Source organism: Cupressus sempervirens, chromosome 7 (genome assembly GCF_028749045.1).
Source record: "Cupressus sempervirens isolate cs-2001-9-10 chromosome 7, ASM2874904v1, whole genome shotgun sequence".
NCBI lineage: Eukaryota > Viridiplantae > Streptophyta > Pinopsida > Cupressales > Cupressaceae > Cupressus > Cupressus sempervirens.
The window spans coordinates 920,927,160-920,999,248 of NC_143124.1; the positions used below are offsets into that span (position 1 = coordinate 920,927,160).

General features: G+C 37.1%; 1 protein-coding gene across 2 annotated transcripts; it reads right to left on the minus strand.

Moving 5' to 3' along the window:
- Positions 1-1,863: 1,863 nt before the first annotated feature.
- Positions 1,864-52,705, minus strand: APTX (APRATAXIN-like protein). 2 transcript variants are annotated; one of them, XM_089793546.1, is made up of 6 exons: positions 52,348-52,705; positions 51,587-51,750; positions 4,000-4,973; positions 3,023-3,848; positions 2,751-2,921; positions 1,864-2,646 (listed from the first exon to the last, which is right to left on the minus strand). In XM_089793546.1, the coding sequence occupies exons 2-6, from the start codon at positions 51,731-51,733 to the stop codon at positions 2,281-2,283; spliced, it is 2,484 nt and encodes an 827-aa protein (XP_089649672.1). In that variant the 5' UTR covers positions 51,734-51,750; positions 52,348-52,705; the 3' UTR covers positions 1,864-2,280. The 2 variants fall into 2 exon arrangements, with proteins under 2 accessions (XP_089649672.1, XP_089649673.1); XM_089793547.1 differs by having other exon boundaries at positions 52,454-52,626.
- Between the last annotated feature and the right edge of the window lie 19,384 nt (positions 52,706-72,089).

Sequence of the window (72,089 nt, forward strand, 5' to 3'; positions counted from 1 at the left end):
GTTCGATTGTTTAGATATCTAAAAAAAGTGGGTAAAATGGATGCACGTCGCTAGCCTCGAATGGTGGTTGACGAGGAGCTTGACCATCGAAAGAGGACATGGAAGAAACAAAACAACAAATGGTTCAACAAATGAAACATTGACTACCAAGAGTGCTCGGAAACCGACTTAGAAATTAAAAAATGGGTGGTAGAAAAAATCAAATACACCATGTGGACAAACCACTTAAGTAGTTAAAAAGCTTTCCATGTCAAAGAATTTAACCCCACATGCAAATATGGCGACAAAGAGTACTTAAGAGCCAAGATCAAAAGAAAGGCAAAAATCTTAATTCCCAACTGAAGTCTAGATCACACTGTTTGAGATGTGAAACTGGCAAATGGAAGGTCCCTGAAGATTAGTGGGAGGACAAAATTTGTGAGTTTTGCACCAAAGGAGTGGTGGAAATGGAATGGCATTATGTGAAAGATTGCACCGCATACGAGAATATTCGCAACTAGTACACACTTTAAGTGTGAACAGCATAAAAGATCTTTTTGAAGGGCCAAGACTTCGCAAGGGCGTAGATCCACAAGAAAAGGGGCAGCCTGGAGAAATCTCAGCAGACTGATTAAGAGATCCTCTATTGGTCCCTTCGACCGTTGGTCTCTTGGACATCATTAAAAAATCTTTCATTTCATTTCATTTCTAAACAAACAAAAAACTCTAGTTGTTCATAGTACATTGAAATTTCAAGATAACAATGACTAGCAAATATCAACAAACTCTTAACACATAGGAATGTTGTCCTTCAAGATTTTAGGTAGATTGTTAAGGAGAAAGCTCAACCAGAATAGATCGCTTATATTGAATAATCTGCTGTTGACAGCTAGCTCATTTGATATTTGATATAGTTGTATTTTGGCAATTGCAGCTTTTGAGCTTAAGTATTCCAGTTTATCATTTGAAAAAAAAAATAGAAATTTAAAAAATTATTGTTAATATGTTGTACAATCTCATATGGCCTTTATGCTGCTGTTGTGATTAATTGTGGTTATACTATTGTTATATTGTTGTTATAATGTTGCTGCCATTAACAGTTACAATGTTGCATTTGATCTTTCAGTCATATAAATTATGCCCCCTACCCTGCCCTCCCTCTATCCATCTACTGGCATATATAATGACCCTCAGACTGCCATTGCCAAAAGACATCCCTTGTCTCCATCCTTGAAACAGAGTGTAAGATAGTCACATACCCAACCATAAACCTCCCTCTGAGAATATGTGGTCTACTGAAAGCAAAGAATCTTCTTCTCCACATTACTTCTGCACGAACAAGATATCTAGGGCCTCGTCTAAGAGTATTATCCCCCAAGCCACTTTGATCTAGATCAATTTGTTAACCGATCAACATCCTCAAAAGAAATTTCTATATGCACAACTAGTTTCTTTCAAATAATATCTTCTCAGTTTAAAATAGAAAGGAGATGGTCCATCTTAAGTTGACCAATTTATCTTTCCTGAAGAATGAGTGGCACAACAAAAACATTATAAATAACAGCCTAGCATGAAATTTGCAAATATGATGCTAAATTTAGGAATGCTACCACTAAAATCGGTTAAAGAAAGATAAGTTCAAAAGCTTGGAGACTGCAAACACCAAAGAAGAGTTCTGATATATTTTTGTAGTTTAAGGTTTACAATGTAATAATGCCTACATTCTAGATTGTTGCAATTTCCACAGCCTACTCTGATACAGGTCAACAAATTAGCTTCAGCCTCAACAAACCCAGTAGTATAAAGAATTTGAATTTTACGCAATTTTACATGTTTACTGCTAAAGCAATCCATTTATTAGAAAAGAAACCATCTGCAAATCTGTTTACCTCAAAATTGTTTTCTTATAACAACCACAGAGAAAATATACACACACTGTTTTATCAATATCACAAAAAACAACAGACGCGGCTATCTTCCCTAGAAACTGGACAGTTGACCAATTTTCAAAAAATCGAAAACATCATGGATTTTTCCAAAAAATTCAGCATTTGATCTTCATGATCTGCATAGTTTGTAGTCGAAAAAAACAAAAAAATTGGAAAAAAATCACTACGTTTTTGTGAATCTGGCAAAAAAAAATTGACTTTGTTGTCTTTAGTGCATTTTGTCTGGAGATTAGCCTGTCCCCAAAACAAAGCACCTTTACCTTGCAATGTATAAAAGAACCACTTGGACACCTGCCTTTATAAAAAATGCTTAAGAAATTCTTGTTCAAGCAGCCATAAAATTAATTGAACTTTATCCATTGATGTTGCTTGGCCCAACTTGTGTTTCAAAGCCAGATTCCTGTGGCGACAAGGAATAAAGGTTTTTACCCTGGGAAAGGGATGCAGGAAAAGGAGATTTACAGGTAGAAATATGACTTTTAAGCCGTGGAATATTAGGATGAGCACTCCTACAACGATGACACCGCAGCTCCATTGAAAGAATATCTTTATCATTAAAAATCTCAGCCCTTCCATCCTTTTCGACCTCTTCCAGCACATCAACGGAGTCTCGAAAAAACTTAGTTGTGAATGAGTTCCAGTGTTTTTTGTTCTTTAAGTGCGGAGAATCAAAATCCTGGCTTATCACATGCAGATGTAATTGCTGCATAGAAGGAACCTGCCATGACCCTCAAAATGGTATTGTGAGTAGAAGTTACATCAATTACAAGTGTGACAATTCTAACTTACAAACTATTGAAATAAAGAAAAATTATGATATACCGAGTGATAGCCAAGGCGAAAGATCAATGTTGGATCTTCCTGCAGGAAAGAAGCTACCCACTTTTCACCAATCGAATGGATTTCCCTCAAAAGAGGAAGGTGTTCTTTCTGAACATCTGCTAGACTATCCAGTTTATGAAGCCTTGCTACAACTAGCAAATGTTTCTTTGCCTAGATGAGAGATAATATTTCCTTAGAATGTTTATAAAACAAAAATGAAAGTGGATTCTACATTATTTTGAATAGTGTAGCAGATTATTGTGCAAAATTACCTTCGGATATAGATCAGGAAACACAACCATTGAATCTGTGACCTCAAGGACTGTATTATTTTGTTCAGGATGCAGAGCAATCTCATGCAAAGCTAAGGCCCATGCTTCCCATGGCTTTTTGCCTTCACTATTTTTGCCCATATTCTGCTCTATGATTTGTTCTTTGTGGGTGGTAGTGCTTCCAATATCATTTCTGAATCCAGAAAAGCATTTACTAGAAGAAATAGAGTTGACCCCTGCAGCAGCTTCATCTGTCAAGGCATGTTCCTTGCTTGAAGTAGGCAGTTCTGATGTATCTAGTTTAATTTTCTTATTTCCATCTGGAACAGGCAACTCTTGTAATTTCATCTTTTTGTCTGATACACCACTCATATTCCTTTTTGAAGATTGCATAAGCACTGCAAAGGCATTAATGGAGTCAGAAAATTTTGTTTCCTTGACCTGATCTTCATTCATAGGTGAGATTTCACTTTTGGAAGAATCAGAATCTGGAATCTCCAGGTTAGAATTTAAGCTTTGTTGTGCTTTACAGATTGATATAAAACTTTCAAAAAGAGATGAATAGGTGTCATATAGAACTTTGCATCCTTCGGCATAGTCTCCTTTGAGACAATTAAATCTTTCTGGATTCATATTGGGACCTAAAACATGGATCACATTGGTTATCCCTTCGTTTTTGTATAATGGGCAACTGGAAGAGAGGGGCACAACTAGAGCACTCCCTGGGCTGAGAACTTTAGCCCGTTCTTTTGTGGCAACCGCCAACTCTGGACCTGCAGCCTTGAATATAGCTGAATTGACACCACCACCACCTGCCTTCAAACGCCTGCATCTAGCCAAAAACATCTTATTTAAGAAAAAAGAAATATTACAATATTAGAAAGGTATTATAATCTACAAAAATTAAACTTTCAACCATACAAACTTATAGATCAAGCACCTACTAAAAGAAATATTTTCAAGTATTAGTACCTCACCAGTTAGCAGCATTAGCAATTACGCTACACTTTAGACCTCCTTCTGAATACAACTTTGTAATGTCTCCCACAAATGTATGAAATCTTGTAGGGTCCAATCCCTTTTCAGCTGCCTTTGAACGAACTCGCCTAAGCATATCAGAGTCCTTAGTCAGGTCCACAAGGACAAGTTTGAAATTCATAGTTTTGTACCTCATTAAAACTTCTGAAACTCTATCTACAATTATATCAGCGGCTTTCTCGTGATCAAAATGGAAGTCAGCTGTTGAGATGGATGGAAAAGCAAGAGTTGGAACACAGTCCTTTCCAAATATTTCACTGGGAAAACTACCAAATCTCTGAATAGAACTGCTTTGAGCTGCTGTGCTATCTAGAGGTCCAGTGCTTGAACTAGTTTGTTTACAGAGCTCCACATCCGTTTTCTTAGGACTGTTATGGATCACCTCTTGACCATTTAACTGCTCAGTACTTTTCCTTTCAAAGTGATCATCATGCACGTCCTTTTCTTTCTTAAAGAAGCGTAACATACCACTTTGAAACTTATCATCTTTGCCTTTTTTACTATATATACCAGAGGGAAGATGGTCTGCTGGACCCAGTTCTTTGTACACGTCTATGGCATTTTTAACATCATCTTCTGTTTGACAAGAGATGATACGTGAAAATCCCTCATTCAAACTCGGTGCTTCTTTATTCTTTAACATGCTGTTGATAATCATTGCAGCTTTACCTCCCTGCAAACCTCCCTCATGCATAGTACGCTTTGCTATCCTACTTATGCATATTTTGGCAGGCAGGTCAAGTTCTATAGCATGTACCTCTACTTGGGGTCCTGCAAGATCCACAAAATCATGCCGACGTTTTTTTGTCATATTACAGCAGTCAATGAAAACACTTTGGCCTTCATTCAATGCCATGGATGCTTGCTTCAAGCATTGAGCCTTATTGCCCTTCTTCCCATTATTAATTATATCCTGTATACAGAAAATTTCATCCATATAAGAAAACAAAAATAGACATACAAACAACACCTTAAAAATAAAAAGCCTGCAATGTTTTAAGTGAACCTGTTTAAATGCATGTCTCATACATCACATCAGATAGACCAAAAGAGTTACATAAGAGTCTCACAGTTGAGACATGGAAAGATTTATTCCCACATAAGCATGGAAAGTGAGCATCTCTGATTTGGAAGAAACTTGCAAGAGTCAACATGATATATTCAGTTAAGTATCTGCAATGTTTTTAAGTGAACCTTTTTAAATGCATGTCTCATACATCACATCAGATAGACCAAAAGAGTTGCATAAGAGTCTCGCAGTTGAGACATGGAAAGATTTATTCCCACATAAGCATGAAAAGTGAGCATCTCTGACTGGGAAGAAACTTTGCAAGTGTCAACATGATATATTCAGTTAAATATAGCATAAAAGAATCAAGCTCTTCCTAGATGCAGAGGTAATGATGCTCCATAGCAGTAGACTTAGAACCCCATTTCCAAAGGTAGAAATTGCAACAAGTCACATAGATTATCATATGTTTTCCTGTTTTCTCCAATAAAATAGGCACTCCTAAGAAGATCTATTTAGCAGGCAAAGGAGTGCAGCATTGTGCCCAAATTCACAACAGAAGGGTCTAGTTGTCTACAAAATATATAGTATAACTTCTATAAACCACTTTCATCTTGTTGCGATGTATAAAAAAGCATTGTCAGTGAATCTGATTTTACAATCTTGACAAGTGACCTCTTCTGAAGATCACAACCTATGAACCCATCATTTCTTGAGGCATTAAATCCTGAAACACTTAACTATCCTTGCTATAGAGGGTTTTGGTTTCAAAAAATATAAGGAGTTGCTGTTGTCAGCTGTTCTTGAACTATACACGATGATATTTTTTACATCTTATGATGGAAAACTTCAAACTACAACCATGAGCTTATTTTGGAAATTACAATAATTTTTGCTTTGAGGGCGATTAGTTCACACAGGATGTTGTACTGCTAAAGGCCTTCTGGATCCACCTTGACATAGTATTTGGTTTCCCACACTTGAGGTCCCAAGACGTCAATTTTTTATTTGATTTAATTGAATTTTGCAAAAGAAACGTTTTTTTTAAAGAAATTTTAAATTTTCATTCTTTCTAAGTTGCCGAGTTTTCGAAGAGTTTTTGCCAAGTTAATAATTTTGAGCTTGCCGAGTACTCTCTGAGTCCAAGTCTGCAAACTATGCTGTCATTGCTAAAACATTTCACATCACAATGATACCAGATATAATAAAAGGCAAATTGAAATTATCTATGTTCCACCATGTTTCTGGTAGGGGGGGCAGGGGGAACATGATTTGGTGACAAGATTCTTTTAGACCATTTTTGGGGAAAACAAAGGAAAAGGCATTCATACATACATACATAGATGTGTGTGTGTGAGATATATTATAACATTGATAACGTTGCAAATGTAATCATATTGATATCAACATTATAGAATCAAGAGGAAAACAAAACAACTAGTTCACATAAGAGCCAACAAATTGAAAGAAATAATGCATAGAACAAAATGCCCAAAGACTACAAGTTTGCACTATGTCAAACTGACAAAATGTCAAAAACAGTAACATAATGATAGGATGTATGCTTGCTACCTATAATTGATGCTGCTTTTTCCAACAGCGCCTTTCAAACCTATTGCTTTGTCTTTCTAACTTGGCTGCAAAAATAATTAATGTAAAAATGAAGTCATATGCTACTCATTGAGCATTATGTTTGGTCATGCCAAGCTGCCGCTGGCAGGGTACTTGAATTTCTATTTGAATTTTGACTTTTGAATGTTACTATTGGGTATGTTCTATGTTACTATGTTGATTGCTCATTGGTTCTAGTCCGGTTGCAATTTTGCTATGTTCAAGTATTTTGATTTGGTAAGTTATACTAAAACATCTTTTTATAACTAGCATTTCAAGTTCTACATGAATAGTATACAGCACCCCTCCCTACCTCATTGTTCCCTCATTGTCGTCCCCTTACCGTCTCCCCGTCGTCCCGAGATTGAGGCACCGTCGTCCCGAGATTGAGGCACATTGTCCCCCCTTTCCAAAAACTCATCTCAGCATCTCATCATACTGACATACCCCTGCACTAGTGTTACACTAGTATTTTTTTAATGGTGGAGCACTCAAAAAACAGGATGGCTGGACATCCCCACAATATGTTTGGGATGTCCCAACGGATCGGAAACATATCCTATGTGAATCTGTTTTGGGTGACCTCTTGCAAACATTCCCTTTCCCCCAAACATCCCCAAAGTGGAGACGTGTTAAAACCCCTAGGGATGCACCCCTACAAATTATTAGTGAGTATGCACCATAGTTTTCCATACGAAAACCTAATGTCAAAAGGAAGCATGACTTCAAACATTATTGACTTGAATGATGTTGAGCCATAATTAAGCTCTAAAAAGGTGCCACTCACATAACTTAATTTTCTTATTTATTTGATTCCATCAAGATCATAAGTAGGAATGTTTGCATATAATTTTACACCTTTTTGAAACTAAGTACTCAACAAGTAGGATCTTGCCAACCGAGGTTGAGCATGCTTGGTCACAGACAATATGGTTCTTCACAATTGTTGTGATTGCATCATACAACATATTTTGCCAAAAAATAATCAATTCAGTCTTTACTCAATTGAATCCTAGTCTCTTGGATGCACACTAAGGTTGGGCAAATGTGCATTATCACTTGGTGGATTTGAACATGCTTAACATAATCAATGTTTAGCCATTCATCAGATTTCCATACTTGTTCATCAAATTTGCCTCTAGGAATCCACCAAATTCCTTTTCATCCATCTGATTTGCTTTGCAACCTCTAAGATCTCCCATGCAATCCACCACATTCTCCTTGTCATCTATCAGATTCGCTCTACAATCCCTAAGATTCCCCTTGGAATCCATCAAATTCATTCTACAATCCCCCATATTAGCCCTACAATCCATTAGATATGCTCTACAATCCCTCATATTTGCTGTACAATCCCTTAGATTCGCTTTGCAATCCCTCAAATTTGCTTTGTAATCCTTCAAATATGCTCATCAATTGATCCACAAGTCTCCTTTGCGAAAAAAACTTGTCTCCTCTTCAGGAAAGTATTAGTTTCACATCCTTCATACTTCATTTCACAAAGGTTAAAATCCCATTACATTATCCAATTAAAATCCAAAGCTATCATCAACTAAATAAAGTCCTAATTTGCACTTGATCTCATATCCTTGGGTCGCCACACCTGCATCTTTATCTATCGTCATCATAAGACTCGCTTTCTAATTAGCTTTCTCTAGAGTAGTTAATATCTCATCGTTGCCATATCACTTTGGTCTAAATGTTCGGTTTAATTTGACTATCTCATCACCTAAGAACATTGGTATGTCCTTCAATGACAAGATCTTTAAACCATGCTCGTGTGTCAAGTAATCCTCCATCCTAAATTTGTTCATCTCCCCCATCTTGCATTAGTTAGTCTCCTTCCTCCAGCATTAGTCTATCAGATCATTCTCAATTCATAGCATCCATATCTCTCATCACCTTTCCATCTTCAGAGTCAATCCTAATTCTATTCTACGCTTAATTCCCATCCTAATTTGAGCTTATTGTTCTTCCTAATTTAAGTTTTTTTCTTCCACCCATCTTCATCCTTAATCCCTATCCAATTAATTAGCTAATTGTCATGTCGCAATCCTATTATGATGAGTTTGGCCATCCTACCTTTCTTTTCATGTCATCCCATTTCAATGGTGATGTAATTCTTGTTGATCGCGATATGTACATTGAAAACCTTAAGGGCATCATCCATAGCAAGCTTACCCTGAGCATCAACCAAAATCCAATCAATCCTCTAGATTATCCCATCATGACTTCATCTATATCCCCTAGTACTTTCTCTCATACATTTGAAAATGGAAGTCCATTAGGCCATCCATTTGCATCTCTCTCCTATATCACACCCATATATCCTCAAACGACATCCATGCCTACATATCCTCTAGTGATCATATCTCAGTCTCCACCTTTTCATAAAAAGCACTAGCCTGGAAATCCATCATCCCACTATCCTTCAATCCATAGACCTAGTCCTCCAGTTAATAGAAATCCTCCAATCCATTACCATAATCCATCCACCATCCCAAATCCAACTTCCAAACTATCCTACCTCAGTCCCCGATCCATGTCATCCTATCCTAATCCACCTTCAACTACTCCATCTTATCCCAATCCACCATCTTGCATTCCCTCATACATTACCACAACTCTCATTCTACAATCTCACTATACCCTATAAACTGCTTCATGTGCTACACCCTAGTCCACTACCTCTCCCCCACCAACTAGTCAATCTAGTTCCCCAGTCACCTCCATGCCTACTTACAAGAACTATCTAGCCATGTCACCCTCCACATATGCTTCTATACCACCATTCAAACAACCAAGTTCACAAGCCACTATGACAACTTCATATGTGAATTACCTTAGCTTCGCACCATATGTACATACCACTCATTCCCCTCACCTTCAAAAACGCAAGCCTACAAGGAGATTTACAAAGAAGTCATCAAAGAATTCAGCTCCTAAAGATGACAAGTCATATCATCCAACTCCATCATGCGAGATCACTAGTGATGAGGCCCTTCTACCTCTTGCACCTTTTGTCTCCCTTTCACCTCCCACACTTGCCTTAACACCATCAAAACCTTCCCATTCGCTAACTTCGTACAACGCTAATCGTCATTTTCTCTTAGTATCATTCAAACCCAGTCCAATGAACCTCATGAACCCATCCTCCTCCCATCTATCCCAATCAAAGAGCCTCTCATCTTTCCATCCACTCTGTCTGAAGAGTTTATCAAATTGTCCCCCATCGCACCATCTTACCAATCCACTCATACCAGGAGCTTGTCATAGAGCATGTGCAAATATCCATGATTAAAACTCCAAATCCTACTACTGCACCCAATCAATCTCACAATCCATTGTCAACTACTAATCCAAATCAAGATATTACTATCCCAATTCATTCATCTCATGATCTCTTACAATCCCTTCATCTGAATGGAGATCCTAGCATGCTATCCACTCCAATTCATCATCCTCTATTTCCTCCAGTCCAAATCATCTCACCACCATCACTCTATCCCTTTGGTTCCCTTACATTCATCCGCATTGATCAACTTGCACCAAGAAAACGCTTTATATCCACACTTACACATCACATAATAATGGACATGTGTCTTGTTCCCCAAGTAACAAGTACCCATCTTGAATTGAATGCTCATGAAAATGTACCATCAAGGTAAAGAAATCCATATCAAATGAAATCCACAATCTCATGGTCTTAGTTAGAAATCTCAAGGACCTGCATCCAAAAAATGTTGGTCCAACCAATACAAAATCCAAGCATACTTCCAAAATCACCATCACGTCTTCTCAACATTCCTCTAAAGCATTTATTGGCATCTCCCCTCCTTCGTTATTGCAGCCCAAAATATACCACATTCCTCCATCTGATAAATCAATTTTGGGTTCCCATACCCCAAAATCCATCATCGCATATCCTCCACATACTAACTCCATTGTGGATCGCTTGTAATATCTTTAACAAAATATTTTCTCAAAACCCTTCACAAAATCTCTGAAATTATAAACACTTATCTCCAGCCAACAAACTAGAATATTTTATTTGATGCAAGATTTTTTTGATTTCACTAGCAAAACCCCAACAATAGCTAGATAAAAGAAATCTCAAAATATTATTGCAATAAATCTCCAACAGGAGTACATTTTCATAAATAATGTTTCATTGAAGTTCTTCAACAATACGATCACGAAATCCAATCATAGATACAGTAATTACAAGAAGATTAGATAACTAGAAGAGTTGAACTTGGAACATAATGTGAAACGCCTGCACAATGTCTCCAATCAAAATGGGTTTTCGTCTATTGTCCAAGCTTGAGGGTTTCCATCTTCTCACCTGCTAAAAGCTGAAGCTTTCAAAAATAATAGAGAAGTCAAATCCAAATCACAAAACCAAGTATGCTGAAAATGTACTGCCCCTTCCCTTTTTAAGCACAAAATGGTGACTCTTCACATTCCCCTTTGTTTCTTTATTTCCTTTTTTAAATAATACTTGTCCCCCACTTAAGGAAATAAAGTGCCTATAAATAATTAAGTGACAATTAATTGTGTGAACTTAATTTATAAAGTCATTGTATTAATTAATCAATTAAGTCTTCATATGTTAAAATCTCTTATCAGATGGATTGGGATATGCATGTGAGATAGCTCGCTGGAAACAACTCAACAAGGTTCTTCTAGTCCAACCCTAAGATGTCAAGAATACTAAGCTTGTTGCCTTACTAAAAAAAAATTCTGAAAACCCCACAAAAAACAATAACGATTAGCTTGCAACTAGAATCGCCTAAGCCTAAAACTACTCTGATTGTATAGAAACCTGTTTCGTGCAAGGGACCAAGGCAAAACAGGCTAATCACGCAATAAAACTCACTGGCTAGAAAAGGGAACATGACAATCCTCCGTTCCTAAAGATTGCTTGCCCCCAAGTAATATGTATCTATAAGCTGAAACCAAATGCTTAGATCCCAAATCTACCTCAAAGTTGATACTTTACCCAACCACTGCACTACACTAGTGTAAACTTCTCTAACCCTATAGTTGTAAAACAACTCAACATAAACCCAAACACCAATCAACTGGACATTCGACATCCAAAACATCTCATATATATACTCAACTGGTACAACCTGCCATGCGTTGTTATCATAAAAGGAAATGCTTGCCACCCAATTGAGTACCTCACTCTAGTTGTAACTACACACACCTCTAATATCACGAGGTGGCAAGAGCTCAACAATATACCAATCTTCATGGAGAATGGAATGCAACATATCACACATCCCAACTCCCTAATTTGTAACCATCCATGTGAATGCTCCACCTAGATCCCATGTGCAGACTTTTGTGATGTCCCCAATATAAAAATCTAGCTCTTGTAATACTTGCACCAATGAAGATGATTGTTCCAGTCCAAATGACACAATCATTAGGCCACCATGCTGGAAATGGTGGGGTAATCTAATAGTGCATGTCACGAGAGTGAACATCTCAATAGAGAGCGACTAAAAAAGTTAACCTATCATACCTCCATCATCTGTGCAACTATATATGCCATACCCACTATCCAAATCTTGCTCACACAAGGAATCTATAAAAGTCAAAATAGGCCTGGTACAACCTGCCATGTGTTGTTATCATAAAAGGAAATCCTCGCCACCCAATTGAGTACCTCACTCTAGTTGTAACTACACACACCTCTAATATTACGAGGTGGCGAGAGCTCAACAATATACCAATCTTCATGGAGAATGGAATGCAACATATCACACCTCCCAACTCCCTAATTTGTAACCATCCATGTGAATGCTCCACCTAGATCCCATGTGCAGACTTGTGTGATGTCCCCAATATAAAAATCTAGCTCTTGTAATACTTGCACCAATGGAGATGATTGTTCCAGTCCAAATGACACAATCATTAGGCCACCATGCTGGAAATGGTGGGATAATCTAACAGTACATGTCACGAGAGTGAACATCTCAATAGAGAGCGACTAAAAAAGTTAACCTATCATACCTCCATCATCTGTGCAATTATATATGCCATACCCACTATCCAAATCTTGCTCACGCAAGGAATCTATAAAAGTCAAAATAGGCCCAAGGTGATCAGTGGACTCTTGTTGCTCAAATCTAAAGACTTCTTCACCATGCCAGAAGTAGTGAAGCCCATTAGTGAAACCGACCCAAGCTGTACTATTAACTCCACCTATACTCAAGTAGTCAAACAAACTACTCTCACATCCATCAGCCATAAGGAGATACAAACCACTGAAGTAACATGTAACCTCACAACTACATCCAACCTCTAGAAGACCCCTACGGATGTGTTGACTCTGCAAACAATCCAACAAATACAAATGACACCATAATCACCCTATAACCCTATACCCACATGAGATCTCTGTGATATAGAAGTATCCAACCCTCTCAAATACATATCGCTATAATGGAAAACTAATCCAACCCTCTAAAATACATATCGCTATAATGGAAAACTAACTGGTGCCCCTATAAATGATCTCCCATAATCAACTTATTCGGATACTTCCAACCTCTAATCTCATCTTCTAGAGATGACAAACCTCCATCCCACAACTGATGATACGAACTCAGCCAATCCACACTTACACCTCAACGAATCCTCCATGTGGATCAAATGAAAAGTGATGAGCACTCCTCATTGTATAGTCACAATGCATAACCTTGACCTCAATTAATGGCTCATCATATAATACTATGTGCCCACTGAATGTAGATGAAACATGCCCATGTTGCTCAACCCTCTAACTATCATCATTGTCAACCTCCTCAACTCCCACATCTAAATGTTGAGATAAGATGAGCGTGCCCAATTTAATTCCTAATTAAGCTCAACAATCTAATTTTGGTCTCAAGAAACGTTGCTAAGGCAGCCTCAAGGATGTCCTTAGTATCCGCGAGCTCGCAAGAAAGGATGTCCACTTCTTCCTGCTATCATAATGCTTTGGAATAGATCTCTGTGAGATTGGGAAGATGGTCACAATAAGAAGATGCAGAGAGTTTGATTTCATTGTCTTCATCCCTTCCTTAATCACGTGCAAATGTCTTCGAGTCTTTTTTGTCTTCTCTCGAATTATTCCCTACAAAAATGTTTTTCAACCATCTCATAGATGTTATCAAAATGTAATAGAGGTGCGAGAATTTTATTTCCAGTCACTTTCATTTGACTCTCCAAATAAAGTGAGCTAGTAGGTGTATAATATAAGTTAAATGCACACGAGGTGGAAGAAAGTGTTTCACCATACATATCCATGTCATTAATGTCTTCTTTCATGCCTAACTATGAAAAAGAATCAAGGGCAGCAATATGTTCAAAAATATATGTATCGGAAGAAGAATCCATACCATATGTGGAGACCCATAAGTGTGAATCAAAATCAGCATCAACACTCACAAAAGATGTTAAGAGTCTTCATCATTGGCTAATTGGACAATCTTCTCCAATGTGTTACCAACATGCCCATAAAGAGCACTAGTGTAGGCAGTCCTGCAAGAAACCTCTAGCTCAATACTACCATCAATAGATTTGTACCGTATTTAACATCTTCTACATGATCAGGAGAAGGGTGCAAATAAGTGGGTAGTTGGTTGCCCTTCTTTTTCAAGACCACCAGTAAGCTGATTATTATCTCCTAAAAACTCCTCATACAAATTTTTGCACCTCTTTTACAAGGAGATCATGAGCCAATTGATAGTACTTCTTCTTTGCCACATCGTTCTTGTTTTGTAGTTGTCGACAAAAGTTCACATAATGAACGAATGGTAGATCATTTTGAACCTATGGAGGAAATTTGTTATACTAATCATACATGTCAAGTATCTCTGTTCTTACATCAGTTTGTGAATTCCAGGCTAACTGTTGCTGTAAGTTAAGATCTTTTCTAACTTTTTCCAAACCATGTATCTTTCCCATAGCTAGACTACCTATTTCTAAAGGTGAACGTTCAAAGTGCTCATTGCTGCCACCCAACGTAATCACCAAAATTATACACTGCCTAGAAGATTTTTTTGCATGCACATGCAACACTGTCAAAAGTTATTCTCATCGGACACTGTTATAATAGCTACTATAATCTGATTTGTATGCCATTGTAAGAAGTCACTGAATTCTTATATAAGACATCACCCTTTCAATAGCGTTTGATGTCTTGGAGTTACACTACTATTTGCAAGTTTAGATACTAGCTTGGGAATATCATGAGCTTATAACCTTACCTCTTCCTCCAAACTTGTTGATAGGATATTCATCAAATGGGTTGGAAGTTGTTGTGACATTCATTATTAGATTCCATCAACACTAACCTTCAGTGAACCAATCTGAAGATTACTATCTCAATCATCACAACTATTATGTTACTTAAATGATATTTGCAACAGCAGAGACTTACAAATGACAGTATGCAAGTCAAAGATCACATACAGGATCCAAACAAGCGTTGCACTTATCAAAAGACTCTTCACTGGCAATTTTGCAAAACATGATAAGGAAAAAATGAGCATGTTGAATGTGATTAAATTTCTTTCAGAGTATAATCAGAATATTTGATCATGGTAAGTATGAATGTGATGTCAAATTAATATTGAGAAATATTGATTATGAAGACTGATTGCAGAACTCTAGTTTGGGCAGAACATTTATTGATTTCTATGTCCTCTTTACCTGATCAGAATTGGACATTAATATGATTTGAAAAGGTGGTACATGTTGAGTGGGTGTGTCTCCTCAAGGAGGAGACATGTCCACCCAGCATATAACCACTCATAATCATTGATTAGTTTAGCAAACATGAATATTACCAATTGGGATCATTAATGATTTGTCCAAGCAAACTCATATAAAGATCACCGATCTGTGAGATGGTAACTATAATCAAATCTGTGAAATGCTTACATAGAATCCAATCATGTGATCATTACCCGATCACTCAATAAGATGAACATGAAAGGAGTAACAAAAGATCTGTAATAACAGATCCACAATATACTTGAAATAAGATGACAGATATGAGAGTGTTATATGATGATCTGCAATGTGTGTGTGTGTGTCTGTGTGTGTGTGTGTGTGTGTGTGTGTGTGTGATTTCAAGATAAATAAAAGAATATGTATGCATATATATAGGGCAGATCAAGTTATATCATCCACTTTATCTGATCGAAAGCTATTCATCAACACTCCCTCTTAGCTAAGCAAGATAACCAACTATAAAACAATTTACATATCACCTAACTCATGATATCAAGGAATCTAGAGAACATCAAGTCACATGACATTGTTATATCCTAATTATGGGATGTGCACTGCCATCACATCTCATGATGTCTACAATAACATATCATGGCATGTCCACAGATATTACGTCACATAATATCCACCATGATTTTCTCATAAAGAATAGAATGATATACAACAGATATCACATCTCATGATGCTTATCAATATGTCCAAGAGATACTAACTAGAATGACATGTATACGAATATCGAGTCACATGATATTCATCATGATAGTGAATATGGTAAAGTCGTCACCTTACAATGTACAAGTGTATATTATCAGAAAGACTGTCACCTTATTAGTTATTTGTAATGTACACAAGGGGCCCATATAGTCCTAGAGTCTAATACATATGACACTTAAAGAGTTTAAAGGAGTCACCATAGATTCTCTCATGTGATGGCGTCGCGCATATGACATCCACCAAGAACCATATCAGGGGGTGGATCCACTACGGCTCAATCCATAGGGTGAAACCAATGGCTTTCACCTCAAACTTCTTTCTCCAAGGAAAAAATATGAAAGGATACAAATAATAGATCAGTTCCAATGTATCAAGCTTGTCCCAAAAGTACATAGAACTTCTCTTTAGCATGAAGCTTGGCAAGAATGTCGATCGTTTGTTCTTCAGTGATAATGTACCTCAACTGAAAGTTAGAGAGACCATCTCGACATGGTCTACTCCTGCTGAATCAATATCATTGGATTTCAACAGCTCTAGATCCTTAGGTTGCTCCCTCTGTCGTGGAGTCATATCCTGTTCATATACTTCAATCATTGAAAATATCTTGTTCCAAGGGACTCATCATTAGGCACATGATTAATTTGTTTAATAATCTCAACATCGTTCACATGAGCAACTTCCCATACACAAATGTACTTGTTTGATTCCATAGTAACATGAGTGAATGTAATAAAATACATATTTACCCCCAGGTTTGGTGACACCAGCATTCATGATAATGTGGCTTCTATTTGAAGCTCCAAGTACATACATCAACCTCTTGACCTTATCGTCCAAAGTTGCCTTGAACTTTTTTTTAATGAGATATCAACCATTTGACCTCCTCGTCTTAAGGTTTCCTCTGGTAGATTATCAAACTCTCTCTGAATCCAATGTCCATCTCCAATTCAGTTTCATAATTTCAACTATCAAGTTTTTCCTTCCCTTTAGAGTAATCCCTTATGCTTCTTGATCCGTCTTTAAGAGATTCCAAATAGTTGATGAAAAAACTAAACTATATCAAAGGGAAATGTTAACTATAGAAGCATACAAGATTTGCCATCCCAATGTTCTAGAATGAGGTAATGAAAATTATTCAAGGGTGTGAAAAACTTCTCTTATGTTGGTACATCATAGAGCTAGTCCTGAGCTAGTTCACAAGACTTTATCTCGACATGGACTTCTCCCTTTGAACCAATATGATCCTTGATGGTCAATTTAAACAAATCCTCTACATGCTTCATCTTACACAATCCCAATCATAGAAGTTATCTTTCTTCAAAAGAAACATTATCTAGCATGATCCATATATGACATGAAATCAAGTCCTGCACAATATTTGGTAGCATGCCTAATGTACCATTCTTCTTTTACTGTGAAACATTTCCAGAGACAAAGGAGAAGATCAAGGAAGATAGCTCTTTACATTACCCTATAGAATTAGTAATTAGAGAGAGACTGCAATAAGTAGATAAATGTAATACTCAAGGATAATAAATACTTATATACACATCAACATACTTGATACAAGTTGCTCTAATGAAGTTCCATATGCATCAAATCAGAAATTTGATCTCTTGTAAGATGCCTTCTTGGATACAATAGGAGAAATCTCTAATAGAGCTAGCTACCCAACCTTCTTGATGCCAACAATAGGATCACTATAGGCTGCATCATTGTCTCATCTAGAGGTTTCCCCAAAAAAAATTGTTGTCTTTCTAACATTTTGGAGTAGCCACTCACGACTCCATTGTCAAAGCAATCATTCTCCAATTTTGCCTGTAACTCATTCCTTATTTACTCAATAAATTATATTGACATTATCATTTTGATTCTCCAATTTATAGTTGATAGGTTCAAACTGGGCTATAATGCTCGAACAGCAAGATTCAAGGATTGCTAAACTTAGTGGTGTAAACAACAATCTTCCAATACCAACTTCACGATGCGCTTCTCACATCTCAACACTCTGAGCCCATGGATTTTCTATTGTAGGAGTTCACACCATCGGTCAAGCCAATTGTCAATTCTTTAGATGTCTGATCTACAATGAGTCAAACACAAACAAGGAGTTTAAGGTTGTTTTGGGCAGAAAAATTGTCCATTCAATAGCAGTGTTGGGGACAGCAACCTTGCACCTCTGCACTCCACAAATGGTAATGGTTTTGACAAGAATTTGAGATCTCAGGAAGGCCTTTTCCTCTCCAACCAAGAATTATTTAATAGTTGTCTTGTTGATGCTAGGTGGAATAGAACAATGTATGATAATGTTGAGCCTGCCTAAAGATAACTCGATATCTGATATATATATATATATATATATAGGTTATTGATTTTCATTTTTTATTCATCATCTCGTGCCCAGTCTCTTCATCTTCTAATGCCAAACAGGACTATGAATCAGACACAAGTAATACTGGTGATAAGGTCACGATAATAATGGTCAAAACATTTCTATTATTCTCTCACCTAGCAAGAGTAGATGACAACAAGTGTATTTTGTCAAAAAATGTTTAGCACAAAAGCAATAACAATGTCCCCAAAAAAATATTTCTTATTTTCTCAATCCTTAGCTATTTTCAATTGTCAATTTACGGCATACGACCTCAATGCAAAAATATAAACCAACTCCTTTTGGTAAAATTGTTGACTTATCATACTTGTTGAAGTGTATTATCTTGAGTCCACCATGTCCTCAACATGAATAAGATGAATCGACAGTTTTTAGTTCCAATGTTATTTGATGAAGATTGGATGAAAATAAGGATCGAAAGTAACCATGTTAAAATGGTAAAGACCTTAGAGTATAACTCTAATTCCTCCGCAAGATGTCTACTGTCTATCATACCTTTCATAGCACATCCTTTAATCTTTAATGAAGTAGGGTTACTAGTTGAGTGCACTGATCAATTGCTTGAGCCACTAAAAACAATGTTACATTGAGTGATGTTTGAGATGCTACTATACTGGCCAGTTTGTGGCTCTTCTTACCCAATTAATCCATAACATCCCTATGGCCCTTGATGGTAGTGTTTCCATAATATCAAATAGTTGCACTTGCATCTCTTGGTTGGGATTAGACACATCATCACACTTTCTTAATCGCATGTTTCCATGATTCATGCACATTTATACAAATCTTCTTTTATTACTAATTGTGATTGCTGCATCATTTGTAATGTAGTTGACCTTTCTTGAGCAGGGTTAAAGATGGTATAATCCTACATGTCTGAAATGTTAATAAAAGACATTGTAGTTAAGTCATCTGCTTGCAGTTGCAGAACTGATGGTAATGCCCGCTATGCAGAGCTACCACACCCGGGACTTAATGAATAGACACCATTGAACCACTCAATACAAGGGCACACCTTCTGATGTTACAAACACGAAGACGGTAATGGCAGGAAGAACTGTGGAGATAAAATCATCTCAGTGGTATGTAATAGCTAGTATAAAAGTTGAACCAGTAGCCACTTCTGACTGACTCCTGTTGCTTCCTTCTGATGTTCAAAATGTTCACGACAACCCAATTTGCTACCTGGCTGCGATAACTAGGTTGGCAATTATCGTCATTGAGCACATGGCTTTGAATCCTGTTTCCTTCTATTGAAAAATATATACTCAAATGATCTGGTATAACAATCAGGACTCCTTCAAAGGTTCACTAGATCTGTCTAAGGAACTCAGCCAAAGGGGGATGACAACTAAAATCTCAGCTTTCATTTATGTTTTCCGGTCAGTAATGAATGTATCCTACTCCAAATCTGTTAGTCACACACAGGGAGCAAAGAATTCTGACAAAGGTTGTCAAATATGGCAATACGTCTGCCAATTGCATTTTCGTGACCTTTCAACAGTCTGTATCTTGGAAAGATTACATCAATGAGAAAAAATTAAGCTCAAACCCACCCAGTTCCGTCCCTGCTCTGATAATGTTTTAGATTTGCTGAGGTTATATTTGCTCTTGGTATTATTCCCTACTTGGCTCTGACACCATTTTGAATGTGATTAAATTTCTTTTAGATTACAATCAAAATATTTGATCTTGGTAAGTCTGAATGTGATGTCAAATTAATATTGAGAAATGCTTATTATGAAGTCTGATTGCAGAATTCTAGTTGAGACAGAAAATTTAATTATTTCTATGTCCTCTTTACCCAATCAGAATTGAATATTAATATTTTTTGAAAAGGTGGTACATGTTGAGTATATGTGTCTCCTCAAGGAGGAGACATGTCCACTCAGCATACAACCCCTCATAATCATCAATTAGTTTAGCAAACACATATATTACCAATTGGGATTGTAAATGACTTGTCCAAGCAAACTCATATAAAGATCGCCAATCTGCAAGATGGTGACTATAAACAAATCTGTGAAATGCTAACATAAAATCCGATCGTGTGATCATTACCCAATCCCTCAATAAGATGAACATGAAAAGAGTAACAACAGATCCGTAATAACATATAATCAATATACTTGATATAAGATGACAGATATGAGGGTGTTATATGATGATCTGCAATATATATTTGTGTGTATGATTTCAAGATAAATAAAAGTATGCATATATATAGAGCAGATCAAGTTATATCATCCAGTTTATCTGATCGAAAGCAATTCATCAACAGAGCAGACTGCATAAGAGTCGTGTTACCTGAGATTGTTCAAGCACAGATTCTCAGAATAGAGGTGTGCGTTGATGTTATATATATGACTTCCTCCAAGCTTCCACCTGTGTTATTAATACCATGCACCTTCAGATACAGTGAGTGATTAATTCCTTCCCTGCGTGGTGTTTTGGTAAATCATTAGTTCCCACTGAATCTCCTTGGATGTCACATGGGATATACGATTGGCATGGAATCACTGCTAGCTCTCGAGAGTGGTTGGCTTTCCACACTTCTACTTCACAAGGTCAAAACAAATTTCCTACAATCAACTCACTGCTTTAAATGTTGTTGTCCATTGCTAGAAATAAGACATGACCTGACCATAATTCTACTGGTTGTTCACAATGTCAGATATCTTCCCTATTCACATTTCAAATCTTACACGGTTTCTTCCCATAAAAACAGTTGAAACTGGCATAATATAAAATTATTTAAAAGCACCAACACAATAGTCCGCTCCAATTTATTGAAGCGCCTTCTCATATATCAAATAAATATATTTGAGCATTCCAATAGTTGGCTCATATACAAGGGTCACCCAATAAAACTATTTTGTCAGTATATACCAATTGCAGAGAATATTAAAAGTCACGACAAGTCATTGGCTAGGCAGAAATACATTAAAATCCTTCATAATGAATGTCTCTCAGAAATGAAGCAGTATTAATGCCCTTGAAATGTTCTGCCCAGACACTTAAAACACAGCACCAAAAACACTTCAAATTTTTTTCCCAACCAACTTCATTGAATCCTCCAGCAGTCACAGCAATCTGTGCTTACTCCAAAAATGCTTGCAATGTTCGATTGAAAACCATAAAGCCTAGGAACTTATTAATTCAATTTATTATTTCCCACGACAACTATAGTCTTTGCTAAGACGTTGAACACAAATCCTTTCGTCTAAACCTTAGTCGTTCCAAAACATTTCCCGAAAATGTCTCGTGCCAAAAAAATATTCAAAGGAAATAATATATTGAGTTTTGTGTTAAATAAGAGTCCGGCCAATACTTATCATATAAAATATTCACCGGATGATAAGCTTTAGTAAGGTAAAAGCGGCAATGTTTTAATTGAGAGTTGCCAATAAATAAATAAGAGGGCCCACATATCTCAGGATTAAAGGCCTGATAATGTATTTGACTCAATAAATTGACCCCAACTTTATTGAGTGCCAAAAAATCATTGAATTAATATTTGCACACGTACACTCGAAATATTTGCCTAGAAATATTAATTTCATCTCCAACACAAACTTTATATACACGACCACAATACGATCAATTTTTCATTTATCGAGTTCATACTGGGTTTCAAGTTTTTATATTTGCATCTCCAACGAAATATTAAAACACCCCAAGTTGAATGCTAAAATATTCATTTTATCAAATGAAGAAAAAGCTCAGTTAATAACCGGATCGAGCAAACCTTACTAAGCCAAAATGCTTTTGGCAAATGACTTCAAAAATTTCTATTGCTCATACCAGATAAAAGCTTCTCCACAACTTAAAACAATTCAGTTTTTGTTTGTCAAGTAGCCTCAGAAGCTAGCAAGATACTCTACTCTAATACCACTGAAATATCCTTGACTAGACATTTTCTCAAAACCCTTAACAGAATCTCATAAATTTTAAACAAATATATTCATGCAATGATTTTTTAAATTTCACTAGCATTACCCCAACAAATAGCCAGATAAAAGAAACCTCAAAATATTATTGCAATAAATCTCCAACAAAAGTACATATTCAAAGATAATGTTTCATTGAAGTTCTTTCAAAGATAATGTTTCATTGAAGTTCTTCAACAAAAAGGTCAAGAAATCAAATCATAGATAGAATAACTACAAATGGATTGGATAATAGAAAAGACGAACCAGGAATACAATGTGAAACACCTGCACAATATCTCCAACCAACAATAGGTTTTAGTCCAGTGCCCAATCTTGAGGATTTCCATCCTCCTCACCTGCTGAAAGCTGAAGGTTTTGAAAATAACTCTCCAATAGAGAAAGTGAAATCCAAATCATAAGACCAAGTATGCTGAAAATGAGCTCCATCTTCCCTATTTAAGCACAAATAGGTGACCCTTCACATTCCCCTTTTTGTTTCTTTATTTCCTTTGTAAATTAATACTTTTCCCATGCTTAAGGAAATAAAGTGCCCATAAATCATAAAGTGGCAATTAATAGAGTGAACTTATTTTATAAAGTCACTTTATTAATTAATCAATTAAGTCTTCAGCTATTAAAATCTCTAATCAGATGGTCTCGGATATGCACGTGAGAATTCTTGTCAGAAAGATCTTGATGAGGCACTTCTAGTCCAACCTTGAGATGCCAAGAATACTGAGTCAGTTGACTTACTAAAAATAGTGAGTGTTAGTAAACCACACTGAAACAACCTCAATTTGCCTACAACTGAATCTACAAGGCCTAAAACTACTTTGATCGTATAGAAAACATGTTTTTCCCATGGGACCAAGGCAAAACAAGATAATGGTGCAACAAAACTCACTGGCTAGAAAAGGGGACATGGCATCATTATACCCCAAAATCCATCATCACATATCCTCCACATACTAAATCCATCCAAGGCCCTTTTTTTCCATCTTAATTTACTCATTCATTCATCCACCAATCCCATACCCCTATCCCCTATCATAAGCATCCCATCCCTTACATTACAATTGGGATCAACGCAAGCACATACCCGCATGTCCCATCCCCCCTCCCTCTATCATTTCATCCATATTCCCTCCAACTCACACAACTCTTCATACTCCTAATGCTACTCACAACAATTAGGATTTAAATCAAAAAAGAATTAAGTTATACATCCACAACAACCTAATGATCGTCATCTCCGCTCAAAAAGACATGCTCAAACAAAGCACACTCTAATCACATGCAATAAATTCCAAAGTCCACAAAAGCCCAACAAAGACATGGATCCCAAAGCAAAAAGAAGCAATGCATCCAAAATAAAACTTTCCAATGTTATCCCATATTTTCTCATCCATCAATTATCAATTCCTCCTCTACATCTCTTTACTCCATTTCTCACCCACTCTTTCCACACCCCTCACAACATGTGCCAATCCTGTTCTTGAAAACATTCCCTTATCACACTCTCTTTCCTTCATTCCATCTTAACACTTCCACCATATCCCTTATCTCGCATTTATGTCCATCAAAACCATCTAACCCATAAATTTGCATTATCCCCCCATCCTAATAAGATTATTCTAGCATGTAATGATCACTAAAAATTGGGCTCCCATTACCTTGATATGGAGCTTGATGTTGAGTCCTCCATCCATCTCCCTTATCAATTATCTTCCAACTTTGTTTACCTAAATTGTTATTTACCCAAAAAAATTCCCCCACAAAATCTAGAAAAAAAATTAAAAAGAAACAATGAGAAAAATTTGTCCAATGGTGAAAACTTTTGCAAATAGGCCCCTTCGACATGTACCATGATGAAAACCTAGCATATAGGTGTCATGTGTAAACCCTCCCCATTGCTCTCCACACTTGGGGGTAAATTCTTGTAGCTACCATCCCTCATATCCTCCATCTCATCTGCCTACCATAAATATCATATCATATCCCTTCACTTCATCCTCATTTGGATCTTGGTTAAAAAAATACAAGCCGCCACGTATACATGCTATAGACACCTCTTGGCATTTGTTTCCTAATTAGACCTTTCATCTACCTATCCCTTTCTCCAGCCATCCATATACTACCTCCATACACCATCATCTTATCCCTATCCTTTTATCTTCCATCTAACTCCCTCATTCTATTGTTATCTTATCCATTATCTATCATACCCCTCCTAATGCATCACCCTCCATGACATATCCTAAGTGGGGGTACCTTATTCCTTGGCAATGCAGTCCTTGGCGAACCTATCACATCCACCTTTCATTTCCCAACCTTATCTACTTCCATCTCATCATCAATAATCCTTTCATCTTCCCATCCTTATCTTCCTCCATCCCTTCATCCCTAATTCATTTGTCTTCCAATCCTTGTCTTCCTCCCTATTCCTTTCATGCATTAACCTTGTCCCATAATGCTTCTATCTCCAAATCCCCCTTATCTCCTTTGTTTTTCAATCCCTCCTATCACGTTACTCCAACACATGTTACATCCCTTGTTAATGGTCTCTCATTATTAGTTATCACCATGCAACCCAATGTCACTCATCTCATCAATACCCACCTACCCAACATACCTACACCTTTTCCTCCTCAATCCCTTTCATCTATCCTTCCAAACTTACCCCCATCAGCACTCTACCTATTTTCTTACCCTTATCCTAGTTCTAGGCAAATTTGACCTCTCATTCGAAGAATCTGCCCTATAACTCAACAATTTTGAGTTATAGGGCAAAGTGTATCCTCCCACAGGTTGTATCCTCCCTTTCACAAACCTACAATTGCCTTTTTGCTTGCATTTCCCCCCTTCCAAAACAAATTTGACCCCCCCCCCCCCCCCACCTTTGTCATATTTGAGCATGCTCATAGCAAATTTGATACATGGTAAAGCATATGACAATATAACATGGGCCCTTGGGACCCAGGGACATGGGGATCGAGAGGCGGGTTTTCGGGAAAGGGTAAATAAAAGATTTCTATTATATCAAAACTATCATAGGATGACTATAATCAATAACATGATAACAGAAAAAGTATAGAATGTCAAAATGTAGTGAAGGGAGGCCTGTAATCATCCCTAAAGGAAAACTCATAATTGAAACTGTTGGACTTGTCATGGTCAAGATCCGCAAACCAAACACCAAGTAGCCTTGCATCTGAAGTTGTTGCATCCTAATCCTAGTCAATTTGTGTTGGCTCCTTTGCTCTACATCCCATCGTGTTGTTGGGCTCTCCTTATACATGTGTGTCTTGTGATCAATAAAGCACAAGGAACTATGTACAACTACTAGGTTCTACGCTCTCCTAAAGGTAAGTTTAATCCTCTTGGCCTCTAATCATCCCTCAAGGAAAACTCATTATTGAAACTTGTCGTGGTCAAGATCCGCAAACCAAACACTAAGCAGCCTTGCATCTGAAGTTGTTGCATCCTCGTCCTCATCAATTTGTGTTGGTTCCTCTGCTCTACATCCCATCGTGTTGTTGGGCTCTCCTTATACATGTGTGTCTTGCGATTAATAATACACAAGGCACTATGTACAACCACTAGGTTCTTTGCTCTCCTAAAGGTAAGTTTAATCCTCTTAAAAGTGTGGATAAAGCTATAAGTAGTCAAATTCATCTATGCAACTGAAGTACTAGAAACTTCAGATAGCAAACCAACAACTTCTACACCATGATAATTCCACCACAAAATTGAGTCGTCTTGTGCCATAGTTTTAATATTTGTCTTTGCTGAAATTTAAACACCCTCAAGTGTAGCAAATTTCATCTACTTAGTTGTACTGTCCCCTTTTTAGCATTCATAGCATGATGTTGTCGTTAGCCTATTTCCCCACGGTCCCGTAGGCTAACCAGGACATTAAAGGGACTTGGAGGCCATTTGGCCTAGATAGTTTCAGTTGCAAGTCTTTCTGAGGGGTTTTGAGGCAACTTTGGGCATACTTAGTATTTATAGTAAGTCATCTTGGGCATGGGCGGACATCCAGTGGCAACGGTATGTCGATGGTAATTGTTTAAAATCGACAAAAAGACTTGTTTATCACTGATAAAATTTGTTATGCATTGATAAAGCTATTTTATAAAGTTAAATTTAAATATTTAACTTTATTAATGCATAGACTATAGTTTGTGAAAAATATTTAAATTAAAAGAGTCCCCTTTATTTTATAACACATTCGAGACATAAGTTACATAAAGGGAGTTATGTTTTATCCCACATTGAGAAAACGAAGGATGGAGCTCTTGTGAGAACACTATAAAAGAAATGGAAGAGCCTCTATTTTAGCATGCTTGGAAATATCAAAGAAATTGGGAGATTTTCTGGAGATTATGTCTCAATAGTTTGAAGGACGAAATCCTTTCAAGCTGGAAATCTTGACGCCATTGAAAGATATGGTCTTGAGATTCAACATGGTAGTAGTTCGAAAAAGTTGATACGTAAAAGCAGTCTGAAAAAGCAAAACCGAAAACGCAGTCCGAAAAAGCAGTCCGTAAAAGCAGTTCAAAAAGCTGATCCGAAAAAGCAATTCGAAAAAAGCAAATCAGAAAAGCAAAACAGAAGGGGCAGCATTGAAGAAAAATTATTACAGCCATCTACAACCAAGTTCCTTTATTAGTATTGCTTTCTTAGGTGTTATAAGTTTCAATTGTAAGTGTGCATTATACTAGCATTATCATTTTGTAATCCATGTAAATGCCAACAGTCTTGGCCATATTTCATGAGCATTGTATTAGAAATTTCATTGCAAATTAAGAAGATAGTAGTTGTTGGTGTCATTTAAGCAATTCAATATCATTATTTATCAGCTAGTTAGTTTGCATACCAACTGTTTGTAAAAATGCCAGTTGGCTGTAGGTGTTCATTTCTCATGCGTAGATCATATATATGCACTGAATATTGTCAAAATTAGTAGCACACTCACGTTAGGTCATTGTGTAGTCCATTTGGAGTCCTCTAGCACAAGATTCTCATTGATGCAAATTGAAAAAAGAGTCATTTAAAGCCAGCTGAAATACTATATCAGTCATACGTCCCTTGCATGTGAATTGTTTGATGAAATTCCTTGAGCTTTCATCAGCATTTTTAGAGAGCAGATTTGAGGAGGGCCATTACAGTGGTATCAAAGCTTGCTTGCAAAGTGGTTTGACAAAATGTCAAACAACTGAAGTATAAAGATTTTTGGTGTTCGAAGAAGTTATAACCTATTGGGGTTACTACAGTGGTACCAGAGCTTGCTTGCAAAGTGTTTGACGAAATGTCAAACAACTGAAGTATAAAGATTTTTGGTGTTCGAAGAAGTTATAACCTATTGGGGTTACTACATTAGTGTAAATCTAGCCAATAGTATGATCACCATACATCCTATCGTTGCACCTAAAGAATCTTGCCTTCGCCTCGTCATCCTAAGTCAACAACTCTACCAAGCCTAGGCATGCAACACTTTGGATTCAACTCATTAGCAGCCATGTGAAAAGAGTGTTCAACCTGTCTCATCTGCACTGAATGATTTGTTGAATGTGCTCATTGTAGAATGCTAAAGTGGGGTCCTTTCTCCCACAAAAGGCCTTCTCTGGCTAAGCATAGAATCGATGCACTCATACACCTTGCTAAGTGTAGGTGCAACCCCATCACCATATATGATCACCTGGGAAAACAAAGTAATGATAGAGACAATTTCATTTGTATCACTCCAAAATTTATCACCCTTCACTATCTCCTTCACCCTTTTCCCTTGTTTTGCCTTGGCCTCTGCTCGCCGATTCCATGCATCCATCATAACCATGAGTTGCAGTGCCTCTTACAATTCAAGCTTTCTCTCTGAGCGAATGTATTAGGATGCATACTTGGTCTTAATTGGTTTCAAGAACTTCACAAAGGTCTTGAAGAGTGCATTTGAAGGTTGCCTCAATGAGCTTCCTTGCAGCTCTCCCACATGTTGCATATGTCACTACTTGGACCACATTTTGTAGCCCAACCTCCTCAATAACCTCCCCAAAGATCTTAAACCGAAAAACCAATATCTTTGTAATGCCCTGCACAATCGACTGCCATGAGAAAGTGTGGGCCGCCCTCTAAACATGTGATCATGATGTGAAGAATCGATGGCACCTAGTATTTTTTCACCCATTTGTAACTATGTTACATCTAGATTGTACCCAACATTACTTCATTTGCTCCATCATAACACTGATCTTCGCATAGTTGTTATCCAAGATCATGCTCCTCAATTTGTGCTCGCCTAGAGCACATATGACGATCACCCATTTACCAATGGAATCATCTATTTGATCCTTCAACTACACATTGAACATATCAGCTATGGTGTTACTTTTTGCATTGCATTTCCCCTTTTTGCAACCCTCCCCTGCTATACTCTGAGTAAATGGTCTTGAGGTTGACCCTAACATCGTTCCTACTCTCTAGTGCTATGCACAAGTAAAACTTGTTGTTGCCCCTACATCTACTAAATCATTTGAACTTGTTGTCTAGCAAACGAAGTAGTAAGCATTGTGATTGCACTATCTTCAAGAATTAAGGTTTTGCAAAAATTTACATGGACTCACCATGTTCTTTCGACAAAAGTTAGTGTACATTAACTCTAGTGATGCTCCCAAACCATCTCATATCACAAATGTTGCATTTCCATTTTATTGTGCCACCACTTGATGGGCTTGGGATTGTTGTTCTTGTTGCAACTTGTCTTAGATCAGACTTGGGGTCATAGGGACCCCTAGCTAACTCTGCCAAAAGCCAGGACTGGTTTAGGATTCCGGATCAGCTCCATCGTCACTCTCGTTAAGCTCAATCTCCTATTTTGAATGAATCCCATCCTCAAACTAGATTTTCATCTTATCTCCACTCATATCATGACTACGAGAGCTCATTCTAACACTACATTAAGCAACTACTTTTTGCCTACTTTAAAAATTAAAAATTAAAAAATTACAACTCTAAATTTCATTTTCGAAGTCTAAAACAAAATTTAAAATGCATGAATTGTGAGGGCAAAACAAAGAATCATTATAAATTCTTCGTTTTGCCCTCAAGATTCATCATTATTTAAAATTCTTCTACAAAACATGAAACTCGAACAAAAAAAATTAAAATTAAAAACTTTAAAACATTCAACATTTAATCAAAAATGAAAAAATATTGTAAAATAAATTACAATGATTTTAAAATAGTTTAAAATTTGCAACTAAAAATCAGAAAATAAAACAAACCTAACTTATGCTTGGTGAATCTCTTCAAGCGAGGTGTAGAAATTTCCATTTTTTCTTGCTCCTCTTTAACTTGCACTCACTCCTTTCACTCCTCCAATCACTCATTTCTCTCTTCTCACTTTACTCTATTTGTTGTAGCAAACAATGAGAAATGCAAATGTGAGAAAGAATGAAGCTTGAAGGGGTTTATGTAGTCTTTTAGAGCGAACCAACCTTCATTTAAAGCTTGAATGGAATCCAAATAACATTTTTTTTTTAATGAAGCTTGAAGGGGTTTATGTAGTCTTTTAGAGCGGACCAACCTCCATTTAAAGTTTGAATGGAATCCAAATAACATTTTTTTTTTTAAATCTTAAAATTGCCTTTTTAAGTGGCCATCGTCTATGGATGGGCAGAAGTCCTCGAGATGGTCGAGAAATGACTAGGCATGGATGCGCAAAAGTCATAGAGGTGGTCGAAAAACACCTGGGCATCACCCAATCGTCCTCAAACCTTCTACACGTCCTAGCAACAATCAGGTGTTACAGAGGAGGTGGTGGGGTGAACATAGTCCTTGTCTTGGAAACTCATGGATTCAAGGGCACATGTACATGTGTTTCATTGGTATATCCACATCCGGGAGAACATGGTGCATAATCGCACACCAAAACAAGCTTATTTGCAATATCTTTGCAAATTTGTATACTTGAATAGCATATACACAAGCCTATTCATATTTGAGCTCCAAGCAACAAGTTTGTCGCTCTCCATGTTGCTTCTACTAAACCGCTTATGCCTTGTTTAAATAGTGGTCTCTGTATTCTTCACCCACCCAACGAATCTACTAACCATATGGCAATATCAGGTTTTCACGTCACACATCCTCGCAATCATGTCTTATTTGCTACTTCTCTCTACACACACCCCACTACACATCATTTTTCAAACTCCCTAATGTGAATTTGATCGATTTGCTATTTTTTTCCAATTGCATAAGTGAATCTAATCAATTCTCTATTTTCCACCATGTTCTTCCAAATTCACTCATTTTCTATGTTCTTCAATCTCGGCTACGTGCATTCAATTGATTCACCATGACAATTATGATCTTTGACATAGCAAGTTAGTATATACACAAAGACAATTCCGCCTTAATACATTTCTAAGTTTCTACATAGCACATATGTAGCATCTTGATCACATTAGGTCCCGAACAACATTTGTGTACTAGAGCACAAAAAAGTGGTTTTTCATTCATCCGACTCCTGGCAATCCCATACCATCATGTTGGCCCACATGCGCTTAAGCATATCCACGACTTCCTAATCCAACTCGCGTCAACCTTGTGCCAAAATGGTGTATCTAAGCACTAAATCAACGAATCTGCCCATCTCAACCCTTTGCACTCCTAAACACTCGTATATCTTGTATATCTTGTCAATCCTTTTCTTTGTACATAGTGTCCATAGTGTGTCTCCATCTAGGATCATTTGTACATGTGTCCTTAGATCCCATCCTTCATGTCAAACAGTCGTGTGTCATCAAAATCGTGTCCTTATCTTTAGCCAATTCTAAAACAATCATCTCCTAGTGCCTTAGAGGTTCAAGTGTCTCGCTTATCTCTTATTCTCGGAGCCTTAGTTTAGCAATCAACCATCAATATTTGCAAGATGTATCCTTCCTCATATCAGACCCATCAAATCAATCCATATCCATCATCCTCCCTATGTAAAATGGAACATAAGAAACTTGTTATTTCTTTAGTGTTTTTGGATCTTTGTTTATCTTTTATCTTGAGCTTCCTTTGTTTTACCTCCTTATGGCCACCACGATCCTTTTAATCATGGTGTGCTCTGAGTGGTGAAACAAAAGGCAAGGTCTTGATCTATCTCTTTGTGTGTGGGTGTATAGGCTTGTCCCTTTCATTTTCATATGTTCCAAGTGGTGACAATGCACTGGAGCATTTTGCTTGCTTGTTGACTCTTCTAGCATTGTATCCACAAAAGTCCCCATGCTTTATAGGATGTTAGACTAATAATCTTTTTTTGTTTGTTGTGTCTGTCTTATACATGCAATACATCACCTTGGTCCCTCATACCCTAGTGCATAACACCATATGCTAAAGCATAAATCGAAATAAGTGCTCACTATATGGTAATTACCATACAATGCTCAATCTCCCCCACCATCTACCCACATTTGCTTATATCCCCTCGTCATCCGTCTTATGTCAATTTATCTCTTAGCATTTCCATCCATGCATTTCCATTATCATTCGTCTCTCATGCATGCATCATCTCATCCATTTTGAGAGTACACCCATGTTCTCTTGAACCCGATTGTGCTTTTGAGGAGGCGTACTTATCCTCATCTTACATCATCTTTCCTCTTAGTCACTATTCTAACTAACTAAGGCTTATTTCTAATCTAACCATTTTTTTCCTTAGCTTTGTGTGCAACTTTGTAACTCCATCTCAAAGAGGGGTGAAATGCAAACAACTAATTTGATCATTAAACATTTAATCAAATTGACTAATAATAACCTTTCTTCTAAAGCTAACATATTAAATAAAAAATTATCTATTTGATTAGTCTCTATTAAACACGATTAAATTTCTTTCAAATTTGATCTATCTACATCTATTCAGTTTTCAGAATATAGTTTGCTAATATCTGAATTCTGTTTTGCTGGGTGTAATCAGAACTCGGTCTTTGTGAAACATGTTTGCAAACAATAATTCAATATTGATAATATTGAATATTGATTTGCAATTCTGAATCTGATATGTATAATCACTGAACTACAAAGGGCGGAGCATTAATTGATTTCAATGCTCTTCTACCAGATTGGTTTGAGTATATATAATCAATGGAAAGTCATGTCCATTCAAGACATGCCTCTTCATTTATAACTATTTGTTTACCAAACAAAAAGACCCGAATACTAATTGGGATTATCATTAGTTTGCACTCAACCAATATATATCATATCACTGATCTGATATGATGAATAATCAAACTTCGATCTGATTCATTCAGTCAAGCATTTGATCATTGCTCAATCAGAACGTGAAGACCATAAAATAACAATTTCAGAGATCTTCCATTTAGTTTATAGTTCTAGGTGACTTAATTAATTTGCCTAGAGTTTCCACCTCTTTAATTAAACAAATGAATTCATCTATCTAATTAAATCTCTTTTACTCTATTTTGAATTCATATTAATTCAAAATCCCAAAACCCCCATCAACTTGCACATTCCTAAAAAGTCCACTTGCATGCTAAGCCCTCATTTGATTAATTAAACCATTGTATTTACTTAACTAGTTAATCCCTTTCCTCCCTCTTCGAATTAGAATATTTAATTCCCACTCATTCTCTCTCCTTACATCACATCTTCCTACTTTTCCCACTTGCCCTCTAATTCTACTTCATCAAATCTACTCATCTCATCTAATCAAGGGCACACCTCTAATCATAAAGATTAGGAACACAAAGTCAATTCTCCCATCACATCATGCACATGGGCCAATGCACTTGAGCACCATTGGCTTGTCCCTTCATCTTCCCCAATGGAAAATATTATTCCTTTTATTCATCTCAATCAGTCTCCACATCTTTTCAATCAATCCCAATCACTCATTTATCTCATTGAAATCCTATCAGTCCAACCCTTCATTGTTATCTCTATAAAAAACTTTGCACTTAAACGCCATTATACTGCTGAAATCTTGAATGAGCACACATCCAACTAAACATCCATGGACATATTGTTGCATCAAGGAGTTACTGCTTTGCTGCTTCATTTGCATCTCTTGTCATTTTTAGCCTCCTTTTGTCTAATATTTTATGTTGTTTTGATTTGTTGATTTGAGTGTATTTCCTAGCTATTTGTGTTCTGTTGAGTCACTTTTCATTGTACACGACATGAATAAACACTCTTTCGAGTATTGGAAAACATTTATTGTATTGTTAGAAAAAATGTAATGATAATCAATTGGACAGATGCAGTTATTATTTGTGCCCTTCCATTGCCATAAGTCCATAATAAATGTCCACCAAAAGGGATTTGAGTTGGCTCTATTTAAAAATCATATAAAAATTTGTCTTGACGGTTGTAAATTTGTGGATTTAATGGCTTAAGTCTTGCCTTTTGTGGCTGCTTAACCATGGGGATCCTTCACTTGACTATGTCCATGTTTAATCTAAATGTTATAGCTTCTGAATCAAAAATTACCACCTTTTATTGCATTGAAAAGTATTGTTCAAGTGCGATGTAGTCCAGAGACCAATTGTGATGAAGGGTACTCTCCTTATTAACACAAACACACTCAACGGAATAGAGAAATAACAACAACTTGTGAGAATGGGAAACTTGCTTTCTATTATCTCCAATCAAATGGAATTACGATATTCAAGAACATGACATGCATAACCGCATAGGCATTTTCATTACAATGTTTTCCAAGCCAGAGCCACCAAATACACCCTCAGAACTGCCCTAGATAACCCTACTAGCCTTTATTATATAGGCAAAATTTAACTGTCCCAGAAGGTTCTAGAAATTTTAACCCTAAACGTTAAGGTTAACCATCCGCAAATATTATCATTCATATTTTATTACATTTGAATAGGCCTCAACAAATTTTTTTACTCAAATGAAGTTTTGAAGAAATTTTTTTTTTTTCTATTTAAGTAGTGCAACTTCTAGAGACCATAACTCTTCGTCAATTGATCCGATTGGCGATTATAACCTATTTCGAAAATGGTGTGGCGTGCTCTAGAAGCTCAAGTTGCTAAGCACTACTCCCATCAAGGTTTGACCACTTTTCGGGGCCTTTATATCCTTCAAAACTGAGTTCAAAGCTTTTTGTTAGTGAAATAGGATCAATTATCATATTTTGTAACTTGTAATAGCACTTTTAGATATTTTATGTGTTTTCCAAGTTACTCTTTGAATGAGTATATATGTGATATAAAGAGGCATGTCTCTTGAAGAGACATGTCTCTTTAATATATTAACTTACATTAGTTATAGTTATAACACTATTAATATATCCTTAACATATTATAATGGTTATATAATAAGATATATATATTCACTTTTAACATAAGTTAATTATAATATTTGTCAGATATTATATCTCATATATATAATATAATTTATCCGACAGAATTATAACATTAACACTTTTTAATCTTCTACCAATATTGAATATTTTCAATATGTTCAAAACTAGACTTGATCTTGTAATGAAACTTTATTTGCAGGCTGATATAACCAAAGTGAACTTCGTTCATGAGCCACATGAATGTGCTCAGTGCATTGTTAGCCCTAAAGGCATGACTAAACACTCATACAAGCCCTCCTTTGACTTACAAGTTGTATTCTATTCATTTGTTTCTCTAATCTAGGGTTGGTGATATCCACTCATCAGATCTATCTTTGTGAAATACACAGCTCCACTCAAACAATCCATAATATCATCCATCCTTAGCACAGAAAATCTACTTGATAGTGATATAATTGATAGCTCGAGAATCTGTACACATCCTCTATTCTCCATTTTCCTTTGGTGGTAAGACTATTGTTACAACACATGGGCTCAAACTCCCTCAAAACAATCCTATTTGTAACAACTCTTACACTTGTCTATTCAATTCCTCACTCTCTGTTGGAGTCATCCTATGAGTTGCCTTATTTGCCAAACTAACTCCTGAGATCAAGTCCATTTGGTGATTGATCTTTCTTGCTGGTGGCAATCCATCAGGTACATTATACAATATCCTAAAACTCATCCAACAATTATACTTCTATGGATACATCTCTAATTCCTCTTTACCGACTTTTGGAATCAAAGCAAAATACATATGCTCATGCCTCATACCTTCTAAGAACTTCCTCCCATCAACTAAAAATATTTAGCATTACTGCATACATTTTCCTCTAATTCCTTCAATGGCTTTTGCTTGTGTCAAACCCCATCCTTTACAAAAGACTAGGTATTCGCATACCCATCATGCACTGTAACACGATAAAACTATCAAGTTCACCCTAACAACAAATGACAAATATCTATAGGTATAATATCACACAACACCATTACACCTTGTGCGAAACAAATTCTTCCTTATCTTAGGCTCATTATCATCACTGAACAAGGCTCTTCTGGTAACAAGGACTTCTCTTTCAGCATTTTCAAAATGTAATGACTTGGCATCTTCATCTAGAAGTGCAACTCGTGCATTGTTGTCTAGTTGTTTATTTGTTCTCCTTAATGTTTGGGATACTCGTAAACTCTATGTCCTTCTCCACAATGGAAATATATCCTACAAAAACCTCCTCTGCCTAGTCCTTGAACTCTTCTTCTTCCTCTCTAATCTCTGTTATTTTGATCACGAGAACTGTTGAAGCCCTCATTCCTTGGATTTCGATCAATACCCAAATCTTCATTTTTTCTCTGCTCCTCATTTTGATTCCCAAAGGATTTTCCACTACCTCTTCTCCTTGACTTCATCCCCTTGCTTTCCTTCAAATCTCTTGCTCAGCTTCTCTTCTACCCTTAAAACAAATACACCTCTTGAATAATGGTCATTCTAACGAAACTCAACTTCTCCTGAATACTTGGTCTTAACCCTTTAAGATAACAAGCAACCTTTTCCTTTCAGGTTTTGCATAACTTGTTGTGATGAGGACTCAATAGAACTCTTCTGAATATTCTTGAATAGATCTTCCTACTTGCTTTAATCCTTGCTTTTTCTTGAGCAAGTCAAGCTCATAATAAATAGGAATTGCCTCTTCAATTTCTCCACCATCAAGTCCCATCTTGTGATTTTCTCCTTTCCTCTTCTATTCCTCTCCAACTTAATCTCCCACCCCAAAAATTTTGCGTGACCCTTCAATTTTGCCTTCAGAAATTTAATCCTATCAACATCTTTGGCATCTTCATACTTAAAATGTTCTTCTAGATCATCGATCCAATCAATCAATTCCTCTGGATTTTAATATTCCCCTAAAAATGTTAAAATTTCCAAAAAATGTAGGAACTTCAATCTTAAGCCTCTTTCCAATCTTGGAAATAACCCTCAAAAACCTATTCTCCTCAAGCTTCCTAGCTGATTCGAGTGCTTCTTGTTCAACTTGCCCTTCTTCAAATGCCTCCTTACTTTCATCTCTTACCACAATCTTCATCCTTCTACATAGCTCCTCTTGCAATGCTTGCACTTGTCTCTAGAGGGCTCTAAAACCCTCTTTTGTCATACCCCTAACTCTTTTGCCACGGTTCCTTCGTGGAGGCATCTTCGCACTTATCACTCACACCCACAACCACAGTCCTGGTGCAAATTGCCTCATAGTCGATGATTTGTCTACACACTCAGGAACTCCTACTCATATAACACTTGATGAAGGGCACTCCCCTTATTAACATACGCACAATACAATAGAGAAATAACAACAAATTGCAAGAATAGGAAACTTGCTTTCTATCATCTCCAGTCAAATGGAATTAGAATATTCAAGAATATGACATGCACAACCAAATGAGCATTTTCATTACAATATTTTGCAAGCCAGGGCCACCAAATGCATTCTCACAACTGCCTTAGTTAACCCTATGGTGTTAGGATTTACCACGGACAAAAATAACAATTACACGCAAATATAACCAATATCATAAAATAATAAATCGCACAAAAGAGAACACAAGACACAAGGGTTTAACGTAGTTCACCCAATCCCTAGGCTACGTGCACCAACAGCAAGTCCAATATTATTATTATCCAGTGATTACAATCCGCAATTCCTTACAGCTCAATACCTCTGCAAGAAACTACAATCTCATCATACATTATGAAATCCTTAACTCTAAGCCATTTTATACAAGCTTTTTGCCGCTTACAAAATTAGGGCTAGAATAAGTCATCCAATAGAAAATAGCAATCGACACCTTTTTCAATATAAAGCTCGTTGAGCTTTCTGGGCCGCTTCCCCCGCGAGGGCGTTGCCCCTCAACCCCACCATGTATTGCAACAGGGAGCACACCCGGGGCTCTACCCCAGGACCCTGCAAGGGGCACTGCCCCCAAACCCCCTGCAATAAAATCTGGGGGGAAACCGCACCTAATAATGTGGGGAAAAAATTAACCTCTGAGTCTGATTAGGATCCAGATCACAGAATATGGGCCTTCATTATATAGGCAGATTTTAACTGCCCAAGAAAGTTCTAGAAATTTTAACCCTAAACTTTAAGGTCAACCATCCCTAAGATATTATTATTCATATCTTATTACATTATATAGGGCTCAATGAATTTTGGAACTCAAATGAGATTTTGAAGGAATTTCATTTTTTCTATCTTAAATAGTGCAACTTTCAAGACCATAACTTTTCTATTTTTAGAACAATCTGAGCTCCAACGAGCAACTTACTAAAAATACTAAGCTTCCAAAAATAGTAACTCTGCATTGAGATAGCCCTTATTGACAAACCAGAAAATGTTTTTTAGGGGTGATGCAAAATTGCCCTTACACCCAAGATGCTCCTGCATCAAACTGAACATTCAGACATGGGCCATATTTTTTTCTTTATTGTGGTTGCACTTTCAATTCTTCAACAAATGATTCTTTTCTAGACAGTGTTATTTGATTTAAAGAAAAGGAAACTGACTGATTGTATCCTAATAGTTGGTACAAGTGATGGTATGAGACACAACAGTATTATAGAAATTTTGGGATTAGGATTTTGCTTGTTTAAATTTCAGACCATCTTTGCTTGGTGCAAACATGACAACAAATCCAAGCACCAACATTATCGTACTTGGCACAAACTACTTTAGAGACACTTGTAAGTTAATGCCACAGTTATCGATTAGATAGAATATTGAAACATAATAGAAATCTCTTATATACCTCTCATCTGATTTACTTCAGTGCTCTTATTCTAACTTCTACTATGCTTGTCTACTTGCCTTATTGCAGATTAAATCAGGTCAAGTTCATCCATTAACCTAGAACGGTAGTCTCTTCAATGTTGCAACATGATTCCTACATCTAAAACTAAAAAGAGGTGGATTATTAAAATTTGATACCTTGTTTAAAATCTGGCTCCATAAAGAATGCCTGTATGAAAGCAATCCTCATCAAAAGGCACGTTGGTTGGCATTGACCAGAATTGCATCACAGATGCTAGCAGCCTAGGTAATATGCACGTGACAACTTGTAGCCATGATGTTGACAATTTATAGCAAGAAAGACTCTTAATTCAGATTTATTTACAGAAAATTATGGAGCATCTAATCAAAGGCTGTCACAGTAGCTACCATATCTTTGCTACTATTTACCTTTAGCTTACCACAAAAACTCATATGACTGGAAGGAGGATTATTTTCCTTACCAATATGATCCAATTTTTTATATACCTTTTTTGACAGAAGCAACTCCTGATGTATTCCAACTAAGGCAGGCATAATTACTCGATACTAGGATATCACACTCAATCTCAACAAACTCTTTGTTAGGAAGGTATGGCCCAGGTCTCAAATGTTAACTTATACACATTAAAATGTAGGAAATCTTGGTGTTTAACACCAGTCACCAAAACATAGAAAATCTGAGCTATCAGGATATTACAAATATTCTCAAGAGAAATCAATATGTGAATGGCCAAAGCCACTAGTTTCACCTGTGCATATCTCGCAAGGTTGTTTGTTATTTCCAAATAGTGAACGAATGGTTGTGCCAAGAAGAAATTTTATAGTCAAGGCAAAGAAAATAAATACAAATCCTAAGAGGTTAAAAGCATATAACAGTGGAGAACTAACTAATTTATAAGATCTAATCCCAGTAACCACCCCACCAACAAACTTGAAACATTTTTATCTCTGAACACAGCTAAAAAACTGATGCAGAGAACAAAACCACATCCCCAGCTCTGCAACTTCAAACCCACAAAACACACATCCATACACAAAAGAAACTAGAGAGATGCATTCAAATAGTCACAGATTTTACATAAATCCAGTAAGAAAAACAATTACATTCATAAATCTCTACCCATCAAAATGATCTTGGCTTGCATAGCCTCACATTCATGTCACTCACAGAAAAAATAGAATTCCCACTGCACTTCCTTCTCCCCCTCTTCTATCATTTGGACCCTCTAAGTCCAAGACCACAAATCTGTGCAACCCTCTCCCCCCCCCCCCAACAATGCCACACTTCTACCTTGTATGTCATGTTGTCTCTTGACAGCCTTGCTCCCTCCATCCCTAAATCTTCATATGTGAGGGAATGGAAAAAGGTTTTTGCTCCCCTTCATGTGTAACTCTGACAATCTTTTTAATTCCCCTGCTCCTTAGTGACTGCTCACCATACCTCCTATGCAGGAAAATATTCCTCTCTCCAGTACCTCATCTACACATATCCTTATATTTCCATTCAGCATCACCTGCCCCAATTTATTCTTGCCATTATTTTAGAAGTTAGTCGGTACACTTGTGCCATCTTCAATTTCTCCTTTTGAAATCTGACAAATATTTGCTATTTGTTATGCTTTGATGGATGTCCATACATTGTTTTGATGCTCCCAATTTGAAATGGGCCAGTAGGATGCCCCTGCATCAAATACACCCAGTAAAAAGTTTGTGAGCCTAGGCTCGCAGAAGTGGAGTTGAGTGATAGAATCACCCTTGGAGATTGCAGAAATCTACATCAAACTCCATCGTTATGACAATTGCAATCTTTTTCCTCTTTTTCCAGCATCCACTTGAAGCACCCTCCACTTCCTCCACGAAATCTGCTGTTCATTCTTCTTTACCCCCATGGAATTTAAATTATTTTTATCCACTAACAACTATCCTCATATAACATGCTTCTGCACTACCCTTTGAAACACCTGCACACAAATTCGCACTCACAAACTCATGGAAACAAAAGACTTCATTTTCACTTCATCACACACACCAACTTTATTGTTATCAGATTCAAGAAAATAAGCCATTACCTCCTCTACACTACTACAACTTCTCTTTCACCTTCTACCATAACATCATCTGCTTCATTATACAAATCATTCCCTGCTTGTAAATTAGCACTAACAACATCCATATGTATTATCTCTTTTGTATTCACTATCTCATTGACACAAACAAGGGTGATAACTAGGGCCAAAGGCATGCCTAGCAATTAACCAACCTTGCAGAGTGAACACAATGGAAGCAAATCAACCAGAGACAATGCCAAAAAGGAGTGAGAAACAGCAATTATTTCATTAATTCATCAAGTTTCCATCTTACATGCCCGGTTGTGAGGCCTTCCGGGTTACGGCCAATACAACAATTCAAATACATAGGAAATAACCTCCAGCATGCGAGATCTATGATCTCTTTTCTAGATTCTAACTCCAAGCTCTATTCCTACTAAACTGACTACTAAACCTAGTCCAAGATCCTATATTTATACTTGCCAAAACGGCTTACGGAAGATTCTACATACTCATATGGAGAAGACCGACCAAATAATGGTCCATACGCATCCCAATGATCGATACAATACATTAAATGAAAATCATGACCACGAATTAAATACACAAGTCAGTTCTCGAATAAGAACCAACAAACAACTTGGTGAAAGAAGAACAAGACATCACCAAACAACAGCAACAAAGAGTCACTGAGGCACTCGGTGAACACAGGACAAAGATCCACTAAGTTAAAGAACCCAAGCCACTCAATGAACAAAGACAAAAGCACCTTCACCAAGCAAATCAGCAACGAAGTCACCGAACAGGTTCACGGTGATAACCGAGCAAGATAGCAATGCAACCCAAGATGCTCCCGCATCACTCATTCATCTCAAAATGCAAATCATTTTTTACAAATATCAAGGATGTAACAAACGGTTTTACATAGCAAGAACAAAGACAATCTATATAAGATTTTCCAACATTCATTGAATAGATAACTGAAATCCATTTTCATATGACATTAATTGATTAAACAATTAACTGAAGTAACCATAATCATATCAAGATCATCTAAAATATAACTAGTTTAACGATTAACTGAAAATGACTGTATCCAAGATCATTAGAAATAACTAGATTAACGATTAACTGAAAGTAACTGTATTCATGATCTACCGAAATCACTGTATCAATGATTAACTGAAAATAACTAAGTTATCAATTAATTACATACAAGTAATTAAATGTTTATCAAGAAAAGAAAAGAAAAACATACAAGTGTCATTTGGAGGGTCTTTAGCTAGTTGTGCAAGCCTCAGCTTTTGATAACAGGAGAAGCATTGACATAGGCTTAACCTTCCAACCTCAGACCATACTTATCACCACACAATCTATTGAATTAGAAAGGCCCCACCTACCTCGAGATCGAGCTTGAGATATTCTTAGTCCATCCACCTAAGCATCTTGATGTTTAGAATGTCCGCACAGTTATGAAACAGACACGTCTACATAACTGGCGCTGTAGACATCAAGTGATCAATAGATGGCAAACACGCCTTTAAACTACCTTGGCCAAGGTCTTTTGATGGGTTCAACAACCCGATCACCACTGCTCGACTTGACAACAGGTTACATTTATAGGGACAAGCATGAGCTAATAAATATGGTTTTATAATTAGTTTAATCATATCTGATTTCATCTTTCGTGTTCTTGCAAATATCATTCTCACCTCTTCATCTTTACATTGCTATACAATCGGTGAGTCCTAGGTGTTCGGATTCTTAGAGCAGTCAGCTCTGTTAATTTATGGCAAATGGTTGCTTCGAACATTTCACATTTAAAGACTTGCAAAAATAAATTCTCTGTAGTTTAACTTCCATTGGCTAAACAATTTATGAATCCATGACTTGGTACTTTACTATGAATTATAGTAACAATTTCCTGTGATTATTCAAGAAATGAATATAACTTGCAATCTATTGTTATGGAATTGGAAAGCATTACTGGTTGTAAAGGAAATATAGCAACATTGAAAGAATGATCATTCACATGATCTGGTATATTTTCTAGAATTGTCTGAGCTTTGCTAGACGCTAGATATTTGCTCTTCTTCAATTGATTTCTTAGTGTATAGAGGTGGCTTCAACTTTAGCAAGGAGGAAAAAAATGTACGGTAGCAAGTACAAAAGACGGCAACACTTATACTCTGCAGAAAGTTCCAAGTTTGGCGAAGGTTTGAAGGTTGTATGAAGCCAGAACTATGAGCATGAAAAAATGGCAAAATAAGGGAGAGTCGGGATTAAGAGGAGCCAATTTGAGTATGACAGTTGGATGTATGGAAAAAGCGGAAATGTTTTACTGAATATGTCGTAGCACAACAAGGCAATCGGGTGTATTTGAAAGATGTCCGCCTTTTATACATAGCTTCAATTAAAAAGGAAAAGGTCGTGACTTCTTGGCTTCCGTAACATAAGAATATTTGTCAATTTATTTTGCCAAGTGTTTAATCGGTTATAAACAAAGAAAATAATAAAAAGTGAAAAGAGTTGGAAGGTTATAATTCGAATGTTATTATTATAATTTATATTTATATATGTACATGTAAATATATTAGTGAGGTGGCATCATTTTATTATAAGAAAATAATTTAACAGTGTTGCTTCATTTTTATATCTATATGTACGTACATATATATATATATATATATATATATGGTGAAAGATCATTTTAAATCCTTTGAGATACGTTTTATATTTTAATTAAATTATTTTATGTTTCTTAAATTATTTATTTAATAGCTCATGTGGGTCCCACAAATGTATCCTGTGATCAAGTCGTTAAGTCCTTAACAAAGAAGTTTAAGGTCATACCTGTCAATCTTGTTGACTAAAGTAAGCAAGTATCCCATTCCAATGATCTTGTCTAGCAATGCTTCCCCCCTTCATCTTTTCCTGCAATCACCCGTGAGAACACTTCCACAATAATAACAATTCCATAATAATTTTCATATAAATATTTTTAAAACTTTAAATTATTAACCATAATTCCAAAATCAAGCAACTACTAAACATCATATAACAATTAATGGTTAACGACCATCTTCATTAACAATTAATACAACGGATATAAATAAGTACCTACTTCACATGATCATGAAAGAAGAATCCGTTAAATCCAACGGCTATAAGCAAATTTAGAACTAGGTCAAAAATTTGGGATGTAACATACCTTCCCCCCTAAAATTTTCATCGTTCCCGATGAATATCACAACAAAACTTTAACCAATATCTAATAAGATTAATTCAAGAAAAGAAATGTTCAGGTTCTAGTTGTGGAGAAAAGATGAGAGTATTTTTGAAAGATTTCGTGATAATCTTCCCAAGTGGCATTATCCTCTACATACTAATCCCACTGGACCTTGCATTGAGTCATCTCCTGATTTCGTAAGCGTAGCTTACGCACGTCGAGTATTCTAAGTGGTTCTATTTCTACCACCCCTGTTTCTCAACCCTGTAATAAGTTTCAATCAATTATATGATCATGATGAATAATGTATTATTTCTTAAAGTATGACACATGGAAGACGTCATGCATCCTGGCAAGGGCTAGTGGTAAAGCAATTCTGTAAGCTAGCGGATTCACAACTTCCAATACCTCAAAGGGTCCTACATACCTTGGGGCTAACTTGGCATTCTTACCAAACTTGATAGTACTCTTCTGAGGTTTTACTTTTAATAGTACCTTTTCCTAGGTGTTCTTTTTGCGTCTGCATAACTTTTTTGTCTGTCATTACCTTCCTTCAATCTTTGACGAATCTGGATTATCTGTTCTTCCATTTCTTTAAGCATCTCAAGCCCAACAATAATTCTATCTTCCAATCAATTCCAACTCACAAGATTTCTACATTTGCGGCCATATAGAGCCTCAAAGGGGGGCATTTTAATGGTGGATTGGTAAGAATTGTTATGAGCAAATTCTACCAAAGGTAAATATGTTTCCTACTAATATTGCCGATCCATACAGTAAACTCTCAAAAGATCTTCTAATACCTGGTTTACTCTTTCTGTTTGTCCATCTGTCTCAGGATGATAACCTAAACTGATGTTTAGTTTAGTACCTAGTGCTAAGAATAATGTTTGCCAAAATCTAGAAGTTATCCTAGCATCCCTGCGTGAAATAATTTTCTCTGGAACTCTATGCAATCTGAAAATTTCTTTTATGAATTTATGAGCAATTTTTGGTGCTCCATCAGTTGGATTTCCTAGTATAAAATGAGCAACTTTTGTCAGTCTATCAACTACTACCAAAATGGTATTGTGTTGATTTCGCGTCATAGGTAATCCTTGTACAAAATCCATGGAAATTGTCTGCCATTTCCATTTGCGGGTCAGGTCCAGCTGCTCCAATTTGTGGTTCAAGCTCTCCCTCTCTATAGGTGTATGATTCAGGTTGAGTCAATGGGCTTTGTTAGGGATCTTGATTCCTTAGCAAGACAATTTTTATGGGCTGGTAGTTTATCATCTTCCAAGTGGAGCCTTGTTAGATGGGAGGTCGTATATGGCCTGAAACAATTTGGTGGTCTTGGATTACGGCAGTCATTGCTATCTGGTACAGCTTTGGCAGCCAAATTCTATTGGCGATGGTGTGTGGAATAGGACCGAGTGTGGGCTAGAATTTTGACTCAAAAGTAATTCCAGGGATCCCTTAGAGAGATATACTTCGATATAGCTTGACAGGGAAGGGTTCAATGATTTGGAATAATCTCAAGAAAGGGGTTGCGCTCATTAAGGGTGGCCTGTTCCGAATTTGCAAGAGTGGGTCAGAGGCGCATTTTTGGCATGACGCTTGGAATGGCTACCCTCCCATTGTTGTCCAATATCCTCATTTGTGTATATTGAACCAGAGGTTCTGTGAAGCAAGATGGTCAAGGGTGAGCGACTTTAAGTCTTTTTCCCTTCAGGGGCAATTGGTGGAGGCGAGATGGAAGAACCCAAAGGAATGGCCTATTTTTGGTTTAGAGGTGGAGTGCGCTGAGCTTCATTACATTCTTTCTTGTCGAAGCTATAGCGCCCTTATGGATGATGATGTGTTGGCTTGGTCTCCTAATCCCAAGGATGCTTGCACTGTTTCTTCAGGGCATCAGGAAGCAACTTGCAGGGGGGAGGTCCATTGGTGGAAAAAAGTTTGGAATAAGTTTTCTTGGCCAAAGTGTAACTGCTTTATTTGGACTTTGGCTTGGAATAGATGTTTGACTTGGGACAATATCTGGAAGAGGGGTTTTTCTGGCCCTTCAAGGTGTGTTCTTTGCGATTGTGGGGAGGAAAACTCTTTGCACTTATTCTTCCGATGTTCTTTCACCCTGCAGCTCTGGCATTTCTGGTGGGGTGTTTGGAAATGCCCATGCATTCATGCCTCCTCCATGGCTGAGTTTTGGATGGGATTGGGGAGGACCCCCTCCTAGGCCCCTTTCTTGCCAGATGTTTGGTATGTTGGACCCATCTTTCTGCTCTAGCAAGTCTAGTTGGAAAGGAATCGGAGAATCTTTCGGGGTGAAAAATTGGGGATCCAATTAAGGGAATGATCCAAGATACTATCGAAGCTAAAAGTGAGATTGTGTTGCCGCTTGAGAAAGGAGATGCTGAGATGGTTGATCAGTTTGGAATTCAAAGGTTATCTCTGGCTTCAACTTGCGTCAGGAGAGGTAGACGTGCGAGGCAAAAAGTTCAAAGGATGGGGAGATGGCTGCCCCCTCTTGTTGGTTTTTTGAAAATTAATACGGATGGCTTATCCAAGGGTAATCCAGGTCCAGCAGGAATTGGCAGGATTGGTAGGGATTCTCTAGATCAGTGGTTTTTATTTTCTCTGCTAATGAAGGGATGCAGACTGTTAATAGGATGGAAGGCTTGGCTATCCTATATGCATTGAAGAGGGCTTATGTTTTAGGGTGGCATAAGGTGATTTGTGAGTCTGACTCTCAGGTTTTGGTCAATCTAATTCTTGAGAGGAAGATTTTTTATGTTAGCTGGCAATTGACTACGATGGTGCAACAGATATTACAGGTTAGCTCTTTGATGGAATCGGTCTCTTATGTCCATATTCCAAGGGAATGGAATAGGGCAGCCGATTGTCTAGCCAAATGGGCGTCAGAGAATATAGATGGCGGGAAGATTGATGAGTGGGAACAGATGCCCTGCGAGTTATGTCAGGATCTAGAGAGGATTCTTGCGGAGGATGTGAGTGGTATTGGGGAGGGATGATCTAGTTCTTGTCTTTTCTTGTAGCTTCTGTTGGTTCCTGGGGCTCTGCCCCTTTGTTGTTTTGTAATGCTTTGTTCTATAGTTCAATAATGTTTTTACCCCTATTTTTCAAAAAAAAATCGATATTATTATTATAATTTATATTTATATATGTATATGTAAATATATTAGTAAGGTGGCATCGTTTTATTATAAGAAAATAATTTAACAGTGCTGCTTCATTTTTATATCTATATATATAATAATAATAATAATATGGTGAAAGATCATTTTAAATCCTTTGAGGTACGTTTTATATTTTAATTCAATTATTTTATATTTCTTAAATTATTTATTTAATAGCTCATGCGGGTCCCACAGATGTATCCTATGATCAAGTCTTTAGGTCCTTACCAAAAAAGTTTAAGGTCATACCTATCAATCTTGTTGACTAGACTAAGCAAGTATCACATTCCGATGATCCCATTCAGCAATGCTCCCCCCTTCATCTTTTCCTATAATCACCCATGAAAACACTTCCACCATAATAACAATTCCATAATAGTTTTCATATAAATATTTTTAAAACTTTAAATTATTAACCATAATTCCAAAATCAAGCAACTACTAAACATCATATAACAATTAATGGTTAATGACCATCTTCATTAACAGTTAATACAATGGATATAAATAACTACCTACTTCACATGATCATGAAAGAAGAATCCGTTAAATCCAACGGCTATAAACAAGTTTAGAACTAGGTCAAAAATTTGGGATGTAACAAAGGAAGTATAGTTTTACCTCTTTCACCTATTCTTTTGCCACTATTGCAACATTTATCATCATCTTATCTACTTCAGTTTTTTCATCTACATACAATCCTCTCTCATTTTCACCTTAAAAATTTAAAATATTATGCATTAATTCTTTCATTGCAACCTTTTCATCGCCATTATCTATTACAAAATCTTCTTCACCCTCACTAAGTTGTTCATCAAATTTGAAAGTTTGTCATCTCAACTTCCACATCGTGAGTATCATCTTGCCTTGTCATACAAACTCCCATGTCTTATATCATCTTGAGTACCTTCTTCAGGAATTTCATCAACCACGTCTTCATCATCAAACTTATGACCAAATATAGTGTCATTGTTAACTCTTCAAGATAACTTTCAATTTAATCTTTGACTTTCTTTAAACCAAACTCTAAAATTCTAGTTTTGTTTCTGATTAGCCCAATCAATATGGCCACTTTATTCATGAGACCATTCAACCCATTTTGCACATCTCTTTCATATCTAAAATCTTATTCTCCCCCCATCTTCCTCTCCTTTTTTTCCAGCGTCATTTGGTCTTTTAATTAAACTTCCAAAAGTCACTTCCATCGTTTCTTCTATCTCATCATTTATGCATGCTATTTTTAACTTTTGTTATCTTGGTTATCTATTTTTTAAGTCTACAGAAATTCACTCTTTCTTCTAAGTCCAAAATACTTTACCTTAATCTTCTCTTCTCTTTTTGTTCAACTAAAGTGTAAGTTTCTTAGTGCTCGGCAATTCTAATTCCACTTCCAAATTTGTTATCCCAATTATAAACTACCTCTCTGATTGGCAATCTGCCTGTACTTCGAAGATACACTTCCTTCAACCCACTTTGAGAAGTCGGATGCAAACTACCTCATGCTCGGCAAACTATTTACACATTCAAGGACTTCTCATAACTCCACCCTCAAGTCTTGGTGCAAACTACTCCCTTTGGCAAAATTGCCAACACGCTCAAATTGTAGTCAACCCCTTCTAGCTTTGATACCACTAATGCGGAGAACAAAACTACATCCCCTACCTTGCAACTTTAAACCACAAAACTCAACCATACACAAAAAAACCAAAGAGATGCAATCAAACATGACAAATTTTACTTAAATCTAGTAAGAAAAACAATTACATGCATAAATCTCTGCCCATCAAAATGATCTGGGCTTACATAGTCTCACATTCATTGTTGCTAACAAAAAATTTTAACTTCACTATACTTTCTCCCCCCTTCTATCATTTGGACCTTCTAAGTCCAAGACCACACCTTTGTCCAACCCTCCCTTCTCTCGAATGCCACATGTCCACCTTATATGTCATGTCATCTCTTAACATGCCTCACACTGTCCATTCCTTTCCACCTTCAAACATGAGGAAATGAAAATATGTTTTTGCTCCCCCTTTTCTCTGCAACTCCCACTGTCTCTTTAATCCCTCTGTGATGTAACTAGGTCCACACTGTAATTTTTAGCATCAACGTTTCGGATCACACTCTGTGATCCATCATCAGGATGAGAGAAATGCAAGAATAGATTGGTAAAAACTGGATTGTGGAAACAGGATAAAATTCATAGGTCCACACTCCTAGGTTAGCTCTACTTACCCAACCTTCCAAGGCTTCTCCTAAGCCATAGGGCTACCTTATGTCCCTATTCCCAAGGGGATTTCTCTCTCCTATCCCCTTCTACAAGACCTAATTCATCAATTTGATGTTCTACTTCTACTCCTCAAACCCAACCTAGTCTTCCTACTAGGCAATTCTTGCCATGTTTGCAAGAAAGGGGTCATCTACCAAGTTAGTGTTCCCACACCTCCAATTAGGCTTCTACACACTCTTGAGTGATCTTGGGCTTTGTCCCACAAACCCACTTCACCAATCCATCAATTTTCCCTACGAGGCCTAGTAGCCCTAGAGCCCCCAATTAGGCCTCCTATCAAGGTTTTTTTGTATGAACTATGAAAACTTGTAAACAACCCCCTAATGTAATTGATGATCCTAATACCCTTTTCAAAGAACTTTAAGATTTGTATGTTTTAGGTCTTCAAGTTATCCGTACACCTTGTAGCAAAATACCCTACTTTTAAGGGCTTTTAGAGACTTGATTGCAGCATTTCACATCTGGTCTTGAAACACCAAGCAAATGAATACACCCATTCATCCAAACTAACACAAGGCTACATCATATCTTGCTCTACATCTCCGACACCTAACTAGCACACACCAATCCAACTCACCCTCTTCCAAGCACTGCAACAGCATGAATCACCTAGCCAGGTATGGTAAAACTCGCCTAGGGCATGCTTATAAAAGTAGAAAACCATATTACTAGCACTCCAAATTCCATATGTACAATATATACAAGATGCTCTTCTTGATTCCAAAGAGCCATGATGATCTGACCGGTGGAATTCAAGAAAGAGCTATTCTTTCTACATCACCTCAAAACAAGACAGTGACTTAACAAAAACAAAATAATTTTCAAAACCCTGTCTACAATGCACTTCAAGAATCCAAATCCAATCATGAAGCAAACTCAAGCAAATCAATCCATTCACATTGGATTCAATGGCCAAGTTAAATGATTGTGAGGAAAAATGCTACAAAACTTGTTCTTTCTCAACTTGAATTCGTACAATAACCACACCGACACTTCTTTCGGGCATGTGTGGATGTTAAATAGTCATCTTGCACACGTGTCCACCTTTTGTGCGGATCCCATTACTGAAAATGATCAGTTTGTTCAGCTTTTAGACAAAGTTGCAAAGTTGTCAAAATGCAACTTTGTGTTTTAGGTAACATAGGAGCACAAAACCATATGACTCAAATTGACTATTAACATGATTTTCAATTTGAGAGTTCTTTGGTCAACTCTTGGTCAACCCGTGCACTAAGATAGCCTAAACACACAAAACAAGTAACTAGGAGCCTAAATAGACCCTTGGCCACTTCACACGTACTAATCTACTCATTTCTCACAAAATACACATCCTGGAGCTTTATACTTAGCTCTTATTCATTGATGGTTGGCTAGGACCATCTACAAGCCAAAACAACCAAGACCTTAAGCCTAGATCTTGGGTACTCCTGCACCACTCTGCTCATAAGTGACTTCTATCTATAACTCCTATGCAGGAAAACATTCCTTTCTCCACTACATCATCTGCCACATATCCTTATATTTACATTCAGCAACAACTGCCCCATTATTTTTAGTAATTTGGTAGTGCACCTCAGCTGTCTTTAATTTCTCATTTTGAAATCTGTCAAATACTTGCTCTTTGTTATTCTTTGATGGATGTCCATGGTACCATACATTGTTTGGACACTCCCATTTTGGCATTGGAAGGTCAGATGCTTCTGCATAATAAACATGCAGAGGAAAAAATTACTGCATAGGATAAAATTGGATCTTCAGGAAATACAGTAACATCATAAAATTAGATTATGGGTTAAGGTGAGATGGTAATAGGGGGTCCCCTTGTAAAAGTGTGACCAAGGATTAGTTCTCCACTCGCTGCAATTAGGTGAACAAAGGTAAAAACCCAAATAATATGGAGCAAGCTTATTGTGTAATCAAAGAGATCTGCATTCTATTTTCAAGTATATCCCACTTTCAAATACTTAAGAACATTGTGTCCATAGCACCTTCCCCCTATCTCACTCAAGATTTGCTCACCAAAAATATCATAGCGTGGCAAAAATTCACAAACTGGTGATTTCAGAAATAATAATTAGCACTGCTAGTAAACAACAACTAGGACAACAAATCCAAAATCAATTTCATGTTAAAAAAGTTACCTGGCATATGCGTATCCATGGCCTGTGTGCACCCTCAATAACTTTTTCACAGAAGGTACTCTTCCCACTAGCAGGTGGTCCTATAAGAACCACAACAAGACTTCTACAATTCATGCTGCCTGGCCCAGAAGCAACCTTGCTGGCCATTGCTAGTTCACTATTACCTACGGAAAACCGAGAAAGAAACGTTCCGTCATTTACCGTAGAGAATAAATTGTATCCCAAGCGAAACGTCTTACAGTTTTTAAGAAATTGGGCATATAAATGAAACCTTAAACTGACCAAATTAACAATTAACTCTTAGCAATTCTTTGCAAACCAGAAACACGATGTTCTATCTAATGACTAAAAGCAGACAAAATAAAATTGTAATAATTGTTTGTTTGTTTTTCCTTTTTCTTAAAAAAGAAGACATACAATTTTACACTAATCCAACTTAATATTACCAACTAGGTTTTGAAGAACCCAATTCATGATTACTAGCAAAAGGCAACATTATGGAATAACTGGTGGCAGTCAACTAATTTTTATTCCCAAATGCTTGCCTTTGAGTGACCTAATTAATTGATAACTATATGGAATGGTCGGCTCCAATCAACCAAAGTAAACAACAAATTATTTTGTATTATTCTAGGGCACTAAATTTACTAGCGGAAGAGAATCATGATCAGATGAATTACATTATCCTACAAACACAACAAATTTGAAGAGGAAAACAAAACCAAAAAGCATTTTGAATGAGAAGAAATGCGCAGTTTTACCAGGGACTGTTCTAGTATTGAGGGTTGGAAATATCCCAATACTTCCTATGTAGCAGGAAAATCATCTACGTGCAGCTTTTCAAAAGTTATGTGGAGTCTAGGATACCATCTGACCGAAGACTAATATTGCAGGGCGGGTGCGAAAACGCGAGCGTACAGTTTACAATTTTTGGCGCCTGAAACCTGAATACGATCTTGCGAAGAAAAATATATTTTTTGCCGACCTCAATCAATCTCGACAAATCCAGTAAACTCCACACGCCCCCATAAATTAACCTGAACTAAAAGTCGACCCTTGTGGGCATATAATAATTTTGAATTTAATGCTTCCGTAGAAAGGTGTATATGCTAGCGAGGAGAGTTTAGATGTTACGCTAGTACTTTAGATGTACATGAATAAAATTAGATTTATAGTAGTGCATAAAAAATGCAAATTTTTAAGAGGTGGGGAATTTTTCAGAATTAAATTTGATCAGTTTCATTTTTTTTTACCATTTTTGACATGTCTTACAGTTAGATTGTTTTTTTTTATTTAAAAAGTAGCAAGAGGGAGCAAAAGGGTGCTAGTCGTGGAATAATCAGAGAGCAAGCCTAAAGGGTCAACACTCGATACCATTAATCAATGGATTAACAACACATTAATTGTCTATTAACAACATATTAATTGCACATTAACAATGTGATAAGAGTAACTAATGCTACAAGACTAGATGAAACAAAACGCAGATCTACCTCTGTCAAAAACAAATGTCTAGAAGCGGATATGCCACCAAACATGGTCAACATTCTCGAAGATCATCTTGGGATAAGCCCCCACAAAAGTTGCAAGCTTTAACCAAAAACAAAAGCGAGGGACCAGAATGAGCCTTTAAAACTTCCATCAATCACCTAATCATTAGGAGGAAAGAAACTAAAAGATGTTGTCATTGTAGTTAAAAGAGAGGAACTTGACATCACATTGACAATTGCCTGCAAAAGAAAGCTTAAAAAAACCTTTGGAGAGGGCAAGCCTAACAAATATCTTCTTGTACACAACAATAACCTGATTGTCATTCTAAATGCCAACTGTGGTCTCCCTTCTCACCTCAATAGCAAAGGGTTCCACCTTAATAAGAACAGCAAGCCAAACGAACAACACAATGAAGAAGCCATGAAACCACTAGCCATCAACCTTCTCATAGCAAAGAGCCTAGAAAATCTCTAGCACAGTAGGGGAACCATCAACCATTCTTTGAAGCCCAAGAAGGCCTGCCCTTAAAATCTCAATGCTCAATAGGAGAGATGAATGCCTTCAGCTTCACAATAGTAGTCAACATCTCAATAGGGGACTCGTCCATCTCCATGGGAACTATGAAAGAAGAAGTCATCCAAATGTACCAAACCCACTGCAATTATTCCCTATTCTTCCCTATTTGGGTCTAGAGGAACCAAATAGGGGAACCAAGAGGCGACGGTCTTAACTTCATTCAAAATATCACCATGCTCACCACCTATGAGGAGTGGGGACATACCAAGGAAAAGGCAACATCACCATATAGTTGTAACTCACCAATGCTCCTAGTTGGGTCAAGACCAAACCAGACAACAAAAGGCAAGGTCGTCTCAAAAAGCCTTTCCATGTCATTGTAACAACATACAACAACAATGAGACACCAAGCTAAGATGGGGGAAGCAGCCACCCATCTAGCCATTTAAGTTAGTTTTCTACCCCACACACTAGTCATGAACAGAAGAATTGTCCAAACCAAGAAAGGAGCAAAAAACTCTCCAAGCATTTATGCACCATCACTTCTCTGAAAACCAACCAAAACAAAATAAGAAAATAAGTAAATTTGGAAAAAGCCCTATAGAAATTTAAAAAATAGGACACAACACAAACCCTACGAAACCAACAATAAGGCTAGAAGACACAAAGAAGAGAACAGGCCCCTCCTTTGTAAACAACAAAACCCCACATTTAAACCCATATTTGATCTGATTTAGGATCTATAAGATTATGACTTAATCCTAACAATTAGATTTAATTTCTTGATCCATACAGTAAATGTTTGGTTTTGTATCTTAAACCGTTGAAATTACAGATAAGAGGATTAAAGAACTGATACAAAAGAATTTTAACCAATTACGTGCAATCAAATAATGCTTTAGCTGAAGCAAATTAACGTAATTGAAAAATCCAATAAAAGAACATCACATAACTGATAGAAAGAAATGAGAGATAAGAGGCACAACACGATTTGATCTCAGAGTTCACCCTGTTAGGACTAAGTCTCCGGGTCTAGCTCCAATCGGTGAACCGATCTGATTAACTCCAAATCAAGTACAAAGTGTTATAAATTCAACCCCTTGTAGAACAATAGCATCACATTGCTTTGTTGTTCGGGACTGAAAACACGTCCTCCAAATTTTCTCTCTCTTCAAGGATTTAATTGCAAAAATCCTCACTTTACATCAGCAAAATGCTCTCAACATTTCTCTATCAATTCCTCAAATTCCCATCAATTGGCTATCAGCTCCATCAACTCTATGTCTATTGAATTCTCTATCAATTTCATGTTTTCAAAATGAACTATCCCCCCTTTTTATACAAAAAAATTTGCCCAAAATGGCCTAAAACTAAAAATTACATAATTAGCCATAAACAAACTACATTTCATAATTAGCCCCCTTGCCAAATTACATTTTTGGCATTACATAGATTTTGGGGGTTAAAAGTTGCAACAAAATAACAAATAACCTTCTTTTTTTAATAGGGTGGTGGCAATCAGTTACAACATAAATACAAATTAAGCCACAATAGTTTTAAACTATTAATGTGGCACAGTGGCCACAACAATTTTGGCATAACCGCTCGGTTGGGGGTTCAACCGTCGCCGGCAGCCATTCAAACAAAATGGCGGCAGTTTTAAAGATAAATAGAATGTTTGTGATATACAAATTAAGACCTCTGTGTAGCCTAACGACCAACGCCTTATTTTGCAAGGTAGTGGTCATGGGTTCGACCCCAGCCACTAACCTTCTAACTGAATCTTCGAGACATGTAATTTGACATTGCCCTGCTTGCCACGTGGATATGCCATGTAGACCGCTGCCACATGAGCTCATACAAGGTGCCACATGGGCTTCCTGCCATACACGTGGCACCAATTTTTTTTGCCTCATGAGTGTCACGTGTCAATCATTGATTGGCCGATATACTTTTTTGCCATGTCATCATGCTGACATCATCATACAGTCAACTAGGGCTTTTTGGTCAACTAAACTTTGACTAAGCATAACTTTCGCGTACGAGCTCTGATTTTGATGAAATAAACGTTTCCAAAAAGCTCTTAATGAGACCTTCATTTTGATGTCAACTTTGACCAATTTTGGAGAGTTCAAAAATTTGCCTTTCTGATGGTCTTTGACCAGGGTTTGACCAACCTTTGACTGGCCATATCTCGAGCATACAGACTCCTTTTTTGCCCGTTCAAGTTGCGTTGGATTCAAAATTTCAAGGACTTCAATCTGATGCTGATTGTTGGAGTTTTGAAGATACTTCAATTTTCAATGAAAATATCCTTCGGATCAATATTCCTACACCAAAGCCAAAGCTCTGATAACAAACAAAGAACCTTTAGCAAACAAATCTACCCAAACAAGAAGTGGGTAGTCATTATCTTCTTCATAATCTCTCTCCTTTGGAGCACTCTCAGAAACCTTAGTTTAACTTCTTCTCCCATTCATTCTGTCCATGTAAACAAAGAGAAAACCATGCCTCCAACCCATAACAATGTCGCCAATAAACAAGACCACAAATATAGGTTCTCCTAGGTCAATCCTAAAAAAGAAGACTTAGAATATTATGAATGATCAGAGACAACCCTCTTTAGATATTCAAAAGCATCATACATATTCTAATTTACGATGGTTCACTAAGAAATTTATTATTGGCATGCTCCTTTAAAATATTTAAATATGTTTTCTTTAATGTTCAATCATATTAAATAAGTGCAATACATTTAGGTTCTTGTGGATGTGTTGTGTGAAAATGAAGACCCCAAACCTCTTTTTATACTAGTTTTGGGGTAGGAAAATGAGGCAGGCCAACCTAGGAGTAAAGAAATTAAGTGGAAACCCTGAGGCACTTCAGGCCCTGTGCCCCTAAATATATGGAAAGAGGTTGACCCAATTAATCTCTTCCAGGAACAAGTTGACATATTCTAGAAGAGGTCAACTTGTTTGACCAATTCCTAGGGAAGGTCTTGAAAAGAGCTCCTAAAGGCCTTGGAGGAGGTGTAGATAGAATTGAGAAAAAGTGGGAAGAGATAGGAGAAAGATCACATTGAGAACGAGTTCATCCATGGTGCATGAAGCCATTATGGTATGGATTCTAAAAGGTCTTAGATAATGGGTGCATCCATTTTAAGATGGCGCAAGTGTTAGAAAGAAAAGTCCACCAAGATAACTAAGAGGAAAGGGAATTAGTTATCCAATTAAAACAACTCTTAGTAACCTTATTAAATATGAAACATATAACCGGCAAGTGCAACAACCATAAGAAGATAACTAGACACAATAACACCATATTTATTAACTAGGGAAACCCTTGAATAGAGGGAAAACCCCAGTGGGGATGGTACCCACAAAATGATGTACTAACATATAAGTTCCTTGTAAGAGGATGGACCCTGTTAGAAGACAATGAAATACATTTAATACATATTAGTCCTTGTTAGGAAACTTTGAATTCATATAAGGAGATTACAACCCTATTAAGAGTTTTTTGGTTAACAATTTGTCTTCCTTGATATTTGGTTTATACCTTGACTCTTTACTCGCCCAATGGCTTATGGAAAAAAAAGATGTTAACAACAAAATGGGTCAGTGTAGTAATCTATCAAAGACCTCTGAATTGAAAGGTACAACTCCCTTATGAGTGCAAAATATGCAATGAATTTGTCTTTCGGGTTTTGGGGTATGCTCTTAACTAGAGAGCAGAAGAGGTAGAAACCAAGTTGCTCAACACTTCGCACAAACTAGGCAAGAAGGGGGACTAACTCACAAAATGCAATCCACTCAAACTAACAATGTGGAGAAATGGAAACTTACAAGACTACCCACAACAACAGGAAGAGAGGAAATGATCATGAAACAAGTAATTCTCGGATTACATAGTTAGCTAATGTTTCAACAATACCTAGATTGTTTATCTTTCAGCTACTCCACATATCAGTTTCTGATTTCCTTATGCAATGAACTAAACTAAACACACAGACCAACAAAGAGAATAGAAAACATGCTTATGCTGAAAAGAGTAAGACATACAATCTATTGATTGAAGGAAATAAAACCAAGTTCATTCACTTTCATTCAACTTTCAACATTAACACATTCATTCCATACCCTCTTGTCTAAACTAAATGAACAACAAAACTTAAAATGAACTCAGAGTCACACACAGTAGTCCTAGCTATAGGGGTTTGCCCAAAGTAAATTTTGTCAATCTTATTAACTTCATCAAAGATTACATTTATAAGCCTTCTCAAAATGGCTAGTTACATTGTTTGATTGCCTTTTCAGAGCATCTCTGAATGGAATAATCTATAAATAAGACAAGCATGAATTATTTTCTATTACAGAGTTCAAGAAAATGCCATGAATGTCAACAAAAGAAAGAGGAGGGGAAGAAAGACAAATGTCTGGAAAACCATCAGAGCATCATGTCTTCTTAGAAGTAATTGACTTGGCTTTATAAGCTTTCATGGCTTTAGTTACTTTATCCAGCTCTTCAACACTTGGAATGAGAATATTGTCAGCTCAGATCATCTAGTAATCATGCATTTGTGTTAGTCCATCAATTCTAGCCACCCTTGAGTGAAACTTCTCCATTTCTCTTCTTACAGCTGCATCCGCTACTAAGAGTTCCTAGATCTTAGACACTTGGAAGTTGAGGGGGTCAATGGCTTCATCGATAAATGCCAAGAACTTGGACTTCATTCTCTCAATGTCCACAAGCTTTCCATTAGTTGTCACAAAGGACTCTATGTGTAAGATCTTCAAACACTAAAATATTTTTTTCGATGATCTTTTGCACTAGGTCGTGCACATCCTTGAGTTGACTTGTAGATCTTATAGAGTTTTCTATGACAAACTCCAAGGATTGCTTCTACTGGAATAGTGACTCTTGGCCAGTTTAGAATCCCATGAGCAATGGCTACATTAGTCTTCGTGTCTACCACTTCCTGTAGAAGGGCCAATTGCTCTGTCAACTTGTCTGTTGCCTTATGTAAAGTTGTTTAATGATCTGAGGATGCCTCTTTGAGCTTGTGAGAGTCCAATACTAGGCTTCCTAGATTCTCAACTAGTGGGGGACCTTGAGCCTTTATCCCACCTATCAAGCTCGACCTACTTGCTTGAATTGTCTTTGTTGCTGCAGCTTGAGTAGTAAGTTCTTGTTCTCCTCTACATTTGGGTCGAATAGACTGGAAGAAGTACTCTCAAGTGCAGACTTTATGTAATCCATTAGCTCTCTGTTTGAGGCTTTCAATATCTCCTTGTTCGCTCTTAGCTCTTCTAGCTTGTCCTCAATTTTCTAATTAGTTGACTTCCCCATGTTCAGCATGGAGTCGTGAACTAGAATGCCAAGATCCAATGTCCTGATTTGGAATTCGTTCTTTGAGAGCTTGTGAAATCTTTCTTCTTTCTAGGGCTCAACAATCTCAACTAGCATGTGACCAGTTGTTGAATCTGTAGCGAGTGCTACAATGGTCTTCTATTTATTTGCTTTATTTGATGGTTGGGAGGAGGTGACTTGTGTGATCAAGTCCTTTGATGGGGTTGCATCCCCATATCTCCTCTTCTTCCTATAAATGGTCTCTTTGAGCCAAGACTCTATAGAGAGCACATTGATAGCATATTGTAGTGTAGACGGGTTGAACAACTTCCTTGGAATCAATGGAGTTGGCTTGCTCTGGGAAGCAATAGGAAAGGTAGCTACCTTGTTTACCAAGAGGGCTAATGCATCCCCTTGTTGAGATGCTTTATGTTCCTGACCATCCATGGGGTTCGTGTTGCCATCCAAGTTGAGGACTTGAACAGGGGATGATGGTTTAGCCACTGAATTTTTGTGTTCCTTCCCCTTATATTTTTAATCTTCCTTCTCTCTAGTCTTCCTAGTGTTTGGAAGAGGGCCATCTCTATGTGTAGGGGTGAGTGGCACATTCTTTTATAGAGGTTGGTCTCTTCCTTGGCAAATGGGTTATGATGGCCTCACAGATTTTATTGTCACGGTTGTTGTAGTTGTAGTTGTGGCTGACTGGGCAGCTCCAGCTAATACTCCAACCATAGAACTAGTGCTTCCAATCCTCTTCTTTCTCACTCGGGTCCACTCCAACCATTTGTCTATTCTTTTGATTATACCTTGCATGATAACCTCCATAGTGTCGATAATTGGCTCTACAGATGGGGTAGACATAATTGGTGTGCTCTTGATCTTTTCATAAGATGTGAGGTGCGTGTAGGTTCAATCATCTGCAAGGTCAAAGACATCAATAAATTCATTATACAATTTTATTTCATCAATAGTTAGTCTTGACCAAAATCTCTCCCAAGTTTGGTATTTATCGAGACACCTGGACCAAAAATCTTCAATATCTGGGATATGCCTATAGGTACATCCCAACTTCATATGATCCCTAACAAAATTCATTGGATCATATTAAGGCCTGAGCACCATATAATCTAACAATCTAATCTTGTCATCAAAACTCTTCACCAGATTCTAAGCATCTGATTTGGAGGCACATGAATATGGGCCTACCACTATAGGAAATGGAATCTCGAAAATCTCCTTTACATTTGAACACAGGGTGTTCACCTCCAGGATTTGTCAACACAGCTCAACTAAAACTATTTTGTCCTTCGGATATCTAGACAACCTCTCGGGAAAATCATCATAGGCACATATTTGCAAATAGGAGAAACTTGGAAACCGAATGAATGAGCATCCAAACTGGCTTAGAGCTGAAATTGCGTCTAGTGAGAACCTCCTTTCCAGGCATCCTTGCAATTCTCAGCACAACCTCATTGTAAAAGCATCATTGACATCAACATACTCCTCATAGCTTCTTTGCAATTGTAGATGTGGGTAAAAGTCATAGACTTTGGTGTGCTCATCATAATTTGGAATGCTAGGAAGCCTAGGCCACAAGTGGTGGGTTGCCAAAGTATATATTAAATAAGAAGACATGTAGAACTACTTGAATCCTTTGGCTGACCACAACCTTGAGGCAAGCTTATCATAGATGATATGTTCCCAATTTGTTTTCATATCTTCAACACAGATTGCTTGTACTAGGAAAATGTGGCGCTCTATGAACTCCACAATCTCCTCTCTTCCTTTCATGTTGAGGAGAACTGTGAGGATATCCATAATCTCCCACTTTAGATGTGTGCTAAATGGAGTCTTCAACGCCTTGCTCTTCTTTGAGCGGGTAGTCTAGAACTAGGTCCTCTACATGTCCTCCCATCTAAGTGTCTTCTTCTCATTAAACATGGACATAGAGGACCCAAGATCAATATCACAATACTGCTCTTGCGCAAGAATGCTAAATGCTGATTGCATCAACACCATGTTAATTGCTAAGAGAATGGACTGGTTTGGAAACAAAATCAGCTTCATTTCTGGATTGTATCTCTTTATACACTCCACTAGTTCTGGTGCATGAACTACTATTGGAAAGCTAACAACTTCTACCAATCTGCTCTCTTTGAGTTTTAGAGTGATTAGGTGAATGGGCTGGGAATTTAGCCTCCTATGTAGATCATCCAAATTGTAGAACTTGAAGGATGTATCTATATAATCTTTTAACTCACTTTCCATGCCAATTAATCTGTCATAACCAACAACTTTGATTGTCATTCGCTATGATTGCATAGGATGCAGTTCTTGATAAATAGTTGTTAAATATACTTGTAGAAACTAATTGCTTGCAATTTCAGTGGAATAGCTTTAGGAATTAGAACTTTGGTGCTACATGAAAGAAAATTAAGTTCGGCCAATGATTATAATAGTAGGGTTTGCATTTAATTTTATGAGTAATGATTATTAAAACTTTCTATTGATTTACACATAAAATATTAAGTTCCCAAAAGCACTCTTACTTTATAGGACTAAGTAAAGTGATATGACTAAAAGTTATTAAACTACACAAATACTTAGCTTTGTAGGAAGTGCCTTACTTTGCTTCAAAATCTAGAATACAAATATACTTGATGATATTTAACATATGCAGGAGAGAAATAAACACTTAGCTTTTCTGCAAAGCCATTTTCCTTTTATTTGGAATCATAGCATGGGGATTAATCCTTTTTCTAACTTACACATTTCGTTCTCCTACTTTTTGCCTTGCGCTTTAATATTGTATTTCCTTCATAATGGGTTCACATCTCCAACACTTACTTCTCCAAAAGTATCTTTTAGGCATCTCTTAAAGATATTTTCATTTTAGGGTAACTTGACTAAAGCCCCCATTAAAGTAGCCCCTTTTGTTGCCTTGGGGTGGAAAACTCCTTTCTCAGCATCATTTCCTAGGCAGAAGCACAACAAACAATATTCAACCTTACACTTCAATCTGATGGTCTCAAAGATAAATCTTGAGCATGTCTTCCTGGTTACAAGCCTTTAAAAATTTCTTTCAACATAATGCTCATACTATTTGATGATTCAAACTAAGACTTGCATCAAGTTCATACAACCTCAGAACATAACAAAACGACATCATTTCCATGAACATGTAGTAGAAAAACCATGGACCCATTTTCGCTAGAAATACTTGATCTTATCTCCACAAATTTGAATAAGATTCACCCTAACTTCTATCTATAGCTTCGTAAATCCTTAGGAATTGGCAAAATCATATTCACAACATTTTAATCACTTTCCATGGCTTCAACCTTCAGATTCACACTTGGTGTAGTTCGCAAAGGGGGAAAATTGGCTTGAAAGTCTAGAATCTATGGGATATGGAATGATAGAGAAAGATTTCAGATAATAAAATACATAAGACTTACTTCTCATCAAGAAGACACTAGATGACACCCCGACCATGCCTAAATCACCTAAACCCCGTGTACACTAGAAAAATAGGAAACCCACTTAGAAAGATTAAGTAAATGTATTGCAAAGGGAGACGCAGAAAACAAGGTTCTCAAAGTACTTCAAGAAAGATGAGAAGTTAGTGACCTAAAAAAGACTTAGACACCTCTCACTCACTTGACCAATGATCTCAAGCTTTAAAAGGGGAAGACAAAAACTTGGCAATGACTGGTTTTGACTGGGGACTTAGGCATTGCAACATGTATGAGAAGGGACCTAGAATCTTTGGTTTTGCACAGTCAAAACAACAAAAATACAATGGGCAACTAAACTAAGCACACAACGAAAAGGAAATCTAAACTAGGAAAGCAGGAAAACCAAGCAAGGAAAGACACAAAGAAAACCTACCTAAACTAACACTAATTGTAGGGGTTACCTGCTTTTAGTTGCGAACTTCATATAACTTCATATCCTAGCCATTGTATAAAAATGACAGAACCTCTCCAAAATGATATACCAGAATGAAGGAATTGTTCTAGTTTGTTCGCATAATCTTGAAAGGGCCCATCTAGAGTGAGTCAAACTTTTGATGCATAGCTTTGGGCTCGTGTCTTCTATCCCATAGTAGGCCTAGATCACTTTCCATGAACTTTCTTGGTCTAGCCTTCTTATTGAAGAATGTCTTCACGTGCTTTTGATGTTTTGTGATATGATCAACCATCCTCTCGCATTCTTCTTCCAACTTAGTCAGATACATAATATGCTTCTCTAATCCATCTTGGAATTTTGGATCCTTGATTAGTTGTTGAAGTTTGCAAATGGATAGCTCTAGTGGAAGAGGGAGACTAGCTTCAACTCCGTATACCAACTCAAATGGGGAAATCTTGATTGCCTTTTTAGGTGTAACTTTGTTTTCCCAGAGCACATCATATAATTTCTTGTGCCATTTCTTCTGGTTCTTAGTGACCAATTTCTTCATGATATTGATCAAGTTCTTATTGCTTGATTTTTCTTGACCATTTCCCTATGGGAAGTAATCTAATGAATGATTAGATGAATGTTGTTGTCGTAGAAGAATTCTATAATTTTTGTAGAAGAAAAATAGGAAGCATTGTCCATGACAAGTTCCATTGGCACTCCAAACCTTATCAAGATGTTCTCTTTAATGAATTTATAGACTACCTCAAAAGTAGTCTTCTTAGTTGGCTTGGCTTCCACCCATTCGGTGAAGTAGTCTATAGCAGTGATGACATGTAAGTAACCAATAGATGAGGGTGGACTAATTGGTCTAATGAAATCAATTCCCCACTATTGAATGGGGCCTTCAATTACAATTGGCTTTAGAGGCAGAGCAACTAACTAAGGCTTGCTAGAGAACATTATTCACTTGTCACACTTGACCACCCACTTCTACGCATCCTTGAACATGTTAGGCTAGTAGTAGTATTGCCTCAAAATCTTATATGTTATGACCATTGATGAAAATTAACCGCCATAGGCCTCACTGTGGAAGTTATGAAGCAATTTCTTGTTGGGGTTTATCCACACATCTCAGAAAGGTTCCATCTATTGCTCTTTTGTACAGTTGATCGTCATATATGATATACTTAGCTGATTTGATTATGAGCTCTCATTTATGCTTGTATGTCAGTCCATTAGGGCAATCTTTGTAAGTTAGAAAGTAGGCAATGTTTGAGAACTAGGGATCCTGAAGACTGACCAGTAGTGCCCTTATCGATTCATCTTCTTGGCTAGAGTCCTGATTTTCTACTATCATCTTGCACAAGCCATTTCCTCTCACCAACTTGGTTGGTTTTAGGTTGATGTCATATTCTTGAACCTTAGCTATCCATGCACCTCAAGTGTCGCAACCTATCTCTTGTTGAGTTAATATGCTCTTGATAGCTGAATCGAGTACGAACGCAAAAAAAATGAGAGTGCAGTATATAAAATATAATTTTTTTTGAGAGCTCTTACCACTGCATATGCATGCTTTTCCATTTGAGAATATCTTAGCTCATGCTCCTTAAGGGGGTAATCATGAAGGCAATTGGTGCTTGGATTCCCTCCTTGTTCTCTTACGTGAGTATTGTTAACATCGTACGAGTTGAGGTGTATCAATATAATATGAACTCCTTGGTGTAATCTAGATGAACCAGCATGGGTGGTTTGGCTATGGTGTCCTTAAGTTGATCAAAAGCCACTCTTTTAGGGTCGTTCCACTTGAAACTTTGACTTCCTTTCATCATATCAACAATGCACTTGGTGACTTCAAAGAAATTAGGGACAAAGCGTGTAATGTCCCGCCCGAAGATCCTTGGAACAAGGATTCAATTCAAGCCAAGATTTTTTTTTTTTTTACAAGTATGAATGCACATGACAACATCATATAGGGATCACAAAGATTGCAATGAAAAACTTCACCACAATCCTGACAACTACCAAACTAACACACGCAAACAGAGGCCAACAACAACCATGCACATGATGAGGGCTCAAAGAAATGACCACTCATGAACAAAACACCATGCTGGGGTATAAATGCAGAATCCTGAAATTTGGCTAAGTCTGAAATCTTGAAGCCATGAAATTTGGCTAAGTCTGAATTTCTAAAGCCCTAAAATTTCTTAGAATCTTTATCTTATCTCAGAGATGTTTGAAACCTATCTCAAAAGACTCGTTGCATATACTAAAATATATATTAAGTATAAGGAATTAAATATACATCAACTTATACTTAAATGATATATTTTAAATCCCTTACAAAGACTATTTTGAACGAGAAAGGTGTGAAATCCAACAAGGTGTCCAAAACCAACTTTCAAAACTTCCTCAGCCAAGCCTAACTGCTCCCTGTTTCTCGCACGAGGAAGTACACTGGTCTCCAATCTCACATGAGGAAGTGTACAATCTCACGTGAGGATGTACCAAGAACTACATGAACCTTCACATTCTTGTGCGAGGAGGTACCAAGAACAGTGCGAAGACAAGCAAGGAGCCATGCGAACCTTCACATTCTCACGTGAAAAAAGTACAATTTCACATGAGGAAACACATCAACAAGCCAACAAACTAAAAGAAAACAACCTAGGAAATGAATTTACTCCACACCAGGGAGTATTGGATTCACATAAATTAAGGAACGAACACTCAAGTGCATAAACAACAAGAAATAGTAACATCTATCCCTCTAAACCATAGCAGTAAAGAACAAATTGAAAGCAACATCAAAATGTACAGAAATAACATCACAATATATAGAAAACAACATCTCAATGTGCAAAACATCCAAACTAAATATGTGGTTCCTCCCAATCATCAATAGTATCATAAGACCATCATGGGCCCTAGCCATCCCCTACGTGTAACATCCTAAACCACCGATCAGATCGTCGGTACTATCATAATAGGGATGTCACTACTAAACATGCTACAATATAAGCATAAGAAAATCTAACATCCTAGAAGTAAAGCATAAGATAATCCTACAAAGTAGATAACATCACCTATCAATGCTAATCATCATAATAAGGAATGCATCAAATAAACTAGCATCATCTGAACATGATATCCAAGCATTCCAATGAAAGCATAAGTCACAAGAAAGCATACTCTGGAACCCAAAGTATCAAGAGAAAACATCCAGTAATGGTCACACTAGGACGAAAGACCATCTCTGAACACTGGTCCCTAGTAGTGGTGAAGGTAGCTATGCCTCCCAACCACGTGGCACCCATAGGTCCACACTTGTCGTGCTGATGGAGATAATGATCAAACCACAAACACACACAAAGCAAACATCCATGGCTAACACTCACGCCAGGTAGTATGATGGCTATAACAAAGAACCTAAGACATGCAAGTAGTACAGGTCCTAGTTAGACACTCAAAAGGCTACTAAGTAGGGGTTGACATCATGGAGAGTCACTTGGCATCGACAAGCCTAAGCTTGGATCACGTGTGGCAACACTCTCAAGGGACTCCCTTGGAACCATCATACGAATGTGAAACTCTTCATTATCTTAAGTTTTATTAACACTCACACATTTTATTTAGTTATCACTTAAAGCTCCCTCTGCCAACCTCCGACGCCATGATCACCGAGCTGTGAGATAGAAGCCCCCTCCATATGCTACCCTACCCTACCTATGCTCATCCTATGACAAGTGCCCATGGGCATGCATATTCCCAACCCAACCCCAATGATCATAGCTTTCAAAAATACCATAGAAGATCGAGCCTCACAAGTCACCTAAAAAATGTACATGCATGTACTCATGTGTGGCACACCACCATCATGAAGATCATAGCATAAGGACAGGATGAGAACACAATGCAAAACAAAACTCAACCATAAACAGCTTGGAAGGATGGATTCTACATGAATCCCAAGAACCAATAAAACCATACATCATAAAATCACTCAACTGACCTCAATCTAGGAGTATGGATTCTACATGAATCCCAATGATGCAACAAGACCAAACATCATGAACTCACTCAATTGGCCTAAATCCGAGAGCATGGATTCTACATGAATCCTAGTGTCCACAAAACAAGAACAAAGGTCCAAAATAAACCATAACAACAGGTATAAAATCACTCAACCGAACATGACATCAAAAGTACGGATGTGACATGCATCCCAATGCAAACATAAAAGTGCAATAAAGGTCCAACCGACATCCAAACAGATAATCCAAGTCCACGACCCAACTCATGCCAATAAAACATGAGAAAACAAGGTGGCACACAAAACGAAGTAAAAACCCCAATTTTTGAAAAAATTTAAAATTAAAACCCATTTGGCCCTTGGGTACAAAACCCTAAAATTCCAAAAATAAATAAGTTCAAACATCGTATGCAAAAACGGCTAGCATAACAGTACAAAACCCCAAACCATCATCTCGAAAAATAAGGAAATGCTCATACCTGACCAATTGGGCAGAACTAACAAATAGAAATGGAGGTGAATACTAGCTCTCAACCTCCTAACAAATAGCTACCAAAAATAGAAGCTGAAACAGAGCAGAAACAATAAAACAGGAAAGCCCTACCTCATAGCCAAACAGGAAAAATAGGAATCTGAACTAGAAAATAAAAAGCCTACAAAAGTAGTTGAAAAGAACGACAATCCAAGGTCACCCTGAGCTGGATCCAATGAGCTCAACCTCACAATGATCCCACACCCGTAGCTCCCATAACGAACAAAACAGTAAATCCTCATGAAGAGGGTTTTGGATTTTACTCTCCAACTTTCTAATTCAAAAGTGAGAAGTGATGAATTAAATTCTTTTTTTGGATATTTATTCACTTTTTGGGTGAATAATCGATTAGGGCAAATAACCAGCCAACCTAGTTAAACCCCGAATTGACCCAAATAAAAATAGGCTATTCCTAGAAATAGGAATTCATTTATGGAAGAGCTACCAAAAATTAAAATAAATCAATTAAAAAGCTTGAAAACCCAAAGACACAAAAATTTCCTTAACAACTTTCGCGACAATGCAAAACTCTAAATGCACAGACACGCTCACTGGTCTAATCACATAATGAAAATGAGTTCGGATTTAATGATCACCAAAAGGATTAATTAATCAATTAAAATAAGGATATGTCAACCATACAGGGATGACATTGGTAAAATATGAATGGCTAAACCACTAGCTCCATGTGCCACTGCTAGGGATATAAATCCTGCACACTAAACAACATAATCAAGTGCAATTGCATATAATAGCATAGCTGAAGTAACAAATGCATTAAATCACCTAATTTAACCATTTATTTAATTACATCAAAATAATCTATTTACATCACTCACGTTCACATAAAGCATAACAATGCAAGAATGAAGTAAATATCCATAACATTAAATCCATCACATAACATAATCAGAGATATGTCCAAATACCAGATAACCAAATATCATCATAAAACACACTGTCATCTCAAAATGGCATCATCATGCAATATGTTCAACTAAACAACATAGTAGTCTAACATCTATGATACTAAAATCAAGGTATAACATTTGACCCTCAGGTCATCTCACATGTAAAACATAACATAGGTAACAATTATCTCTTGGATCAAAATATAACAAGGTAAATATCTGCAACACATAACCAATGAATCCAACATGGACAACCCATTTCCAATTATTTAAGCATTTAATAATGGTTGTTAACACAACAAGAAAAGGCACTTAAAACACATAAGTGAACACAGTCATAATCATGACTAACCACTGTTACAGGAACCCAATCCAGTGTAGCATGGTAATAGCACATAGTGCAATCTCTGCACACATCTTAGGACAATCTCAGAACAACCTCATGATACCACATCGATCCTGGTAACCATTGGCACAAACCTCAGTGAACCATAAATCACATCAAAATCTCATAAATCAACCATAAGCATAATCAAAGCAACTAATACAGAAACATAAATCCAATCACCTCAACGATGTAGATCACTCATGGTCATAATTATGTTCCCGTCTTAAGGAGATATCAACAAAGTTGCATCCATCAGGATGACTTACAAAATTCAAATGGGAGAGGCACTACAAATCATCTCAAAAAGTTCACCTGCCCAAAGAAGGATTTAACTCCATATTTGCTTCATGACAAAATCAGCTACTAGATGGCTCTAACACACTCTAGATCAATCTGAATACCTTCCTGGGAAACTATGTGACCCAGTAGTTTATCTTCTGTAACACAAAAGAGTGATTTCTTTGGATGGAGTGAAATCTCATGTTCTCTGCATCTTTTCAACACCTTCTCCAAGTCCCTTAGATGATTTTCTCTTTTCTTGGAGAAGACTGTTAGATCATCTAAGTAGATAATGATGATCTTATCCTTTAGATTAGAAAATAAGGAATTCATAGCCCGTTGAAAGGTGGCACCAACATTAATAAGCCCAAAGGGCATTCTGTTATATGCAAACGTTCCCCAAGGAGTGGTGAATGCAGTCTTGAATTGGTCTTTCGGGTTTACCTCAATCTAGTTAAAACTTGAAAATCCATCTAGCATGGACATCATTTCGAAGTTGGCAATTGTTAGCAGTAGATGATCCATATTAGGTAAGACATAATTGTCCTTTAGAGATTCCTGATTCAAATTCCTGAAGTCCACTCAAATTCTGATCTCCCCACTCTTTTTTCGAATTGGGACAATGTTAGCTATCCATGTCAAATAATATACAAGGTAGATAATTTTTTCTTCCATCATCTTGGGCACCTCCCTAAAGATAGCATCAAAGACCATAGGGTTGTAATTACGTTGATTTTGCCTTAAGGGAGCAACATCAAGCTTGAGAGAAATTTTGTGCTTGAACTCACCATTCCTAAATGTCTTTAAGTCCTCATATCCCCAAGAAAACACATCCCAATACTCTGTCAACAAACCTTTTACCTTAGCTTTATCTTCCTTTGAACAACTTCTACCAATATTAACCATCTTTGGTTTTACACTCGGTGTCAATATTCATCCCTTCATACTCTATGAAAGTTCCACCTTTCCTTCCTCTTTCCCTTCAAATAAATGCAGCATGCCTATCAAAAAGCTTCTCAAGATAAATAAGGTGTCGAGGGATCTTGTTACCTTTGACTTTTTCAGCTCCCAGTTCCAACTCCTTCTTAGTGTCAGGGGAGAAGTCCTTGCAGGCATTTTCACTCCCTTCAAAGTATTGGTCATTGAAAGGGTCAGATCCTTCTAGGAAGGACTGGATTTTCTTATCACCATTGAATACTTGTCAGGTTGCTATATTATCAAGAATGTTTGGTATGAACAAGACTTCAACCTTGTACTCATTGTCTGTGAAATCTGGATGGGGAAGTAATAGTGAGGAAGATGTTGTTAACAAGTCTACCCTTGCATTATGCTCCCTTGAAACAATTTGAATTGAAAAAGCATCTAGTTGCTCAATCTCATCCCAGACTCTATTTTTGTAGTTGTTGAGTTGTGCATTCTTTACAGTGTATTAAGCTTGAACTTGCCTCACTATGAGCTCAACATCTCCTTGAGCTCTTAAGATGTTTACTCCTCTTTGCTTTGCAACAACAATACCCAACAACAAAGCTTCATATCCTATTGTGTTGTTGGTATTTTTGAATTGTAGCTTGTAAGCAAGTTGACTTACATCTTCACTTGGGGACACAAGCACCACACCAACTCCAGACTCGACAGTAGCACAACTGCCATCGAACTCTAGAGTCCAAATTCTCATATCACTAGAAGAACCTGGTTGTTCCTCTAAATAATAAAAATCAAAGAACATCATGTAATTCTTGAACTCTATTTCTTGTATAGGATTTGTGCCTTAGGATCATCAGACTTTAAAATTGTGAATTTGGCCTTTTCCTCAGGTTCCAGCTTGATTTTCTTATTCCCCATGGGAATAATAGTATGAGACCAATCCATCTTTATTTCGCCCCCCATTACTCTGCAGAAGCTTCTACTTAGAAGCATCCAATAACTGGTTAGAATGTCTGCTACCAGGATGGTTAGCTTCATTCTCTTTGCAGGGTGAGCAGTCAATGCTACTTGCACATCTTTTACTTGACCTATTAGAGGGACCTTCTTTGCATCCAAGGAATAGCAACGTCCAAAGGTTTTGGTAAGGGTCAAGCCAAGGGCATGGACAATGAAGAGGGCATGGCGTTATCAGAAGCTCTAGAATCTATAATATAGTTACTAAGCTTATGACCATTTACGTACAAGGACACATAGAATGGGTCTGAATTTTGACCAAGGGAGGTAGCTAAAATTGATGCTTCTTCCTCTTTGAAAAGCACAAGAAAAATAGGGTCTTCATCAGCTAGGGGGCCACTATCCAATTGAGGTTGGTCATTGCTAATGGTAGAGTTAACATCAGGCTGGGTTTTGGCATTAGCATCACTTTTATAATAATCCCCCATCTTTTGTATTTCAACAAGATGAGTTTTGAGATACTTAAGGGAGACACCTGGTTACAAGCATCCTTACAATATTCTATAATATCAAATGAGGAATGAGGCTTACCACTTGGTTCAAACTTTGATTTCTCCTCTAGGGTGAGGAAGTAGATGCTCCAGATATAGCTAGTGAAGGGCCAGTGGCTGTGTTCTAGGAAGGAATAGATTTCATCAGATTCTACTCTCTCTAACTTCTTGTAGCCACAATCATTTTAATTCCATCTAAGGTGGTAAAGCAGTCACCTCTAACCTTTGAAGTCAATTTGTACTCTAAAAAAAATGTGCCAGAGTTGCCATGTGGAGTAGAATCATCTTCACTTTCAGAATACTCGATGGTTAGCTCATTAGAAGTAGCGAGCTGTTTATATTTGTTCATTCTTAGGAAAGAATTGCCATCATGGTCAACTCGTAGATGAAAAATAAACATGTTTTTATTCTTGGGGGTGCCTCGATAGTAATCTTCTACTGAGCATATGGCAATTACAATGGTCTACCTTCATGTTGCCTTCAAGGAATGTCTTGATATGGTTGCTAGAGTGAAGAGTTAGGTTTTCCCAATTGTCTCTTTATGGAAATCATTTCATTAGAGATCTTCTGAAGCATTGCTTCAGTATTGTTAGTTACACCAAGGACAAAGCTTGTAGATGCTCCACTTTGAATCTCTCTCTTCCATTTCTTGACTACTATTAGATCATCCTC

What these genes read in the sequence shown, in the direction of transcription:
- APTX (XM_089793546.1), bottom strand. Translation starts at nt 51,733, where the DNA reads ATGGCCAGCAAGGTTGCTTCTGGGCCAGGCAGCATGAATTGTAGAAGT. An exon ending in CATGGATACGCATATGCCAG is followed by an intron (nt 4,974 to 51,586) that starts GTAACTTTTTTA and finishes TTCTGTATACAG; the next exon opens with GATATAATTAATAATGGGAA. An exon ending in TTCCTGATCTATATCCGAAG is followed by an intron (nt 2,922 to 3,022) that starts GTAATTTTGCAC and finishes TCTCTCATCTAG; the next exon opens with GCAAAGAAACATTTGCTAGT.